The sequence below is a fragment of the Pseudophryne corroboree genome, chromosome 4 (assembly GCF_028390025.1).
Source record: "Pseudophryne corroboree isolate aPseCor3 chromosome 4, aPseCor3.hap2, whole genome shotgun sequence".
In the NCBI taxonomy this organism is placed as follows: domain Eukaryota; kingdom Metazoa; phylum Chordata; class Amphibia; order Anura; family Myobatrachidae; genus Pseudophryne; species Pseudophryne corroboree.
This window is the reverse complement of record NC_086447.1, coordinates 402281440-402353528: the sequence shown is the minus strand read 5'-3', so window position 1 is coordinate 402353528 and position 72089 is coordinate 402281440. Positions and strand designations below refer to the sequence as shown.

Genomic DNA, 72089 nt, shown 5'->3' with positions numbered 1-72089 from the left:
TATGGTGGCCGGGGATCGGACTTGGGGGGTAATTCCAAGTTGATCGCAGCAGGATTTTTGTTAACAGTTGGGCAAAACAATAAAGCACATTCTTTAGAATATAAAATGGGTACCTGGAATTTTTTTTAAATCTGTGATGTTATATATTTACAATATTTTAATATATGGCAACCAGGCTTTTACGTACCTACTGTATCAGAAAACAATAGGATTCATTATTTTTATGCCGTCCTTCTGTATTCCTGGCTTTCTCCTGTTTGTTTTATGTTGACCTGTTGCACTTTATTGTCTGGGTCGTCAGGAATGTGGCAGAGTTTAGGATTTTAGCCTGCACCTACAAAACTCACTAAAGCAGACTAGTAAATGCATATCCTCAGAGCAGCACAAACACACATATAGTTGATCTTACTGTAGCTGCCGTGTGTGGACAATAAGTCAGTGCATGTTTATGTATTACTGGCACAGTTTCTGCAGCAGTCCGCCCTACATACTGGCTGGTGGGATCCCGTCTATGTGTGACTGTGTGGAGCAGAGGGGAGAGGAGTTGAAAAGAATATGTTGGAATCTCCTTGTCTCCCTCTGCCATAAATTGGAGCATTCTTTTGACCTCACCTTCCCTCCCGTCTCCACTCTTCCAATGACTGACAAGCATATGGGTCCGGGAAGCTTGCAGAGCAGAACTCAAGGAGACGGAAGCTGCGGAGCTGCTGCTGAGCCTCTGGCCATGCTGCTGCTGCAGATGCTATTAACGCTGGCATCAAGTACAATAAAAAAAAAGCCTGAAAATGACGGGGCGGGGGTGGGGGGGAGGTTTGCACGTGCCTTGGTGCCCCCTCCCTGAATCCGCCAATGGGAGTAGCTCCCTACCTGCGCAGCTCCTGCACGCTGGAAGAGAGCTACTCGTCGCAGTGAGGGTTGCAGCGGCTGCGTGTGATGTCACACAGCCACCACAGCCCGCCCCCGCATGGTCCTGGCATGCCTGCATTGCCCAGACAGAACCCCTAAAACAGCGGCCATACACTGCCGGCCTGCCCCTTCCCACCCAGTGAATGCCTTTGCCTGTTAATCAGGGCTGAGACGGCTGTCTGGCATGCGCCGGCGCAGTTTAGACCTAATCGGCTGCTGTGCGAAAACGCACAGCACCGATCAGGTCTGAATTAGACCCACAGTGCCTTGGATCCAGAATAGGAGCTCCTCCGGTCATACTCTCCCCAGTTTGATATAAGCAGGGAGAAGATAATGGAGGGACTCTGGGCTGCACAGTAGCAGGCTGGTGAAACTATTTTTGCCAGGATTGAAGGGACCTCCACAGAGAAGCAGCCATCTTTAATGGCTGCCAAGTCACTCCCCCACTACATTTGTTTTTAGACTTATTTTATTTTATTTTTATTTCTATTCACTGTTTTATTTTTCGATTTATGTGAGTCCCTATGGTGTTGTTGTTTAATTGATGTTTCTGTTGATTAAATATTTATTTTTATATACTGTACATCAATAAATCTAATCATTTTTATGTACTATTTTGTCTATTTTACATGTTTTTTTCTGTGCTCCTGGTGCTGTTATTTTTGTAATATGTAGGAGCTCAGTTCACAAAGTTGCAGATTTATGACATCATGATGACACTTTTCCATCTATTGCATCTGGCTATTTATTCACAAATTGGAAATACAGGGTGTGTGAGCGTTCTGTAAAAAAAAAAAAGTAATCAGCTAACTTACTTTGGTTACTGATTTTTAAAATGACTCTATAGTTTCCTACTCAGCTATAAATAAATGGAAATATGCTTGTCTGCCTCAATGATTACATGTAACCCCTTCCTGGAAGTCATTTGTGCATTTACAGAGAAGTAACTAGGTAGCATGCCTACCTACAGTATGTCCATTATGATCATCCAGATAGTTAAAGTTGAATTCTCTAGGACAATATACAGATCAATAGCAACTCAGAGTCTACTAAAATACAAGAAAGTGTCAATGCGCTTTAGTAACTAAAAACACAGTGAATAATAAATGGATGTCTGTCTGTTTTCACTCATAAAACCAGGAGACTTGCTAATAATATAAACGTTTACTGATACAATATCATCACATTTAATAATGTTACAATTATCTAAAATATGATGGCATAAAAAGGTAACAGTACTAGTTACATAACAATAAATATATATTGCAATATAAAACCTGTTCGGTTGATATTAAATTCAGCCTAAAATATATGTAAAAATAGCCTATTATCATATAAGGTCAGAGATGTCTTCTATTTGCCACTACTGCCACATAATATATTCAGATTGTTAAAGCACAGATGAAAAAGAAACAATGTCTCCGATTAACTCTAACACTGGCGTCCCAGTGCAGAGTCCGTCCTCCTTCAGTGTTTTTACCCGATCAAGCGGGATTATATTTACCCCCTTCTGGAAGTGTCCTCTGTTATAGCACTATGGCACAAGTGCAGAGATGTACTCCTTCAAAGGATCCAGCTGGTGGGCAGCATTTGTAAGCGCACAGTGGGAGGTAACGGAGATCGTGACAAGCGTCCGGCGCTGCAGCGAGCGCAGTCCAGAGACCACCGTGTTTCGTCCCGTTAATTCTCTGGACTTCCTCGAGTCTTAAGGAAGTCCCGAGAATTAACGGACGAAACGCGTTGACGTCATCATTTGCCGGTTCACTGTCCATTTGAATTACTCAGCCGCTGTCTGCTCCAAGGTCTCTGCTGCTTCTGCCGCATCTGCCACTTCTACTTACGCTGGACCACTGCCGCCCATGAGGTGATGTGTGTTAAACACTAAGGACATGTTACATCCACGGCACGTCTGTGCACGGTGGTCTCTGGACTGCGCTCGCTGCAGCGCCGGCCGCTTGTCACGATCTCTGTTACCTCCCACTGTGCACTTACAAACGCTGCCCACCAGCTGGATCCTTTGAAGGAGTACATCTCTGCACTTGTGCCATAGTGCTATAACAGAGGACACTTCCAGAAGGGGGTAAATATAATCCCGCTTGATCGGGTAAAAACACTGAAGGAGGACGGACTCTGCACTGGGACGCCAGTGTTAGAGTTAATCGGAGACATTGTTTCTTTTTCATCTGTGCTTTAACAATCTGAATATACTATGTGGCAGTAGTGGCAAATAGAAGACATCTCTGACCTTATATGATAATAGGCTATTTTTACATATATTTTAGGCTGAATTTAATATCAACCGAACAGGTTTTATATTGTTATGTAACTAGTACTGTTACCTTTTTATGCCATCATATTTTAGATAATTGTAACATTATTAAATGTGATGATATTGTATCAGCAAACGTTTATATTATTAGCAAGTCTCCTGGTTTTATGAGTGAAAACAGACAGACATCCATTTATTATTCACTGTGTTTTTAGTCACTAAAGCGCATTGACATTTTCTTGTGTTTTAGTTTCTCTTGCTAATTAGGCCCTTGCAAAGCCTGGTCCGTGCAGCTAGTGAACTCTAAACATAAGTGAAATTTATTTATAATCTATTGCGCCGGGAGTATTGGGTGTTGAATACACCTCTAGTTTTTAGCAACTCAGAGTCTGTCTGATGTAGAATTAGATGTAAATCTGTTCCTGGAGTATATTTTTGTTTTCACTCTGTGCGTGCTCTGTAACCAAGTGTAAGCAACTACTGGCAATGCAGTTATATGCAGACTTATCACATCACCAGTTGCAACTGCAGGAGCATAACTAAGCTGTCAACAGAATTATGGGCTATGGCAGGTCTTCTGAATTGAGAACAGAGTTTAACGAGGATAAGCACGCACTGATGATGATGATGATGATGATGATGAGTAAAAAAATCCAGCAGATGTTTAGGGGAAGTCCACTCCAGAGATGCATAAAACTGTGCATATGGGTGAATATATAAATGCGGTTCTGTACGCACTGCGGGAGTGTGACTAGGGACACATCCAACATGGCCAAGATGGTGGCAATATCACTGAGAGGGTTAATCCCTCAGCACCATTTTCATATGAACTATAATAATGCAGGTATTGTAAATGTATGTTTAATAATGTATTTTAGCATGTTATATCTATTGCACTGTGTACAGTTATGGAATTGGGAAACGCAGGTTTGATTTGTGGACTATGCACTTCTGTTATTATTCTGTATTTTATATTATAAGCAGTTGCCATTCTCTGTGACATACAAATTGTCCTTGCTCTAGCAGGGACTTGGTGTTGATTAATCAAGGGTTTGTCTACAAGTCTTCATTCAAAATGCACACTGTGGGGTAGGGGGGGTCCTGCGTGTCTCTGTGTAAAATGTCCAGCAGGTTTGGGGGAAAGCAATTTGTTGATTAAGAAGAATTTCCTGTAGTGTGGCACTTTCTAAGGGACAGTTGTATGCTAAATAAGATTGTGTTTTAAGAAAGCACCTTGCCTTTAACATAACTGCTGTACCCTGTGACCACCAGAATAGCACAAAACACATTTCCGTTTCTCCAGATGAATTGAGCTTAGTGTCTCCAAGCTCAAGCCCTCTACCAGCAACCCAGCAGGGACTTGTCTATGGTGAGGGACCAGTAGGAAATAGCCATACCAACCAGAAGGTGTTGCAGTAGCATGTCCACGCATACCCAAAAGTAGGTGGTACAAGGTGCTGGAGGAAGAAACCTGGGAGAAGTGGTTCCAGGTATCATTGTAGGAGCCAGGGTGATACAAGTGGTTCCAGGTGCTGGTGTAGAAGCCTGGTGTTGGCAGAATTACCCATCCACTATGCAGTGGGTTGAATCAGTAACAGGCAGTTATTGACAGTAAGAAGGAATCCCTAAATATTCCCAGTAAGCAGGGAAAAACCTGTGATCACCTGGTGGAGCTAGGTCATCCAGTCACAGGGAGCAATTACAGATGACTTGTTAAGTGAATTGTGAGTGCAAATCATCATAGGTTACATAGAATATAACAATAGTGGGATGATTAGGGAATTACTTGAAAAAAAGCTTCCTAAAAAAAAATGTCTAAAGAATAGGGAAAAATTAGGTCTTAGATCTTTGTTACACACTACATCGCATGAAGTACACATAACCAGTGTTCCAGTATATATGTTTTTCATGTGATGTACACAGGCCTGGAAACAATCCTCAATAAAAAAGAAAATAAATTGAACAAACTAATTCTGAGGTACTGTATATTTCACTAATTTGGTAAACAAAATTTTAGGGAACTATATTTTGTTATGTTTATCTGTAAGTTTTATGTTATCAAACACAAGATTCTACTTAAATACTTCATATCCCTACCAGAAACAAAAATATGGGAAATGCACTCATGTTTACACAACTGTTTTAAAAATATCCTTCTCTAGGGTCTTTAAAATAGCCACTTTGAGGTATTATGAAATTGTTTAGTTTTATTATAATGTTTACAGTATTGTTCAACCTATGTAATATCTGTAAACATAAATATCTTGTATTTATAATTTACTAAATATCATATTTCATTGTTCATACTATTGCTACATGTCAACACTACCTCATTGTGTAATTGTTATTGAATTTATTGTGAAATTTCTGTCTGCAATCAAAATATGACATTCTACTCACCGGAAAAGCTTTCTAAGTAACTAATAGTTTACATTTTTATACTGGAATGTATGTCTTCAGAAAGGTCAGCATGTAGCATGATATAAAAGCTCATTATCACATTGTGCAACGATTTTACAGCTGTACCATTATAGTGGAAGGTCAAACAAGGAGGACATTTACTTTCAGTTAGTACTACCCTTAGGCACTATTCCCAAAAGAGCACGCCTACCCTGATTGATCTGTCTGGGTATTGGGGATTTCTTCTACTTAAATTCAATTTGGGTAATGTATTTTCAACTCTCACTGATAATGCACATTTCTAAGACAAGTGGTTACATAAAAATATGTACTATACTGCTACATTTTTTTTACTTGTTTCTAATAATTACATTAATTGTTTCAAATACATAGTCCTAGCAAGGAAGGGATCACATTTTACTAGAAAGCTATAACTACAAATATAGCATGTTTTAATCATACTTGTCAATGATTAACCATTTCCATCCATGATATCTAGATTTTTAGCCAGAAAACAATCATGTGTATAGTATGTGATCCTAGCTATTTTGTTGCTGTAATGTTATGCCCTCGGACAAATGCACACTTAGACATGAAAACATAGTAAACAAAAGTCAGCCGTGAAACCACTGTTTTAAGTGATATTGGTAAATATCATTTGTTTAGCCCACCTATATGTCCTGTTTAAAACCAGAAGTAATAGGCAGAGCAATCTTAACGTACAGGCAAACTGGTCAGCTGTCCAGGGACCCACAATTTTTAGGGCCTTTGAGCAGGGGCAGGTGGTAGTCACATAATCAGTGCACCAAGGCAGAATTCTCTATCTGTCTCCCAGCCTGTGGCCAGACAGTGAATGGCTGTCAGCATGCTGATTGGTGAATGGCTGGAGCTATTCGCAAATCAGAGTGCTGATAGCCATTCACTGTGTAGAAACATGTCAAGAGATGGCACAGGACTGCAGGAGGGGCATGTTATAATTTGTTTTCATTGGTTCCTTTGAATGGGTGTGTAGAGGCCCCAGTGCATTCCTTTGCCCATGGCCTACTATGCTTTTAAGATGTCCTTGGTAATAGGCAGTACAGATGTAGCCATGCTCATCTTACTGTGAAGCAGCATGTTGTAACATGGCTTGCTGCATTGCATGCCATGCCAGGCTGCGACTATTGCTAAAGGAATTAATGAAGTGATCACCGGCTGTGAATAGTCGCAATCTGGCACGCTTCGCAGCATGCCACATTGCAGTAAGATGAGTATGGCTACTGTATTTAATGAAGACAAATTATGTATACAAACTAGAACATATTCCAAGCAAGTTGCAAGAGTAAATTGTCCCCCTGCACAATGCAAAATCAGCTAAGGATCTTAGGGGGTAATTCAGACCTGATCGCATGCTAGCTTTTTTCGCTGCGCTGCGATCAGGTCAGAACTGCACATGCATATGCACCGCAGTGAGCAGGCGCGCCGCTCTGGTACAAAGCGGATCATTGCTGTGCGATGGGTTTTACAAAGAATCCATTTGCACAGCCGATAGCTAGGCGATTGACAGAAAGAGGGCATTTTTGGGTGGCAACTGACCGTTTTCAGGGAATGTCTGGAAAAATGTAGGTTTGTCCATGCGTTACCAGGGAGGGTTCCTGATGTCAGTTCCGGTCCTGGACAGGCTGATGTGATCACAGCGGCTGAGTAAGTCCTAGGCTGCGCAGAGAATGCACAAAATCTGTTTGTACAGTCTGCTACACATGCGATCGCACACTTGCACAGCTAAAATACCCTCCTCCTGTAGGCGGCGACTATCTGATCGCAGCAGTGCAAATATCGCTTGATTTCGATCAGGTCTTAATTAGGCCCATAGCTAGGTTAAGTGAGAAAATGTAACTGCCCATTATACCATACTTTTCTTCTTTTTTTTTTCTTTTCTTTTTTTTTGTATAACAATTTTATTCACCGTAAACCAAAACAAGAATGATGTAAGAAACATGCAAATGATACGGCAATAGCAATAATTTTATATCATTGTCAAATTACAAAGAAATATTTGTATTTTTTCATTTTTGGGGAACGGAAGTGGAAGAGGGGGTAGGGAAAAAGAACCAGAACTGAATACAGAAAACATATTATGCAAATGTTAATAAAATAAGTAAGATTATTAAGATATGTTTCTCAGAAGTAACCACGTGGTGTTTTCGAATATCTTCATAATAGACATAGAAGTGACAGACAGTAAAAATGCATATAGTATATGTATAGTATAAAGTATAATTACCATGTAACATGGAATTTCACCACACCCCTGTCAATAGCATAACAGGCACAATGTCTATCATGATGCAAATATATTAATTAGTCTGTCTTCAGCCTCTTAATAGAAGGAGCTGTAGGTACGATACTTTTCAATGCAAATAGCTGACCTATGGGGTCTATTTATTAAAAAATATTTACAGCTACAAGAAAATACTAAGGATTCCCTAAATGTATGTATTGTGGGCCACAGCTGTTATCTGAGATATCTGCAGCATTACCCCATTTTTTGCTGTTAAAGCAACTCCCATAGGTTTCAATCTGGCTGCTAAAATGCCAAATTTACCCCAGAAGCTAACATTACCTTCAGATGGTGTTAACCATTGTAGCTTATGGGATACATTTTCTGAAAGTTTCCATACGATTTGTCCCTATTGATGACCAATTCCACATGTGGAATTTTATTCCCACGCATATACAAAAGAGTGACCGAGTCTCAAAGCCAAAAGTAAGGTGGTCTCATTAATGATCACTTTACTTTCCACACATCACAGTGATGGGCTCTTATTGGAGCCCCTGCATGTGTAATTTGGTTTTCAGGTGATCTGTAATTCCTTATTGCCACGATAAGCTGCAGATGATGTAGGAGGAAGTTATAAGGACGGCTGTAATGCCTGTGGCCTGTAGCTTCTAATACTTGCTAACTTCAAGGCCACTTCTGTTGCTGACTGCACAGACAGAGCAGGAGTGGGCAGTTATTTCAGATGGGGCATCCCTTAGCAGGTTTTAGAGAATGTGGGAGGGCTGAACGTGGTAAACCAGACCCGATTGCTTGAGGGGTAACATTCCCCTTCCAGTCCCACACCATAATTCTATCCTTATAAAACCTCACATTTTTTTCCACTGAACAAGTCATTCAGTCCCTCAATACCATTACCCTTAGATTTGTTCCTTAGTAGTCTGCACAACTCATGTCACATTACCTATCTCGAATTACCCCATGAGCTTACACTCTATTTCATGCAAGCATTTTTTTTTTGCTACAGGCAAATATTTCATCACAGCATGCAGCTTAGACACACACATATACACACACACACACACACACACACATGCACGCACATACACACATACACACATTCCCATATATAAATGCATGTAACACATATCCAAAATACTTTACAGTACATCTTGCCCCTTTTCTTGCATCAGTTTAGATTTAAGCTGAGCTCTCCCTCTGACAGACTATCTGGTCTCCTTTCTTTTCAGTCTCCCTACTTAAATGCCCCCTCTACATCTTGGCAGGAGCATAGTCTCCTCTCAATTGCTCTGACTCTTCTCTGCAAGGCCACCTGGCCAGCAACAGTAGAGAATTACAGGCAGCACATTAGCTGCACCAAATGGGCCGGACCCAACTGCCTTGTAGTCACATGTAGTCCACAGGTGGCATTTTACCACCTTTAAGCAAGAGGTACTATGTGTAGCCATGTCCCAACAGTGACAGAGGTGGAAGCCACCAGCCGGGAGGTGAGAAGCTTGCTAATTGATCTGCTGCTTTCTCATTCTAAGAGGAAAAAGGGGAGGGGGGGGGGGGGCACTGGACTGCACACCTTTTTTTAACATAATAAGAGGTGCTACCATGCTAAGACTTCCAGTACCATACAGTAGAAAGAAAAATGTTGATACTATATACAGTAAGATGCTGATACTGTATACACTCTAAGCACTATGAACACTAATAGTAAAAATAAGTTTGATAAACTATTACAATTAACATGGAGTATAAGGGAAGTTCTTTGGCCAGATATGTGGGCCCATCCATTAATGTCCAGGTGAATTTCCTTAGATGGGTCCCTAACATCTCTAATACTAACATATTCTATAAATTTATGTGTTAGTATTAGAGATGTTAAGGACCCATTTAATGAAGTTCACCTGAACGTGGTTGATAGGCACACATATTTGGCCAAATGTGTGCTAAGAACTTCACTTAAACTCTATGTTAATTGTAATTAGAGATGTGCACCGGAAATTTTTCGGGTTTTGTGTCTTGGTTTTGGATTCTGTTCCGCGGCCATGTTTTGGATTCGGACGCGTTTTGGCAAAACCTCCCTGCAAAATTTTTTGTCGGATTCGGATGTGTTTTGGATTCGGGTGTTTAAAAAAAAAAAAAAAACCTCAAAAACAGCTTAAATCATAGAATTTGGGGGTCATTTTGATCCCATAGTATTATTAACCTCAATAACCATAATTTCCACTCATTTCCAGTCTATTCTGAACACCTCACACCTCACAATATTATTTTTAGTCCTAAAATTTGCACCAAGGTCGCTGGATGACTAAGCTAAGCGACCCAAGTGGCCGGCACAAACACCTGGCCCCTCTAGGAGTGGCACTGCAGTGTCAGACAGGATGGCACTTAAAAAAATTGGCCCCAAACCGCACATGATGCAAAGAAAAGAGAAAAAGAGGTGCACTGTGGTCGCTGGATGGCTAAGCTAAGTGACACAAACACCTCAAAATCACAGGAATTATTCGTTCTAATCAATGGTATTATTGGTCCAAATCACTGGAAGAAAATGACAAAATCACAGGAATTATTCATTCTAATCAATGGTATTATTGGTCCAAATCACTGGAAGAAAATGACAAAATCACTGGAATTAATCATTCTAATCAATGGTATTATTGGTCCAAATCACTGGAAGAAAATGACAAAATCACTGGAATTATTCGTTCTAATCAATGGTATTATTGGTCCAAATCACTGGAAGAAAATGACAAAATCACTGTAATTATTTGGCAAGATCACTGTAATTAATAATTATAAATCACTGATATTAATTGGTAAAATCTCGCTATCGCCTGCCTAGTGAAGTGGAATCTAGATGGGATTTTGTACCGGGGACATAATAACTTAATCAATTGTCTGAATCCCACTGCACTAATGGCGGAAAACGGGCACATGTCTAACAGCGCACTGATTATACTGAGAACTGATTATACTGATCACTGATGATACTACGGAGAACTGACACTGAGCAGCGAGAACAGCACTGGACTATTGTACTGTAGTATACTGGTCACCACAATGCAGCACTGACACTGAGCACAGATATTAAGCACTGATCAGGATACTAGAAGTGACACAGAGCTGAAAGATACAGCAATGGCCTACTGTACTGTACTACTATATACTGGTGGTCACCACAATGCTGCACACTGAGCACAGATATTACCAGGTGTATCTCACACATCGCTCAGTACAGATTACAGGATGTATAATCACCAGGTGTATCACACGCCGCACAGTACAGTATACAGGGTGTATAATCATCACCAGGTATATCACACGACGCACAGTACAGTATACAGGGTGTATAATCCCCAGGTGTATCTCACACATCGCTCAGTACAGTATATAGGGTGTATAATCATCACCAGGTGTATCACACGTCGCACAGTACAGTATACAGGGTGTATAATCCCCAGGTGTATCTCACACATAGCTAAGTACAGATTACAGGATGTATAAAATCACCAGGTGTATAACACACATCGCACAGTACAGTATACATACTGGTCACTACAGTGCAGCAGATATTGAGCACTGATCAGGATACTAGAAGTGACACAGAGCTGCAAGATACAGCAATGGCCTACTGTACTGTACTATATATATGTAAACTGCTGGTCACCAAAATGCTGCACTGTCCTACTATATACTGCTCACAACAATGCAGCACAGATATGGATAGTATACTTGACACAGAGCTGCAAGATACAGCAATGGCCTACTGTACTGTACTACTGTATATGTATACTGCTGGTCACCAAAATGCTGCACTGTCCTACTATTTACTGCTCACAATAATGCAGCACATATATGGATAGTATACTTGAAACAGAGCTGCAAGATACAGCAATGGCCTACTGTACTGTACTATATGTATACTGCTGGTCACCAAAATGTTGCACTGTCCTACTATATACTGCTCACAATAATGCAGCACAGATATGGATAGTATACTTGACACAGAGCTGCAAGATGCAGCAATGGCCTACTGTACTGTACTATATGTATACTGCTGGTCACCAAAATGCTGCACTGTCCTACTATATACTACTCACAATAATGCAGCACAGATATGGATAGTATACTTGACACAGAGCTGCAAGATACAGCAATGGCCTACTGCACTGTACTACTATAATTATATACTGGTGGTCCCCACAATGCAGCACACTGAGCACAGATATTTGCAGCACACTGAGCACAGATATGGAGCGTTTTCAGGCAGAGAAAGTAGATATTTTCAGCACACTGAGCACAGATATTGGCAGCACACTGAGCACAGATACTTGCAGCACACTGAGCACATGTCCTCTCCGTTCAATCTCCAATGCATGAGTGAAAATGGCAGCGACGCACGGCTCTTTATATAGAATACGAATCTCGCGAGAATCTGACAGCGGGATGATGATGTTCGGGCGCGTTCGGGTTAACCGAGCAAGGCGGGAAGATCCGAGGCTGCCTCAGAACCATGTAAAATAGGTGAAGTTCGGGGGGGTTCGGATCTCGGAGAACCGAACCCGCTCATCTCTAATTGTAATAGTCTATCAAAATTATTTTACTATCAGTGTTCTTAGTGCTGCAGCCCATAGAAGCTGGATTAGGCTGCGCTAAACGCAGGGAGTGGCTTCTTACAGGAAGAAAGCTCTCTATTTATCGCAAACCTGTATGGCAGTCCCAGAGGGAGGAAACACCTCCCAATCAGACTACCTTGTGTGTCTCGGACTGACAGGACTTCCAATAGGAAATCACTGGAATTCACAGTAAAGACAGTGCAGTCACGAACTGCATCTGGCTCTCTGAAACTGATATGGGTAGATTATTTCACCTGGAGGGTTGCAGTCCTGCAGCCCATAGGTAAAATCTGCCACTGTTAGGGACCTATCTAATGAAGTTCACATGGACACTGGTGGATGCGCCCACATATTTTGCCAAATGTATGCTACAAACTTCATTTATATGTCATATTAATTGTAAGAGTTTCTCAAAATAATTTTTACTGTCAATGTTCTTAGTGCTTAGAGTGTGTATCAGTATTATTCTTTCCCCTGTATATTACCAGAAGCCTTAGCATAGTAGCGCCTCTTATTATGTTTAAAAATAGGGTATGTATTCCAGTCCCCCCTTTTTTCTCTATATTTGTGTGTATATTGTATACTTGAAGGCGAGGCTCATTCAGTCTGGTATTGGTACCCCTCTAATCTAAAGTACCCTCAGGTTTTTTAATTAGCACAGGTTCCAACATTGCTGACTACATACAGTATTCAAATGGGCTCTATTTAAAGGTAAGACCTGGATAAATTTACATAATGTGTTAGTATTAGAGATGTTAGGGACCCATCTAATTAAGTTCACCTGGACGTTGGTGGATGGGCCCATATATTTGGCCAAATGTGTGCTAATAATTTCACTACTCTGTGTTAATTGTAAGAGTTTATCAAAATTATTTTACTCAGTGCTCTTAGTGCTTAGAGTGTGTATCAGCATTTTGCTTTCTTTGTCTTGCCTGTGGCCAGCTCCAGCACTGTGGTGGGCAGCCACTTTTGCCTGCTGCAAATTCAGTGATCCTACCATCACTGTCAATGTGGCTGGATGCTGGCCTAAATCATTCAAAAGTGCATCAGCCCAAGGGGATCATGCACCCTAGTCCAGCCTATCACTGATTGTTGGTTTAGAGTAATATCTTTAAAGTAATATAGTTTATATATATTTGTAATTGGTTATAAAAGTGGACATGGTATAAACACCAAAAAGAAATGGGTTTGGAAAATATTACACAGAACATAACACATACTGTATATTATTTGGTTTGTATTAAAATGTAAAACACTTACCAACTTTTCAGTGACCACAATATTTATCCCAGTACATCACAATGAAAATTCCCTCTATATTGTAAATACATTTTGTTTGCTCTACTTATAGTGATTTCATTAAAAACATATGGGACTATTATGATATATAATTCAACACACTCTTACATGAGAATTATTGCTATACAGGGTATAATTCTCTGGTGTTCCCACCCTTTGCATTTACCACGTCCTCTGACAGAATTGGGTCGGGCTACTCTCCATCTGCAGCAATATCATGCCCTTGACCCAGAGCGATGTTATGGGGCATGAGCATGTCAGGATGATGTCACCTACTTTATGAGCATCATAAAGCAGGATGCCAGCTGACCGGATCTAAACAACAGAACATGCTGTTCAGCGTGCCAAAGGTCCACTCAATAACACTGCTGCTGGCAATGTGTGCATTGTTAAACTGATGCTGTGAAGGTCCATTCGGTATAGGCAGAGGTGTCATGAGCCAAGTTTGACACCCATATCCTGAATCACCTATATTTTGGAGGCGACATGTGTCCTTCTTCAAACCTCTCCCACAGTGCTTACAGGTGCAGGATATAGGCCTCATAGCAAGACCCTGGATAACCTGCAATAACACTGAGAATATACAGGTTAGCATTGCAGACCACCTGCACATTGACAGAGGTACTATAGTTATGCCTGTTAACGTATACATACTGTAACTCCTAAAGTGCAATGCTCTGATCCCAATGTGAGTGCAATCCATGGCTTCCAGCACATTAGTGAATGCTAAAAGTCCATAAAAGGCTTCCTTTAGGTCCTGCCACTTGGACTCACAACTGGGGAATGAGATAAATGTACACCACAATTTATTCATGATCATGGCAGATAACACTTGCGTTAAATGCCTTGAGAAAGTGGCATGTGTAATCATCAACACTTTACAGCTCACAGACTTAAAGGAGCCTGTGGCAAAAAAGTGCAGGGAACACATACATTTATGCAACCTAGGCACTGCATAGTTTCTGCTAGCCAAAGGCTCCAAATCAGCTCTTACCTGCTCATATAAGTTCAGGATGTTTGTGCAGTTCAACCTAAATAGCAGAAGCACCTCCTGATCTGTGACTGAGTACAGGTCCATTCTCGCTCTATAGGTACAGATGTAGCCACGCTTATCATGACTACATCTCGGCAAAGTCACGCCTTGTTAAGTGTGGCCATGTGTACGTCTAAGGTGCAGGCAGCTAATTACGTAGCTCAGCACGGCTAGAGTGTGGGCATGTCTAGTTCGCTGAGAGTGCTTATCCTCCACAGATGTAGCCAATGTGGCTACAATTGATGAGCAAGGCTACATCTGGCATGTAGACTAATAGTCAAGGTTGACATCAGAAATTGTGGTGCCCGGGACTGACAAAATAGACAGCCCCGCCACCCAGAAAAAAATCTGTTGCACCGCTCCACCCCTATGTGATGTCATACACTGTAAAGTTACATATAGGTGGAGCATTACGGATCTGCAGGAATGATTCACAGAGAGCTGATGCACAGGGAAGGCTCGATTTAAGAGGTCCTTCCTAGGGAGGCCAATCCCGGGCCGTTTTTTCAATCCCGGGATTCGGGATTGAAAAACGGTCAATCCTGGGATTCCCGGGATCCCGGGATTGCAGTAGGGATCAGAGAAAGTTGTAGGGAGCAGCGCTAGAGGGAGGGTGTAGGTAGCGGTGCGGGAGGTAGGGAGGGTGTAGGTAGCAGTGCGGGACTCAGGAGGGAGGGTGTAGGTCGCGGCAGGGAGGGTTGGTAGCGGCGCGGGAGGGAGGAAGGCTGTAGGGAGCACCACTGAATGCACGGAGGGAGGGAGAGAGGGTGGGTGTAAGTAATAATACTTACTATTAGACAGGCGGCAACCATTAACACACTGAACGCGGCGGCATTTCAAATGAAGCGCCGGCCGCCAGCCAACCAGAGCTGGCGGACCGGCAGCCAATGAGGGAAGCAGCCGCAGCAGTCGCTCCTGATTGGCTGCCGCTGCAGCTTCCCTGATTGGCTGCCAGTCCGCCAGCTCTGATTGGCTGGCGGTCGGCGCTACATTTGAAGTGCCGCCGCGTTCAACTTGTTCATGGCTGCCGCCCGCCTAATATTAGTAAGTACTATTACTTACACACACCCACCCTGCTGCCGCCGCGCATGCGCAGTATAATCCCGTGAATCCCTGGATTGGATGCTCCAATCCCGGGATTCAAATCCCGGCATTTTTGGGCCCAAATCGCGGGATCCCGCCGATCCCGGGATTGGCCTCCCTAGTCCTTCCTGCGCATCAGCCCGCTGTTGTACAAACCTAGTGCAGCTCTTCAGGTATCGGCAGTAGGAACCATGGGTGGACCCCTCTCTCTGTAACGACCCGGGACAGCAGTCCCCGCAGTCCCCCCCCAATGGCTGTCCTGCTAAAAGTGAACTGGATCTGGTGATGTTCCTGCGTCTTACTCCTGCGCAACTCAAAGATATAAGGTCACTCACATATAGCTCAATATCATACCGAAAAAATGCCATTGCTACACCACACAGGTGCCATGGCTGTTGGTGTGGTTTATATAGGGGTGTTGTATTTGGTGATTATGATGTTCTCCTTTGTTAATACTGTATGCCTCAGATGTTAATTTAAAGTTAATATGACAGCGAACTCTCCTAACTAATCCTGGTCTATTGATTTTGCCTCCTGACGAAGTGTGATACGAAACGCGTTGGGTCGTGGCCTGTCTGATGTGTTGTATCCACCTGTGCAGCTGCTCTCACTGTCTGATTCAGAGAGGTCTCCCGACGAGTCACAGCTACATCTTAGCCGGTGGTGCGGTGTGTGGTCCCAGGCAGCGGTCAGCGTGTATGCAGATTGTGCCATTGGAATTTGTGTGAACCATGTGGTAAGGGCCTAATGCCCCCTACTGTCCCCTCAGGCCTATTGCCTGTACTTGCTCTTCGGGCCTAATGCCCGCCTAACTGGCGCTGGAGAAGTAGCTTGGGCCTAATGCCCAAACCACCCACCCAAATGGTGACCCCCAAACCTTTAGCAGGGCCACGGGCAGGGGGGAACCCCGACTGTGCGTGGCCACGGGCCTGGAGGGCCCGACTAAAGATGCCCACAGGCCAGAAGGGCCTGACTGTGCCCACGGGCCGGGAGGGCCCGACTGATCGCCCACAGGCCGGAAGGGCCTGACTCTGCCCACGGGCCTAATGCCCGAACACCAGGTGGTCTAGGGAGGAATAACCCTACAAGAGGGTGGTGCAGGCCCAAGGCCTCTTACCCAGCTCGTCGGGAGAGGCTGCAGAGGGGAGCTTCGTCAGCTCTTTTGCTTCCCTCTCTCTGCAGCACTCTCCGCCGGACCTCCGCTGCTGGGCTCCTGGCTCCGCCTCTTCTGTCTTCTCCGTCCCGTCTGCTGTCTTTTTTCTTCTCCGCCGGTCCATCGGCCTCCTCCGGTGCCGCCGCTCCAGGTCTTCTGCCGCCGTCTTCTGGAGCTCTTCTCTGCTCCGGCTCCGGAGTGAAACTGAGCTCCGCCGCCGCCCAGCGCCTGATATAAGCCGCTGGGAGGAGGCGGAGCTATGACGCGGCGGACTCCTATTGGTCCACCGCGATGAGCACTGATTGGCCCGCCTCCTCATTGGGCGCCAAGCCGCGAGCCGCGATTGTCTCGCGTCCGGCACCCAGTTTAAATCCTGGGGCGCTGATTGGAGTAACTCAGATCCTCTCAGATCCTAGTTCCTCCGTACCCCGGCCCGATCGCTGTGCCGCCACCCGCCGCGCCTCACATTTCCCCCCGTTTGTCCTTTATAGTCCCTACAAAGGAAGACTGAGACCAGATAAAATCCGAGTCGGCATACCGAGGACCAGGCACACCGCGGCTGGAACGCTGGGACCGCCGAGGCAAAGGAGATACCACAGGCCTGGGGGCCACAGCATCCTGGAGGCTACTGTCGTGAGGCGGAACCACTGGGACCCACCAATCTTCGTCCAGGCCAGCCCCCCGCGGTGTCCTCCCCAGCCATTGGAGCCGTATCCAGACCGGGGGCACCTTCGCTCTCCACGTCCTCTGGGAACCAACAAGGGCACAGCATATCCCGATGAAGGGTCCTCAACCGACCAGACCCATCTGTCGCTTCCACCTGGTAAACCGGGCCCTCTTCGATGAGGCGCTTTCGGACAATATACGGCCATACCTCCCACTTCTCCACCAGTTTGCCGCCCGGCCGTGTCATGCGGACCAGCACCCGCTGTCCCACGTCAAAAGGCTCCGCCCCTCGAGTTCTATGGGGTACATGAGTGTGGTCGGCTATCCTCCTCCGAGTTACTTCGTGAGCCACCCTTAAACACTGCTGATGTTCCGTGACCCAGTCTGCGGGCAATGAACCCCCTTCCTCCCAAAGTTCAGCCAAGTGCAGGTCTTGCGCTTCACGCCCTGGGCGGCCAAACATCAAAAAGAAGGGGGAGTAACCGGTGGTGCTGTGAACCCGGTTGTTATAGGCCCACACCAGCTCGGCCACATGCTCGGGACACCTTCGTCTCTTGGGGTCTTCCAGGGTCCGCAGCATCTGGAGCAAAGTCCGATTGAAACGCTCACAGGCACCATTTCCCTGAGGATGATACGGAGTGGTACGGAACTTCCGCATCCCATAAAGTCGACAAAGCTGTTCCATTAGTCTCCCCTGGAAACAAGCCCCTTGGTCTGAATGGATCCTCTCGGGCCACCCAAACTGCCGGATGAAATGCTCGACAATGGCTTTGGTAGCGGACTTCGCCGTCTGATCTCTGGTGGGGACCATGACCGTGAACTTGGTGAAGTGATCAGTCATGACCAGGGCATATTGATGGCCACTAACGGACTCCCCAATCAGAACGTAATCAATCATCAACAACTCCAGGGGATGACTCATCTGAACAGTATGTACAGGTGCATGCTGTTCGTTCGGTTTGACAACCCCACATCTCCGACACTCCCGGCATACTCTCTACACCAACGTCCATAACTGAGGGGCAAAAAACTGGCGCTGCATCCACTGAAAGGTTTTTGCTGCCCCCAAATGGGCTCTGCCCTCGCGCGCTTCCGTCACTAAAGCCCTTAGAGCTGCTTCCAGCAGCACAATCTGTCCCACCATCCTGAGTTCGTGGTGGAGGTACACCTGTCGACGCAGCGTTCCGGCGCAGACGAGTAATCGGTCCCAACTCCGCAGGACCCTACGACAATAGGGAGTCAGCCGACTCCTCTCCCACTGGCTAGGCCAATGTCTCTTCTGTTTCCATTGCCGAATGACGCTCAGTCCCAGATCATCCTGCTGTAATGAAGCCCACTCTTGTTCCGTGCTCCGGAGCAGAGCAGTGCATTCAACTACTTGTGGCCCTTCCATGGTAACAGGGCCTTTGATCCTGGTCAAGTCCGGGACTTCAGTGCTCTCGTCCTTGAGGTACCTCGAAGTCGGGGGCAGTGGCATAGGAAACCGCGACAGCGCATCCGCGTTCCCGTTACTCTTCCCTGGCCGATAGTGTATTTTATAGCTGAATTTTGCCAACCGGGCTACCCAACGCTGCTCCAGGGCGCCCAGCTTTGCAGTTTCTAGATAGGCCAGGGGATTGTTATCCGTGTAGATTTCCACATGGGTAGCGGTCAAGTACTCGGCGAACTTCTCAGTCATGGCCCAGACTACAGCCAACAGTTCCAACTTAAAAGAGCTGTAGTTGTCCAGGTTCCGCTCTGTTTCCCTCAAACTTCGACTACCATAGGCGATCACTCGTTCTTGGCCATCTTGTACTTGCGAAAGGACTGCTCCCAATCCCTGTAGGTTACCATTGGTACAGAGCAGAAATGGTTTCTCAAAATCAGCATATCCCAGAACCGGAGCCTCCGTGAGCATTTCCTTCAGTCGCCGAAATGCCGTCTCCTGTGCATCACCCCAGGCTATTACCTGCGATTTTTTTGTAGTGGGCACTTCTCAAAGCAGGGCATGCAACGGTTCTGCGATTTTCGCAAAGTCCTTGATAAACCGCCGATAGTATCCAACCAACCCCAGGAAGGCGCGCAGTTCAGTGGTAGTGGTGGGCGTCTTCCAGTCCTGGACTGCTGAAATCTTGCCGGGCGTAGGGCAGACTTCTTCTCTGGACACCACATGCCCCAAGTACTCCAAGCTCAACTTTAGAAGATGACACTTGCGGGGCTTGAGCTTGAGCCCATACTTCTCCAGACGCTGCAACACTACATCCAGACGCGTCAAATGTTCCTCTAGAGTGGGAGCAAACACGATGATATCGTCCAGATGTATCAGCAGAGCTTCAAAATTCAAGTCTCCCAAACATCTCTCCATCATCCGCTGGAATGTAGCCGGGGCATTGGTGAGCCCAAAACACATGCGCAAGAACTCAAACAACCCCATCGGAGTTGTGAAGGCGGTCTTTTCTTGATCCGGTGGGTTAACCGCCACTTGCCAGTACCCACTGGACAAGTCCAGCGTGGAGAAATACCGAGCATTCCCCAGGGACGCCAAAGACTCCTCTATCCTAGGCAATGGGTAGGCATCTCTCACGGTACTGCTATTCAACCGCCGATAGTCCATGCAGAATCGGATGGAACCATCCTTCTTCCGTACCAACACGATGGGTGCAGCCCATGGACTTTTGCTCTCACGAATGACCTGGTTGTCCAACATCTGCCGCAACATCTTCTTGACCTCCTGATAGAGTTTATGTGGGATGGGACGGTATCTCTCACGGATTGGAGGACTCTCTCCAGTACGTATCTCATGCTTCAAATCTTCTGTATATTTCCGAAATCCTCCTCATGCCGGGAGAACGCCTTCCGTCGTTCCCACAGCATATGCTCCAACTTCTGTACCATAATGGGGCTACATTCGTCCAGACAGACATCCATCTGTTCTCGGATAACCCGGCCGCACCAATCCCTACTGGGTTCCTCATCCTTATCCAGGCTCACCGCCATTGACCATGGTCCTTGTTCGTCCGTATGCAGCAAGACCTGTCGCCCCCCTGAAACTCCATCTCAGGTGACAGCCGTTACGTTGGCAATGGTTGCTCCTGCCGGAATTTTCCTGGTCTCGTCCAGAAGATTACACAGCCGAACCAACACCTTGCCGTCCCTTACTACCGCCAGGGTTCGGGCTAGGATGATTCCAGAGTCCATTCCGAGGTATCCATTGGGTTCCACCATCACTTCAAATCCCTCCAGGCATTGGTGAGTCCGCACCTCGAGGGGAAGGATTATTTCCTGGCGGGGAGGTAACTCTATCTGTTGCCGATGACCAGTCCGAATTGCTCCCAGGGATTCTTGCAGATGTCCAGCCTCACATATTCTCCCCACCTGCTGAAATGCTTGTTGCACCAGCATTTGGACACCCATTTCTTTCCAGTACTGCGGACCCCTTTCCTGGAACAAAAGATGATTGAGATCTTGGAGGACGTTCATGCCCACAATCACTGGTCCGTGACTCAAACCCAAGCTTCCCACGACCAGTATTCCTTTCTTCCCCACTGCCTGTCCACAGATCGAGATCTCCATCCACACCACTCCGACAACCGGAATAGGAAGGTTGTTGGCAGCCGTAAGGGTAACTCAGCTTTCCAACACAGAATCCTTCAAATGAGAATAATGTTCCAGGAAACAAGCCTCAGACATGGTGGTGACCTGCGAGCCAGTATCCAACAGGCATTTCTGCTCCTTTCCCCCAAGACACCCAACCACAACGGGACACTCACCCACAATATCGGCCGAATCCACTATAGTGGTTCCTCCTCCGCTCATCTCCCCCGCGGGTGGTCCCGCTACCGGGAGGGACTCTAGTTTAACGAAGGGTCTTGCCTAGGCTCACTACATTCCCGGGCAATGTGTCCAAACCTATTGCAGCGGTAGCAACGGGGACCCCTACCTTCCCTGGGACGAGCGCCCCCAACATTGGCTCGTGATTCCCTGGGCAGCCGGTGCGGCGCCCGATCTTCGGACCCACCCTGACCTCTCTGCCTATGAACCTCGTCTCGCAACTGGGAGATCTCTGCTTTCATTTCCAGAGTGACTTTGGCGAATGCCGCCTTAAGGTCTTGGACACAGGCTTCCATGGAGCTGGGTTCTCTGCTGGCCACAGCAGACACCGGTGCCAACCATTGTGGGGCCATGGCATAAGGTCCAAAATTGGCATTGCGATCCCTAGCGACCGCCTCCACTTGGACCTGACGGAAGGTCATCTTCTTGTCATTGGCAATCTTATCCAAAAGGATCTGTCGAATGGGGATACTCCGTAGGCCCAGCGCAAACTGATCCCTCAGCATCACGCTGGGGTTAACCAGGGACCCCAAACCTTCTGGGTCACGCCGCGTGATTTCGCTCAACATTTCCTGCAGTGCATTGGCAAACTGGGGTATAGACTCGTCCTCCCTCTGGAATTGGTTGAACAATTGCTGAAGCAGGGTTCCAGCAGAAGCAGTGTTACCATAGGCACCCTCGAGGATCGTGAGTACCTCTTCCAACATCTTCCGCTCCTCTTCTGGTACAAGGATCACGGACCGCCAGGCTTCTCCATCCAGCGTATTCAAGGCCAAGTGCAACTGCATTTCAGGGGGCACCCCATACAGCTGGATGATTCTCTTCTTCCAGTCTGCCAACGGCATATTCTGCCCATCGTACCGAGGGGTATTCGTCAATGCCGGTCCAAAATTGAATTTCGTCTCTGTTCCTGGAGGAGCGTTGTTTTCCGTGTCCGACATCCTGCCAACTACGCCAAAATGTAAGAGGGTGACGGCGGTGCGTGTAGTGCCTGCTGCCGTGCAGGTGTAGGTTCACCACTTACCAGGCGCCGCACTTTCTCACCTTCAGGTACCGGAACCTTCCACGGACCTGGAATTCTTCAGTCGGACCCGGACACGATGACCTAGGAGGAAGGAGATTGCTGAGTGCCGTCCTCCTGACTGTGGACCGAAACGCCCTCCGGAACCCAGAAAAATAACGCTTTCGAGCTAGGTGAGGGTCATCCCGGGCATACGCCTCAGAGCCCAAATTTCACCTATTGGCACTCTCGCACCAGGTGGAAATTCTACCTTGCACCGGCGTACAAGGCTCACCGGTCGCCCTGAAGGAAGGGAGACGGGTAGGGACAAACAGAAAGAACGCACAGACAGATGGTACTCACCGTCCTACGTCTTGTACTCCGATCTTCTCCACTTACAGGTCCCTGTAAGGAGGCAAAAGAGATAAACAGCCGTGCAGGGCCTCACTCTAACCTAGTGTGCATCCGCTACACTAGCTACATAAACAAAGCCCTCAAACTGGCTCAAGTGTGGGTGGTGCAACACAAACTATGCACAAACTCTAAAACAACATTTTGCCCTGCACGGTAACAACACACATAACATCATCATCAGAGTACAACATGAGACGGTACTGCTCCTTTATATCCCAACCTGCACTCTGGGGGTGGACGCCACACAGCCTTCCCACCTCCTATACCCTCTCTTCTGTGGGGCTCAGACCCAGCGAGCCTGCCTACCTATCCTCCTTGGGGTGGTCCAGGCTTAGTGCCCAGTGCCCCCTTTATTCACCTAAGGGGCACTTATCTACTGGGCCTAACGCCCCTAACTGTCCACAGGCCGGAGGCCTGACTTTGTCCCTCGGGCCTAGCACCCGCCTAACTTGCCACCCGTTGGGTGACCTGGGCCTAATGCCCTGGGTCACCTTCTATATATCCCTCGCGGCCGCCAACTGAAGTAGGGCCTAATGCCCCCTACTGTCCCCTCAGGCCTATTGCCTGTACTTGCCCCTCGGGTCTAATGCCCGCCTAACTGGTGCTGGAGAAGTAGCTTGGGCCTAATGCCCAAACCACCCACCCAAATGGTGACCCCCAAACCTTTAGCAGAGCCACGGGCCGGGGGGAACCCCGACTGCGTGTGGCCACGGGCCTGGAGGGCCCGACTAAAGATGCCCACAGGCCGGAAGGGCCTGACTGTGCCCACGGGCCGGGAGGGCCCGACTGATCGTCCACAGGCCGAAAGGGCCTGACTCTGCCCACGGGCCTAATGCCCGAATACCCGGTGGTCTAGGGAGGAATAACCCTACAAGAGGGTGGTGCAGGCCCAAGGCCTCTTACCCGGCTCGTCGGGAGAGGCTGCAGAGGGGAGCTTCGTCAGCTCTTTTGCTTCCCTCTCTCTGCAGCACTCTCAGCCGGACCTCCTCTGCTGGGCTCCTGGCTCCGCCTCTTCTGTCTTCTCCGTCCCGTCTGCTGTCTTCTTTCTTCTCCGCCGGTCCTTCAGCCTCCTCCGGCGCCGCCGCTCCTGGTCTTCTGCCGCCGTCTTCTGGAGCTCTTCTCTGCTCCGGCTCCGGCGTGAAACTGAGCTCCGCCGCCGCCCAGCGCCTGATATAAGCCGCTTGGTTGAGGCGGAGCTATGACGCGGCGGACTCCTATTGGTCTGCCGCGACGAGCACTGATTGGCCTGCCGCGGCGACTCCTCATTGGGCGCCAAGCCGTGAGCCGCGATTGGTTCGCGTCCGGCGCCCAGTTCAAATCCTGGGGCGCTGATTGGAGGAACTCGGATCCTCTCGGATCCGAGTTCCTCCGTACCCCGGCCTGATCGCTGTGCCGGGGTACGGAGGGGGTGCTCCATAGTGCATAAAAGTTTTATTTTGACAAGCAATAAAAAGCTGTGACTCCAGAGAGATAAAACTCGTACCAGAGAATAAAACACTGTGGGCTGGTTACCACAAGACATGAAATGTTACCCTCCAGGCAATACTCGTCCCGCAGAACAACGAGTCTCCAGGGGCAGACCACGTGAAACCGCCAGCCGCCAAGATGTTACACGGACCAGCCGCGTGTGCATACGGCTCCGGGCTGGATTACGCTGGTGCAGTAGGAGAATGCCAGAGGTGAGAGCAGAGAGTCCGTCGTGAGGTCACACCCTGAACGGTTTCGTCACAAAGACTTCGTCAGAGGGCGCCATTATGTAACCCACCTGTCACCATAATAAGAGATTTATGTAGCTGCATATATGTCTTATGAGATGGTGACAGGCGGGTTACATAATGGTGCATTTAAAGATTGGTTATTGTTCTAAATCTATTACTGTGGCCACCCGTGTGCACAATCTCTCTGATACATGTCCCATGCTTATTTCATGTGTATTTCATTCACAGTGCTGTCCTCAGGCCACGGTGGGGAGCCGGGGAGACTGTGCAGCTGCGGGCGCCCGGTTGCCAGGCAACGGAAGATGCGTTTCCATGGCACAGCCGGCGCTAGCAGACTGACGTCACCGGAAGCGACTGCTGTGGACAGGTGTAGTGCAGGAAGCTGACCGGACCCGGCTTCCCTCAGCGGCGGGGTTCATCTCGTATTTAGGTAAGAAAGTTTTATTAATGTTTGTTTGTCTTTCTGCACGGGGCTTTGAAAACGGTACCTGCGAGTACCGAAACGTCAGCCCACCACATGCTGTTATGTTGTTCTTCATAACTTAAAAAAAAATTCATCATTTGGAGTGCCGCAGTTTCCTTTTATTCTGCACAATGGCCCTCATTCCGAGTTGATCGGTCGCAAGGCGAATTTAGCAGAGTTACACACGCTAAGCCGCCGCCTACTGGGAGTGAATCTTAGCTTCTTAAAATTGCGACCGATGTATTCGCAATATTGCGATTACTAACTACTTAGCAGTTTCAGAGTAGCTCCAGACTTACTCTGCCTGTGCGATCAGTTCAGTGCTTGTCGTTCCTGGTTGACGTCACAAACACACCCAGCGTTCGCCCAGGCACTCCCACCGTTTCCCCGGCCACTCCTGCGTTTTTTCCGGAAACGGTAGCGTTTTCAGCCACACGCCCCTGAAACGCCGTGTTTCCGCCCAGTAACACCCATTTCCTGTCAATCACATTACGATCGCCGGAGCGAAGAAAAAGCCGTGAGTAAAAATACTTACTTCATAGTAAAGTTACTTGGCGCAGTCGCAGTGCGAACTTTGCGCATGCGTACTAAGCGGATTTTCACTGCGATGCGATGAAAAAGAACGAGCGAACAACTCGGAATGAGGGCCAATATCCGCACTGAAGGCACCCTCCAACAATTGATTTACAGCACCGAGTGCGGGTTCACCTACAAGCCATACAGTATATATATATATATATATATATATATATATAATTATCTCATTGTCATTTTCCTACCAGCTAGAACAATTGTTGATACACTTTTCATTTAAAGAAAATATATACTTCAAGAAATATATCCAGAGATTCACTCTCTTCTGTGCACACCTGAATTTATGTGATACCATGGGGGTCATTCCGAGTTGTTCGCTCGGTAAATTTCTTCGCATCGCAGCAATTTTCCGCTTAGTGCGCATGCGCAATGTTCGCACTGTGACTGCGCCAAGTAAATTTGCTATACAGTTAGGTATTTTACTCATGGCTTTTTCTTCGTTCAGGCAATCGGAGTGTGATTGACAGGAAGTGGGTGTTTCTGGGCGGAAACAGGCCGTTTTATGGGCGTGTGGGAAAAAACGCTACCGTTTCTGGGAAAAACGCGGGAGTTGCTGGAGAAACGGAGGAGTGTCTGGGCGAACGCTGGGTGTGTTTATGACGTCAAACCAGGAACGACAAGCACTGAACTGATCGCAGATGCCGAGTAAGGTTGAAGTTACTCAGAAACTGCTAAGAGGTGTGTAATCGCAATTTTGAGAATCTTTCGTTCGCAATTTTACTATGCTAAGATTCACTCCCAGTAGGCGGCGGCTTAGCGTGTGTAAAGCTGCTAAAAGCAGCTTGCGAGCGAACAACTCGGAATGAGGGCCCATGATCACAATCTCAATGATGATTATGTCAGTCTCAAAAGAAATCTCTGCACACCAGGCATTGTTGGAAAAGGTTCTCAAGTTTTATAGAAAGAAGTTTTAGTGCAAGCACAAGATCTCTTGCTCAATATTTTTTTTCTCACAATAGACAACCTGCACAACAAAGGCTACCCAATAAAGTTTGAGTATGTTTTTAAGGAAAGTCTAAAGTACTGTACTGTAGATAGAATTCTACTGAAAAAAGCTTTTGTGACATATTTTTACGCCTCAACTTTATACACAAGGGGGCTCATTTAGAGTCATATTACTTCTACATATAACTTTCTTGTGTCTCCTTATGCCTGCAGAGGCAGAGATGGTGGGCATGGATAAGAAAACAGTACAGACATGTTTATGTGATTTTGGCACAATTGGATGAGGACAAATCTGAAGGCATGATTTTTAGTATTTAAAATCATTAGTGATATAATGCCATGGCCCACTATATGTACTACTTAATTAATTTTTTCATTTGAGAAAATGTAGGAAAGAAGGTTGATTGTTAAAGGTAAAACAATAGATGTTATTTAATTTCACTTAATCTATGTTTTATTTAATATAAATTGCAATTTAATTTAAATTACATTTGTATATTGTATAAATGATTGTCTATGCTCAAAATTATGTAGTGGTATCACACTTGGGGGGTTATCCAGATTTGTTATCAAACAAAAAAAGCACACTAATGGGCAAAACCCTGTTGAACTGCATATGGGCCAGATGTAACATGTGCAGGGAGATTTAGATTTGGGTGGGTCATATTGTTTCTGTGCATGGTAAATACTGTCTGCTTTATTTTTATACTGCAATTTAGATTACAGTTTGAAACACCCCACCCAAATCTAAATCTCTGCACATGTTACATCTGTCCCACCTGCAGTGCAACATGGCTTTGCCCATTAGAGTGCTTGTTTGGTTTGATTAAAAAAAAAACTAAATAAGGCCCTTAATCAGGATTTGTTTCAGTAGTAAACAGTATACTAACTATATGAATCATGCTGGGCAGCATGTCGTGAAACAACATGCTGCATCGCAGTAAGATGAGCATGGCTACATCTGTACTGTGACAATGCAGGCCACACCCCACTGTGTATCTATAACATATAGTATAAGTACTGTGACTCCACATTGAGTGGAGAGTTTCGAAAAATGTTCAAGTGATTAAATAATACTATTAAAGTGTAGTTTTTGTACAAATTGAGTGTGTTCATCTATATGGACCATGGCAATCCAGCGAGAGAAGAGCATGAGCAGCAAGAAAATACTAGCACTGCAGTTGCTTCAACAAGTCATGATGATGATACTAGTCCTCCAACGTCATTTAAGCCAATGCTCAAAGGCCTAATGGGTCTAAGTCAGGGCATCTAAAATAAAAAATATAATGCTAAAAACACCTCTATTAAAGGGAAAGTTTAGAAAGTGCAGAAAACCATAAAATTGGTAACAATCCATTCTCCACACACAGTGACATAAAAAGACTGAGGCCTTGGCCTTTATTTATGAGTGGTGGTTCTGAAACTGTCAGTGAGGCATCTTCTTCTACCTCCCATAACAATGCAAGACCTTTTCACTCAGAGTCTAGAAGTGGTAAAAATAAAATAAAACCCACTAAAGCAATAGAAGAAGCTGTGTGTTCAGATCTATCATACTTCTCTAAGGAGAATCTAGGGGTGTCAACATAAGCAATGTGTGAGTCTGACATGTCTCACACTGTCCTCATAGAGAAGACTCTTTTGCCTCCTTTCACCATTTCTGCACCTTCTGCACATGCAAGGAACAGTACACGTAAAACTGGTGATGAAGGCATAATAGAAATTGTGGTTGCTTTTGTTGAAGTAGAACAGGATGAAGGGGATATTTGTGTACTATTACTATCTGACACTGAAGATTAGAATGTTGATGATGTTTGCGTAACTCAGCCACCAGTAGCTGCAGTCTTGCCTGTTATAAAATGAAAGCCATCATGATGCCTAGGCATAAGACCATAAAAGCCACCTCTTGGGTGTGGAATTATTTTTACCCAAAACCTGATAATGTTTGTGAAGGCATCTGCTCCATTTGTAAAGCCAAAGTTAGTAGAGGTAGGGACATTAGTCACCTAGGCAGCTCCTCCATATTACGTCATTTGCGGTGAGTTCAACCTCCTCATTAGTGACAGGAGGTAGTCCTTCCAAAAAATCGTTTTTTTCTCTCCAAACAAATCAAGCACTTCAGTCACAAAAGTGTCAGCCCCTGATGCTGAAGTGCTTGGTTTGTTAAACTGTGCATGTTCTTTAAAATATCCAACATAAGTGTGGATAGGAGGGCCCAAGGACAATTCTATCTTGCACCACTTTTCTTTTTAAAATGGGCTGTAATTTTGGGGGGCATTGGGGATGGTCTTTTTTGCATAGTTATTTTTATATGTAGCTCTGTTTTCATTATGGACTGTATTTTTGGGGTGCATTGGTGATTGTCTTACACTTTTACAGTCGAATATGGACCACACATTTGCCAATGCCTACCACAACCAATCAGTCAATCAATCTTTTTATATTCTTCTTTTATTGTCTTTTTGCTGCGAGGCATCACAGAGAAAAGTTCTTTCTCATCAGTGTTTTCACTAGTGGACCATACATTTGCCAATGACTGCCACAATTGACCAAGCACTCTTTTTTTTATTCTTCTATTATTGTTGACATAAAAAATATAAGCATGGTGATCCACCACTGTGAGTTGTCATTTGTGAAAAAAGTAAAAAACAATTGCTCTCTTTAATTGTACAACTTGTGTATGATGAGTTCATCAATATGGATAAGGTGGACTATACAGTTGCCTAACATAATAAATTAATTAATCAATCTTTATTTAATTCTTCTTTTATTGTCTGTTTTCCACTAGGCCTCACCTCACTGTCACTTAGCTTACTCAGCCATCTAGCTCAGTGCAGTCTTTAGGACTAAACTGGATGAAAACATTATTGTGAGCTGTGGGGTGGTTAAAATTCAGCAGAAATGACTGGAAATGAATGATATTGAGTCTACTAATTCCCTAGGGACTTATGTGATTTTAGATTTTTTTTAGTTTATGAAACATATGCAAAACCAAATGCAGCCGAACTCCAAAACCGAATCCAAAACCAGAACAGGATGGCGAATTAAAACTAAAACCTAACCCAAATCCAGCAAAAAGTATAAGGCACACATCTCTAATCTCAAGGATTGGGCCATTTTGGGAGGGATGTTTTCAATACAGCTGAAGGAGGACAGAGGAGAGCAGCAGAACAGGGGTTATGGAGGCGGGCAGGCAGCAGCATCAGCATCCCGGGCCCTCCCGACAGCAGCATATGTATGTATGCATACACGTACGTACCCTCACAGCTCACCCAGAGTTTTGCCCCCTGTAGCTGTGCCCCCAGTAGAGTTGTGCCCCCTGTAGTTTTGCCCCCTGTAGCTGTGCCCCTGGGTGTAGTACGGTATGCCGGCGCTCAGGCTCCCGGCGACCAGCATACCGGCGCCAGGAGCCCGACCGCTGGCATACCGACAGCGTGGTGAGCACAAAGGAGCCCCTTGCGGGCTCGCTGTGCTCGCCATCGCTGCGGGCATGGTTGCGCTACGAACGCCACTCTATTTTAGAGTTGTCGGTGTGCCGGGTGTCGGGATTCCGGCGCCGGTATACTGTGCGCCGGGATCCCGACATTCGGCATACAGAAGACCACCCGTGCCCCTAGTAGAGTTGTGCCCCCTGTAGTTTTTCTCTTTGTAGCTGTGCCCCCAGTAGGGTTGTGCCACCTGTAGTTTTGCCCCCTGTAGCTGTGCCCCCAGTAGAGTTGTGCCCCCTGTAGTTTTGCCCCCTGTAGCTGTGCCCCCAGTAGAGTTGCATGCCCTGTAGTTTTTCTCACTGTAGCTGTACCCCCAGTAAAGTTGTGCCCCTTGTAGTTTTATCCCCTGTACCTGTGCCCACAGTAGAGTTGTGCCCCCTGTAGTTATTACCCTAGTAGCGCTGCTTACGAAAAAATTAAAATAAAAAATAAAAATACTCACCAGCCCTGCTCCTGCTTCCCAACCGCTGCTGCTGTCTCTGCCGCTGCTCCTAGGATCTATGGGTGCCGCAGAGACACTAGAGGTCAATTAGGACCTCTAGCATTTGCGGATGCTCCCACAATGCTGTGCAGTGCGCAATAATGTCGGGCGCACCGCACAGTAGCATCTGGGAGTTTAGCTGGGAGGGTCATGCGGCGCAGCACCCTTCAGGATGCGGCACCCCGGGCAAGAATCCTGCTTGCCCACGGCAAGAGCCACTCCTGGTATTACTGGATGTGTTCGTCCTCTTGAAACTATCTCTGCACCAGTGCTTGCATGGGGTGCTTGCAGCTTGGATTTGGATAACAAGGGATCCCTCCCGAACAGTTGGCATGATTCAAGAAAAGCAAAAATAAAAGCAAGCAACTGTGCCCCTTGGCAAAACCATGCTGTACTGTATATGGGCAGAGATTTAGGTTTGGATGGGGTGTGTCCAAAATGAAATTTAAATTACAGTGTAAAAATAAAGCTATCACTTGTGGGCTACATGCAAAAACAGACAGTATTAACCTTGCACAGAAAAAATACACATGTATTTGCTACCTTTGAATTGCAGCATGGTTTCTTCCATATACAAAGTTACTTGCTTTTTTGTTTTACTTCCATATTAGAATCAGGCCCAGTGTGCAGTGAACAACTAACCCTAACAAGACTCTCTCTCTAGCAAAGCACAGATCGAGCAGCAGCTATAGTTAAGAGTTCAAACCAGCTATTTTATTGCAAAAACAAACAAGCACTATGGGGTGCACTGTTGAAAGTAGAATAGGTCCTTCTCAGTGGCTTGGGTGCACATGACAGCAGAGATAGAAGGCCTACTGTAGGTCATACTTGCCGACTTTTTGGCTGCTCTCTCCGGGAGAGAGCAGCCAGGTCGGCTCAGAAGGGGGGTGGGCTCCGACGAGCAGTGCAGAGGAGGGCGGGCCAGAGGCGTGGTGGGGGCGTGATGTATGCGGAACGGGGGCGTGGTGGTGGGACGCGTCATGTAAGCCATGCCCCCCGCTGTGTAATGCCGCTATTACCGGTATTGTCCAGCAGGGGGCGTGGCTATGATGATGCGATTCAACAAGAATTGCGTCATCGCCTGACATCGCTTTACTCTCTAAGTGGGCGGCTGGGCAGGGGGGACCCCCAAAATCGGGAGACTTGCCTGCTCTTCCAGGGGGCCGGGAAGGTCACCCAATTTTTGGGAGCCTCCCGGCCATTCCGGGAGAGTAGGCAAGTATGCTGTATGTGCAGTCTGCATGCAGGTCCTTCCTCTCTATGCAGCACAGTTAAAAGTAGATTTTGGCACTGAAAATGTGAAAATGTGAATTTACAACTGCACAAGCAATTTACTACTGCACAAGCACAAATCTCTGGGAGTATGGCACTGGCAGCTGCACCATTTTCCTTTTGATTTGTGCAGCACGGATGTGGACACCGTATGGGGAATATACTAAATGGGTGCAATTAGTGTGGTGTGGACCCTGCACTATTATACTGTATATATGACAGTGCAAGGCAGCTACCAAAATCAGCAGGGTCATGGAGAGCTGAATCCTAGTGGGGCACAGGTGAGATCATAGGATATATGGTTGATGATCTTAATGGTAAGTGTGAATAAAAAGAAGGCAGTATTCGGTGAGAGAAGGAGCTCCCAAAATAACTCCGGAGGGAATATGCAAATAATACATTATCCCTGGTGCTGTCTAGAACCCTAATAAATGGCAAATATTGAACAAAGTTTGGAACATCACGCAGTGAGCTTATTATTGATTTAAAATTCTTACTTTGTTTTTATGATTTATGTTATATATATTATTTTATGATTCAGTTGCTATTTTTAATATTATTGAACTCCGATGTTTTTAAAAAGCATCACTTTTATGTACCCCATCTTCTCATTTTATATAATCAGCTATATAAGGGAACGCTCCTTCCACAGTCTTTGTCAGAGGCTCTCATAGTACTTTTGCCCAAGCTGGGAAAAGACCTAAGATTCCCTGACTCCTTTTGCCCTTTACCCCTGCTCCTCATGGATATTAAAATTCTGGCAAAGCTGCTGGCCACCAGACTCAATCAGGTGATCACGTATATAGTCCATCCATAACAGACAGGATTCATACCTGGCAAATCGACCTCTATTAACCTTAAGCAAATATTTACCCACTTTCAGGTCTCACATGGGCAGGAGATGTTCTTGATGGTTTCCTCCCTAGATGCCACTAAGGCTTGTGATTCTGTCGAGTGGCCCTTCCTGTGGGAGACTATTAGATGTTTTGGTTGCTAGGGTGTCCATTAACGGATTTATTTCCTCCAGTTTCCCTTTCTCACGTGGTATGAGGTAGGGTTGCAAATTGTTGCCTGGTTTATTTGCCCTGGCAATAGAGCCTTTATCTTGTCAGATACAGGCTCACTGTGGCATTTGACGTTTTGAGGTGGGACCTAGAACAGATAAGATGGTGTTCCATGCCAATGACATGATGCTCTTCATTTCTGAATACCAAAGTTCCATGACTCTTCTCTAGTTCTGATTATTCAGTTATAACAGATAAATGGGCACTATAAGCTGGGACAAATCCAATATTTTTCCTCTCAGGGGCCCCTGTCCCACTAAACCCATTGTCCCTCTTCCAATACAATGGGTGGAATAATTTGAAAACTCAGGGGAGGGTGTGGAATAAACTCCCCCTCTCCTTAATGGGATGTGGAAACGTTGTTAAGAAGGTCATAAAACTCAAACGGTTATATATCTTCCATAAGTGTCTAGTTCCCTTCCCCATTAAATTTTTTAATAAAATAGACAGCCTAATTTCCTCCCTGGTCTGTGTGGATCACTGTGCCTATGTTCAGCTTAATGTGCTAACATGATCACATGCACAAGTTGGGCTTGTACTCCCACATTTTAAATTATAGTATTATGCATCCCAACTGGCTCAATTGTGGAGCTGACTCAGGGATACTGACTCCCAGGAGCTCTATGTTCTCATGGTGGCTCAGATGGGTCTGAGGCATACCCCTTTGAAGGCATTGCTTAGCAGTAAGGAGGTTGGAGCTAGTATTTTCCTAATAGCTCAGGCCACGCAGATATGGGAGTTTGCTATGAAGCTACTGTGGGGGATGGTCTGGTCTCAACAATTCCTCTGTGGCACTCTTAATTGCTATCTGAGCTTTCAGTGATGCATACAAAGGTAGTCTGGGGTAGGTGGGGAGTGGTCTCTCTCTCTGTGAGCTATATGCCTTAGGAAGATAAAATGGTTACTATATGGGACAAATCATCACAAAAATGGCTTATGTGTCCACTACCTCAACTTTATCTGCTGCACAGAGTGTACCACACTCCAGTGCTCTTGTGTAGGTTTGGGGGTCGGTACAGTTCCCAGTTTCTTAAATTCAGGGCTGATTTGGGCACATTCTAGCACCTCTGGGAATGTACCCAAGTTGCTAGTTTCTGGGATATAATAATTTGTGCAGGAGACAGAGGTCTCCAGGGAATACATACTATTTATCAGCGGCCGGGTTGCTGGCTGTCAAGATACTGACAGTGGCATCCCGCACGCCAGTATGCCGTCAGCGAGGCAAGCGCTAGAAATCCCCTTGCAGGCTCGCTTCGCTCGCCACGCTGAGGGCATGGTGGCTCGCTGCGCTTGTCATAGGTTATAGTCTCCCTCTATGTGAGGCAGACCCTGTGCGGTCACTGGTTTCTGCACCAGTTTCTTAACAGCCCCTGGAGCACTGCTCTATTCTTATTATATGTACCTCTCTGTTGGTGGATTTTGCTTCCTTACTTTAATCACTTAAATTCAGTCTGAGCATTATGTTTCTGAATTGTATGCATTGCCATGAATAAATGTATTTGTCATCATGCCTTTATGTGCCCCACTATTGTATCAAATATACTTGGGGCCGGATGGAATGAAGTCCGAGTTGGCTGGAGGTGTGGGTTCCCAGACGAACTTGGATGTTTTTTTTATAAAGAGGCAATTACATACAAGGCATGGATTTGCCATGTACATGCTTGTTGCTTTAAAAAAAGTCTGAGTTTGGCTGGGAACCCGCACCTCTGGTCAACTAGGACTTCATTACATCTGGACCCTGGTGTAATTCTGCACCTTTTTTCTGCTTTTGCACTAATGTTACCCTAGTCCTGTATTTGGGTACCTTTTTTTCCTTTGACTGTTGTATATCTTTTCAATAAAAATTACAGAATGTATTACTATTTTTAGTAACAGTTTCTTATATAGCGCTTCAAATTCCATTTCACTTTACAATTGGAAACAGCAGTGATAAAACAAAACTGGGAAATAACAGACAGTCATAAAGGTAGGAAGGCCCTGCTTGCAAGCTTACAATGTATAGGGAAGTAGGAATTGTAACACAAGAGTGGTATTCAGACTCGATTGTACGCTGCATTTTTTTGCAGCCATGTGACCGTATCTGTACTGCGCATGCGTGTGACCTGCAATGCGCAGGCGTGTTGGCCACCGGCGACGGCCGTCGTTGGGCAGCGACAAATCGAACGAAGAAAGTGATTGCATCGGCGATCACAAGAAGATTAACAGGCAGAAGGCGTTCGTGGACGACAACTCGCCGTTTCCTGGGAGTGTCCAGAAAAACGCAGGCGTGCCTGCCCATTTCCAGGGAGGGTTCCTGACATCAGCAACATCCCGGATCATCGCAGTGGCTGAGTAAGTCCTGGGTTGAAAAAAAAAAAAGAAGTTTTTTGATCCTGCACCGACCTAGATTCAAGGTACGTATAAATATGAATGCCACAAAAATGGACAATAATGCTGAAATGTCGCAATAGTATCTGTCCGTGTGGCGGTGCGCCCAGAGTCAAAAAAAAGGGGGGAAAATGTATATATGTAGAGGCAAAAGTATGACTCTTGTTTGGGCGCACTCTTGTGTTGACTATCTATTAGTTGATAAGTCAAATATTTGAGGAAAAATTCCAGTACAATATTTATTTCTGCTCTTTAAAGTCCATAGGGGTTAAACATGACAGGTTGGAGATGGGGTAGGTGTAGATAGGTTAGCTGGAGACAAAGGTCTACCAAATAAATGTTCAGATCTTAATTATACCTGGATAATTGCATGTCGGAAGTTAGCTACGTGTTAAGTTACTTCCCTCTGCCCAAGATCTGTACAAACTGTGTTTGTATTAATGCAGCCCTGATTAGGTTACACTCGTGAAGTGGGAGATCCCATACACTTGATAACACTTCTAAGCAATGACCTACATAATGATTTGAAAGAGATAAGGAAATAAGGTATGAGTGGTGATACTGCTGTTGGTATTTCTTCTACAGGAAGGGGAATTTCCTACTTCACTGGGTATTCCCTAGTGGTCGCCCATCTAGGTACTGACCCAGCCCACCTGCGTTTAGCTTCCAAGATCGGACGAGATTGGGCGTGAACGTAGGGGTATGGTCGTAGGAAAGTTCAAACCTATAGCACCAATGAGAGTGCACCGAAATGGAGGGATAAAATCCTCCTCTAAAAAAAAAAAAAAAAAATGCCAGAAATACGTATTTAAAAGAGAAAACAATAATAAATGATAGGTACCAGAAAAGTAAACAGGTGTGAATCTGCTGTCAACGTTAGACCGAGGAAGCGTATCTCCTGCGGGGACACGCTCCTCTGAATCGTGGATGAGAGTTCACAGAAGAAAGATCAGTTAGAAAGGATATATATGTGATTCTAAGAAGGGAAGAGGAAAAAAGCACAATAGAAAGTTATGTACACGTTAACTGTAGGTACCCTAGGGGTTACCTCAGATATCTGATTTGTGTAAAATCCTAAAAGATAGAACAAGATGGCTAGTGTTTGAAAACAAATATCCACCAAAGATGGAAAAGGTGGAAGAATAAAAAATAATGCACAAAATATATGTGAAAACAAATACCTTATGTATAGTGTGAGGGAAAAGTATATAGGTCTATGGTTATTGGTGCACTTTAGAATCTATGCAGCAATAAACAGTTTAACGGATAAACTTATGTCGTGCATCAGAACCTCAGATTGCAAAAGTAATATGAGCAACGTGTCCCATATAGGGACAGATCTTAATTAGTGGCACAGGGCTATGCCTAGGGCAAAAAGGGAAGAGATACCCCTAAACACTTCTCTCAATGGTGAGAGAGCTTAGTGAGGGCATGCGATACACAATTAGAAATTACCAGGGGTACATGCAAAAATCACACCACATTTATCCTGTTTGTGTTTGGATGTGAGAGATGAGTGTGACACATTAGATTGGAGCTGGAAACAACAGCAATATAGCTCAGAGCAATAAATACACTATAAACAAAGTGCTTGATCTTAGTAATAGAAATGATACAACAATGTTCAACATCACCACTCCAAAGGTTAGACAGGTCGGGTGCTTGTAGGAATGCAGAAATCACACCACACCTATCCTGTTTCTGCTTGGATGTGAGAGATGAATGTAGCACATTATATTAGAGCTGGAAACACCAGCAATAAAGTTTAGAGCAAATTCTCCACTATAACAAAAAAGCTTAATCTTAGCAATAAGAATGATACAACAATGTTCAACATCACCACTCCAAGTGTCAGACAGGTCGGGTGCTTGTAGGAATGCAGGAAAACGCGTTTCACCCGATCTCGGGCTTGTTCACTTCCATCCTGAACAGCTCCTCAAATATTTGACTTATCAACTAATAGATAGTCAACACAAGAGTGCGCCCAAACAAGAGTCATACTTTTGCCTCTACATATATACATAAGTCCTGGGTTGTGCAGAAACTGGACAAACTTTTGTTTGTGCAGCTCTCTGCACAGCTGATCACACACCTGCACAGCGTTTACCCCCTTCCCTGTAAACGGCGATTACCTGGTCGCAGCAGTGCAAAAAATAGCCTGCGTTTGACCAGGTCTGAATTAGGCTCAAGGTTGGATGTTATTCATTGCATAATGGTCCACCAGATTGCAAATGTTCTTTGTGGGCTGTATGATATAGTTACACAGCAATGTTGGCCTCGGGTCAGGAGGATATGATAGTGAAGAAAGAGAAAATGTGAGGATATATGTGGACTGTACAGTGGGGAAGCAATTAGTTAGGGAAGTTTATAAAGGTTATGTGGATGGTTCCATAATTTGATAAGCTTGACTAGAGGCAAGGGTGTAGCTACCATAGATGCAGGCAGTTCAGCTGCTATGGGGCCCAGAGCTGAGAGGGGCCCACCTTCCCTGTCAAAGTTACATGTGTTATATACATTTATCACCATTGGGTGATAAGTAGGGGTCCTTTCAAACTTTTTCCTTGGGGCCTGCAATATATCTAGGTATGCCTCTGGAACTGCTTATTGTAGTGTGGTATAAAATGAACTGGAGAGCATTTTAATGTAATACAATATGAACCGGGGCACTGTAATGAAGCACAATATGAATAGGGAGCACCATATGTCATAATGTGAATTGAGGGTACTGTGCAGTATATGTGTACTAGCAGCTCTGAAATGTGACATATGGGGAACTTAAGCACTATTGCGATTCATAAAATAAACTAGGGCACTACTATGGGGCATTACATTAAATAAGGCTCTACTATGGTTCAGAAAATGAACTAGGGCACTATTATAGGGCATAAAATTAACAACTGCTGCAGAAAACTGTTTCTATAGAAGCATTGGGACGGGGGCCCCTTCAAAATGTTGCTATGGGGCCTACAAAGTTCTGGCTATGCCCCTGACTAGAGGAGAGTCTTATTGTGCATTCCACAGAGTGGGTGCACACCAAAGAAAGTCCTGTAATCATGAAGGGGAGCAAACAATAAGTGTGGATGAGAGACGTAGATTTTGTGAAGAGTAAAGAGGTCAGGTTGGGAGATATTTTGAGATAAGTGAACAGATGCATGTTGGTGTAGTTTGGTTAATGGCCTTGTGTGTGAGTAAAAGTATTTTAAATTGAATACGGTAGAGATGAGCGGGTTCGGTTTCTCTGAATCCGAACCCGCCAGAACTTCATGTTTTTTTTCACGGGTCCGAGCGACTCGGATCTTCCCGCCTTGCTCGGTTAACCCGAGCGCGCCCGAACGTCATCATGACGCTGTCGGATTCTCGCGAGGCTCGGATTCTATCGCGAGACTCGGATTCTATATAAGGAGCCGCGCGTCGCCGCCATTTTCACACGTGCATTGAGATTGATAGGGAGAGGACGTGGCTGGCGTCCTCTCCATTTAGATTATAAGAGACTGAGAGAGATTTACTGGAGCTGACTAGGAGGAGTACTGTTACTGTAGAAGTGTAGAGACTGAGTGGAGAGAGTTTACTAGTGAGGACAGTGCAGTTTACTTTATAATCCGTTCTCTGCCTGAAAAAAGCGATACACAGCACACAGTGACTCAGTCACATACCATATCTGTGTGCACTGCTCAGGCTCAGGCCAGTGTGCTGCATCATCTATTATCTATATATAATATTATATATATCTGTCTGACTGCTCAGCTCACACAGCTTATAATTGTGGGGGAGACTGGGGAGCACTACTGCAGTGCCAGTTATAGGTTATAGCAGGAGCCAGGAGTACATAATATATTATATAGTGAGTGACCACCAGACACACAGTGCAGTTTATTTAATATATCCGTTCTCTGCCTGAAAAAAGCGATACACACAGTGACTCAGTCAGTCACATACCATATCTGTGTGCACTGCTCAGGCCAGTGTGCTGCATCATCTATTATCTATATATAATATTATATATATCTGTCTGACTGCTCAGCTCACACAGCTTATAATTGTGGGGGAGACTGGGGAGCACTACTGCAGTGCCAGTTATAGGTTATAGCAGGAGCCAGGAGTACATAATATATTATATAGTGAGTGACCACCAGACACACAGTGCAGTTTATTTAATATATCCGTTCTCTGCCTGAAAAAAGCGATACACACAGTGACTCAGTCAGTCACATACCATATCTGTGTGCACTGCTCAGGCTCAGGCCAGTGTGCTGCATCATCTATTATCTATATATAATATTATATATATCTGTCTGACTGCTCAGCTCACACAGCTTATAATTGTGGGGGAGACTGGGGAGCACTACTGCAGTGCCTGTTATAGGTTATAGCAGGAGCCAGGAGTACATAATATATTATATAGTGAGTGACCACCAGACACACAGTGCAGTTTATTTAATATATCCGTTCTCTGCCTGAAAAAAGCGATACACACAGTGACTCAGTCAGTCACATACCATATCTGTGTGCACTGCTCAGGCTCAGGCCAGTGTGCTGCATCATCTATTATCTATATATAATATTATATATATCTGTCTGACTGCTCAGCTCACACAGCTTATAATTGTGGGGGAGACTGGGGAGCACTACTGCAGTGCCAGTTATAGGTTATAGCAGGAGCCAGGAGTACATAATATATTATATAGTGAGTGACCACCAGACACACAGTGCAGTTTATTTAATATATCCGTTCTCTGCCTGAAAAAAGCGATACACACAGTGACTCAGTCAGTCACATACCATATCTGTGTGCACTGCTCAGGCTCAGGCCAGTGTGCTGCATCATCTATATATATTATATATCTGTCTGACTGCTCAGCTCACACAGCTTATAATTGTGGGGGAGACTGGGGAGCACTACTGCAGTGCCAGTTATAGGTTATAGCAGGAGCCAGGAGTACATATTATATTAAAATTAAACAGTGCACACTTTTGCTGCAGGAGTGCCACTGCCAGTGTGACTGACCAGTGACCTGACCACACTGACCACCAGTATAGTTAGTAGTATACTTATATTGTGATTGCCTGAAAAAGTTAAACACTCGTCGTGTGACTTCACTTGTGTGTTTTTTTTTTTTTTATTCTATAAAAATAAAACTCATTCTGCTGACAGACAGTGTCCAGCAGGTCCGTCATTATATAATATATAATATATACCTGTCCGGCTGCAGTAGTGATATATATATATTTTTTATATCATTTATCATCCAGTCGCAGCAGACACAGTACGGTAGTTCACGGCTGTGGCTACCTCTGTGTCTCTGCACTCGGCAGGCAGTCCGTCCATAATTGTAATACCACCTAACCGTGGATTTTTTTCATTCTTCTTTATACATGCATAGTTACATAGACATCTTCTCTTTATCAACCAGTCTATATTAGCTGCAGACACAGTACAGTACGGTAGTTCACGGCTGTGGCTACCTCTGTGTCTGCACTCGGCAGGCAGTCCGTCCATAATTGTATACCACCTAACCGTGGTTTTTTTTCATTCTTCTTTATACATACATAGTTACATAGACATCTTCTCTTTATCAACCAGTCTATATTAGCTGCAGACACAGTACAGTACGGTAGTTCACGGCTGTGGCTACCTCTGTGTCTGCACTCGGCAGGCAGTCCGTCCATAATTGTATACCACCTAACCGTGGTTTTTTTTCATTCTTCTTTATACATACATAGTTACATAGACATCTTCTCTTTATCAACCAGTCTATATTAGCTGCAGACACAGTACAGTACGGTAGTTCACGGCTGTGGCTACCTCTGTGTCTGCACTCGGCAGGCAGTCCGTCCATAATTGTATACCACCTAACCGTGGATTTTTTTCAGTCTTCTTTATACATACATAGTTACATAGACATCTTCTCTTTATCAACCAGTCTATATTAGCTGCAGACACAGTACAGTACGGTAGTTCACGGCTGTGGCTACCTCTGTGTCTGCAGTCGGCAGGCAGTCCATAATTGTATACTAGTATCCATCTCCATTGTTTACCTGAGGTGCCTTTTAGTTGTGCCTATTAAAATATGGAGAACAAAAATGTTGAGGTTCCAAAATTAGGGAAAGATCAAGATCCACTTCCACCTCGTGCTGAAGCTGCTGCCACTAGTCATGGCCGAGACGATGAAATGCCAGCAACGTCGTCTGCCAAGGCCGATGCCCAATGTCATAGTACAGAGCATGTCAAATCCAAAACACCAAATATCAGAAAAAAAAGGACTCCAAAACCTAAAATAAAATTGTCGGAGGAGAAGCGTAAACTTGCCAATATGCCATTTACCACACGGAGTGGCAAGGAACGGCTGAGGCCCTGGCCTATGTTCATGGCTAGTGGTTCAGCTTCACATGAGGATGGAAGCACTCAGCCTCTCGCTAGAAAAATGAAAAGACTCAAGCTGGCAAAAGCAGCACAGCAAAGAACTGTGCATTCTTCGAAATCCCAAATCCACAAGGAGAGTCCAATTGTGTCGGTTGCGATGCCTGACCTTCCCAACACTGGACGTGAAGAGCATGCGCCTTCCACCATTTGCACGCCCCCTGCAAGTGCTGGAAGGAGCACCCGCAGTCCAGTTCCTGATAGTCAGATTGAAGATGTCAGTGTTGAAGTACACCAGGATGAGGAGGATATGGGTGTTGCTGGCGCTTGGGAGGAAATTGACCAGGAGGATTCTGATGGTGAGGTGGTTTGTTTAAGTCAGGCACCCGGGGAGACACCTGTTGTCCGTGGGAGGAATATGGCCGTTGACATGCCAGGTGAAAATACCAAAAAAATCAGCTCTTCGGTGTGGAGGTATTTCACCAGAAATGCGGACAACAGGTGTCAAGCCGTGTGTTCCCTTTGTCAAGCTGTAATAAGTAGGGGTAAGGACGTTAACCACCTCGGAACATCCTCCCTTATACGTCACCTGCAGCGCATTCATAATAAGTCAGTGACAAGTTCAAAAACTTTGGGTGACAGCGGAAGCAGTCCACTGACCAGTAAATCCCTTCCTCTTGTAACCAAGCTCACGCAAACCACACCACCAACTCCCTCAGTGTCAATTTCCTCCTTCCCCAGGAATGCCAATAGTCCTGCAGGCCATGTCACTGGCAATTCTGACGAGTCCTCTCCTGCCTGGGATTCCTCCGATGCATCCTTGCGTGTAACGCCTACTGCTGCTGGCGCTGCTGTTGTTGCCGCTGGGAGTCGATGGTCATCCCAGAGGGGAAGTCGTAAGCCCACTTGTACTACTTCCAGTAAGCAATTGACTGTTCAACAGTCCTTTGCGAGGAAGATGAAATATCACAGCAGTCATCCTACTGCAAAGCGGATAACTGAGGCCTTGGCATCCTGGGTGGTGAGAAACGTGGTTCCGGTATCCATCATTACTGCAGAGCCAACTAGAGACTTGTTGGAGGTACTGTGTCCCCGGTACCAAATACCATCTAGGTTCCATTTCTCTAGGCAGGCGATACCGAAAATGTACACAGACCTCAGAAAAAGAGTCACCAGTGTCCTAAAAAATGCAGCTGTACCCAATGTCCACTTAACCACGGACATGTGGACAAGTGGAGCAGGGCAGGGTCAGGACTATATGACTGTGACAGCCCACTGGGTAGATGTATGGACTCCCGCCGCAAGAACAGCAGCGGCGGCACCAGTAGCAGCATCTCGCAAACGCCAACTCTTTCCTAGGCAGGCTACGCTTTGTATCACCGGTTTCCAGAATACGCACACAGCTGAAAACCTCTTACGGCAACTGAGGAAGATCATCGCGGAATGGCTTACCCCAATTGGACTCTCCTGTGGATTTGTGGCATCGGACAACGCCAGCAATATTGTGTGTGCATTAAATATGGGCAAATTCCAGCACGTCCCATGTTTTGCACATACCTTGAATTTGGTGGTGCAGAATTTTTTAAAAAACGACAGGGGCGTGCAAGAGATGCTGTCGGTGGCCAGAAGAATTGCGGGACACTTTCGGCGTACAGGCACCACGTACAGAAGACTGGAGCACCACCAAAAACTACTGAACCTGCCCTGCCATCATCTGAAGCAAGAAGTGGTAACGAGGTGGAATTCAACCCTCTATATGCTTCAGAGGTTGGAGGAGCAGCAAAAGGCCATTCAAGCCTATACAATTGAGCACGATATAGGAGGTGGAATGCACCTGTCTCAAGTGCAGTGGAGAATGATTTCAACGTTGTGCAAGGTTCTGATGCCCTTTGAACTTGCCACACGTGAAGTCAGTTCAGACACTGCCAGCCTGAGTCAGGTCATTCCCCTCATCAGGCTTTTGCAGAAGAAGCTGGAGGCATTGAAGAAGGAGCTAAAAGGGAGCGATTCCGCTAGGCATGTGGGACTTGTGGATGCAGCCCTTAATTCGCTTAACAAGGATTCACGGGTGGTCAATCTGTTGAAATCAGAGCACTACATTTTGGCCACCGTGCTCGATCCTAGATTTAAAGCCTACCTTGGATCTCTCTTTCCGGCAGACACAAGTCTGCTGGGGTTGAAAGACCTGCTGGTGACAAAATTGTCAAGTCAAGCGGAACGCGACCTGTCAACATCTCCTCCTTCACATTCTCCCGCAACTGGGGGTGCGAGGAAAAGGCTCAGAATTCCGAGCCCACCCGCTGGCGGTGATGCAGGGCAGTCTGGAGCGACTGCTGATGCTGACATCTGGTCCGGACTGAAGGACCTGACAACGATTACGGACATGTCGTCTACTGTCACTGCATATGATTCTCTCAACATTGATAGAATGGTGGAGGATTATATGAGTGACCGCATCCAAGTAGGCACGTCACACAGTCCGTACTTATACTGGCAGGAAAAAGAGGCAATTTGGAGGCCCTTGCACAAACTGGCTTTATTCTACCTAAGTTGCCCTCCCACAAGTGTGTACTCCGAAAGAGTGTTTAGTGCCGCCGCTCACCTTGTCAGCAATCGGCGTACGAGGTTACATCCAGAAAATGTGGAGAAGATGATGTTCATTAAAATGAATTATAATCAATTCCTCCGCGGAGACATTGACCAGCAGCAATTGCCTCCACAAAGTACACAGGGAGCTGAGATGGTGGATTCCAGTGGGGACGAATTGATAATCTGTGAGGAGGGGGATGTACACGGTAATATATCGGAGGGTGAAGATGAGGTGGACATCTTGCCTCTGTAGAGCCAGTTTGTGCAAGGAGAGATTAATTGCTTCTTTTTTGGGGGGGGTCCAAACCAACCCGTCATATCAGTCACAGTCGTGTGGCAGACCCTGTCACTGAAATGATGGGTTAGTTAAAGTGTGCATGTCCTGCTTTGTTTATACAACATAAGGGTGGGTGGGAGGGCCCAAGGACAATTCCATCTTGCACCTCTTTTTTCTTTTCTTTTTCTTTGCATCATGTGCTGATTGGGGAGGGTTTTTTGGAAGGGACATCCTGCGTGACACTGCAGTGCCACTCCTAGATGGGCCCGGTGTTTGTGTCGGCCACTAGGGTCGCTAATCTTACTCACACAGTCAGCTACCTCATTGCGCCTCTTTTTTTCTTTGCGTCATGTGCTGTTTTGGGAGGGTTTTTTGGAAGGGACATCCTGCGTGACACTGCAGTGCCACTCCTAGATGGGCCCGGTGTTTGTGTCGGCCACTAGGGTCGCTAATCTTACTCACACAGCTACCTCATTGCGCCTCTTTTTTTCTTTGCGTCATGTGCTGTTTGGGGAGGGTTTTTTGGAAGGGCCATCCTGCGTGACACTGCAGTGCCACTCCTAGATGGGCCCGGTGTTTGTGTCGGCCACTAGGGTCGCTAATCTTACTCACACAGCTACCTCATTGCGCCTCTTTTTTTCTTTGCGTCATGTGCTGTTTGGGGAGGGTTTTTTGGAAGGGACATCCTGCGTGACACTGCAGTGCCACTCCTAGATGGGCCCGGTGTTTGTGTCGGCCACTAGGGTCGCTTATCTTACTCACACAGCGACCTCGGTGCAAATTTTAGGACTAAAAATAATATTGTGAGGTGTGAGGTATTCAGAATAGACTGAAAATGAGTGTAAATTATGGTTTTTGAGGTTAATAATACTTTGGGATCAAAATGACCCCCAAATTCTATGATTTAAGCTGTTTTTTAGTGTTTTTTGAAAAAAACACCCGAATCCAAAACACACCCGAATCCGACAAAAAAAATTCGGTGAGGTTTTGCCAAAACGCGTTCGAACCCAAAACACGGCCGCGGAACCGAACCCAAAACCAAAACACAAAACCCGAAAAATTTCCGGCGCTCATCTCTAGAATACGGTAGAAAACAGGTAACCAATGAAGGGCATGACACAGTGGATCCTTGACGATAGACATCTAGCAAGGAAGATTAGCCTTGCATTTGCATTCAGAATGACTCTCTTTAGAAAGAGTATCTTTTGGTTAGACTAGTAAGAAGCCTATTGCAATAATCAATGCGGGAGATAAAGAGTGCTTGGATTACAATTTTCGCAGCGGCTTGTGTAAGATATGGTTGTATTTGGAATATTTTTTTGATGCATGTAACATTATTTTGAGACAGATCTAATATGGTAAACAACGGACAGTTCATGACACCTCGGCAGCAAGCTTGTGGGGTCGGATTGATTGTCGAGTTCTCAACAGTGACAGAGACATAAGGTTGGAAACTACTCCTAGTCAGTTAAAATATAAATTATTTCTGTTTTTAAAATATTAAGCTTGAGGTGGCAAGATGACATCCAAGATGAAATGGCAGAAAGGCATTCAGTTACATGGACCAATACAGAGGATGACAATTGTTATGAGGATAGGTAGATTTGAGTAGTATCATCCATGTGAAGATGATACTGAAATCCGAAAGAGCTAGTTAGTTTACCAAGAGATGTGGTATAGATTGAGAAAAGCAGGGGACCTAAGACTAAGCCTTGCGGTACTCCAACTGACAGAGGTAGCAAAGTTGAGGTGGATTCAGAGAATACGTCACTAAAAGAGCAATTATATAGGTTGGATGAGAACCAATAAAGGGCTGTGTCCTGAAGACCTATGGATTGTAGTGTTTGTATGGGAAAAGAATGGTCAACAGTGTCAAATGCAGCAGAGAGATCAAGAAGAACAATAAATGAGTAATGGCTTTTGGACTTAGCAGTGACCAGATGATTCATTACTTTAGTCAGTGCCATCTCTCTGGAGTGTTAGGAATGAAAGCCCGACTGAAGTGGGTCCAGTGAGTTGTGTGGGCGCAGTAAATTGTGTGAGTTGTGTAAGTTAAGAAAATGTGTGAGGTGAGTGTAGACAAGTCAAGTAGCTTGGAGGGGCATGGGAGTTGAGAGATGGGATGGTAATTTGAGACATTGTTGAGTAAGAAATTTGTGTTTTCAGAATGGACGTAATCACTGCATGTTTGAAATGTGAAGGCAAGATTCCAGGAGAAAGAGAGATATTACAGATTTTAGCTAAAGTTGGGATGAGCACAGAAAATTATTTCTAAGGGAATAGAATCAAGAGGAGAGGTAGTAGAGTAGGAGGATGAGAAGAGAGCTGATACTTCATCTTTATTTGTGGGATCAAATGAAGAGTAGGTGTCATAGGATTCAGGTAGGGAATTGCGCAGGTCACTGGCTGGAGAAGAGCATAACATTTCATCTCCAATTGTGTCAGTCTTGTCCTTGAAGTAGGAAACAAGATCTTGTGCACTGATAGTGGCTGGTGGGTTGGGTGAGGGAGGGTTGAAAAGTGATTTAAATATATTAAAATGTTGCTTGTGGTTAGAAGCTTAAGAGGAGATGAGAGTTTGGAAATATATTTGTTGGCAGTGTCCAGGCCATTATGATAGGAGTGGTAGATAGTTTTATACAGTATTTGAGGATGTCACTTGGAGTATGAGATTTACGCCATTTACGTTCAACTTTACATGAGAGCTTTTGTAGTTGTCTTGTTAACTTAGAGTGCCATGGTTAACATCTAGGCCTACGTGATTGTGATGGGTAGCTAAAGCCACTTAATCAAAGGCTATTTGTAGAGTCTGGTTAAGGTGTTATACAGCTGTCTCAGGAGAAGTGAATGCAGAAATTGGTAAGAGCATTTGTTATGGATGAAAGGTCCTGAAAATTAATAGCATTTATATTTCTGCAGGTTTGTGGTGGATTGGAGGACTTCAGTGACATTGAGTTTAAAGTTTTGGAGTAGAGCATGCATGTGATAAGGTTGTGATCTGAGAGAGGAAAAGGAGTGTTAGTGAATTCAGAAACTGAGCACAGTCTAGTGAATACAAGATCAAAGCAGTAGCCCTCCTGATGAGTAGAGGAGCCAATCCATTGGGAGAGGCAGAGAGAGGAGATTAGAGAGGGTAGTTTGGAGGCATGAGCAGCAGATTTCAGACTATCAATCATGATATTGAAATCACCTATGATGATGCTGGATATTTCAGAGGATAGCACGTGAAGAAACCTGGCAAAAAATTATTCTAGAAATTGTTGGATTGTCCAGGTGGGTGATAGATAGCCAATCCTGATTAGAGATGAGCGGGTTCGGTTCCTCGGAATCCGAACCCCCCCGAACTTCAGCCTTTTTACACGGGTCCGAGGCAGACTCGGATCTTCCCGCCTTGCTCGGTTAACCCGAGCGCGCCCGAACGTCATCATCCCGCTGTCGGATTCTCGCGAGGCTCGGATTCTATCGCGAGACTCGGATTCTATATAAGGAGCCGCGCGTCGCCGCCATTTTCACACGTGCATTGAGATTGATAGGGAGAGGACGTGGCTGGCGTCCTCTCCGTTAGAATAGATAGAGACACTTGAGTTGATTTACTACTAACTTAGTAATTTTGGGGAGCATTAGGAGTACTCAGAGTGCAGAGTTTTGCTGATAGTTACTAGTGACCACCACCAGTTTTATTTATTATTTAATATAATCCGTTCTCTGCCTGAAAAAAAACGATACACAGTCACATACCATATCTGTGCTCAGCCTCAGTGTGCTGCATGATAATATCATCTATGTATATCTGACTGTGCTGAGTGCTCACTGCTCACACAGCTGAATTGTGGGGGAGACTGGGGTGCAGTTATAGCAGGAGTACAGTGCACACTTTTGCTGCCAGTGTGACTGACCAGTGACCACCAGTATATTGTCTGCCTGAAAAAGTTAAACACTCCTGTGGTGTTTTTTTTTTTTTATTCTATAAACGCATTCTGCTGACAGTGTCCAGCAGGTCCGTCATTCATTATATTATATAAATATTTACCTGCAGTAGTGTTATATTTTTTTTGTTCATCTCTATCATCTTTATCATCTCTATATTAGCAGACGCAGTCCACGGCTGTGGCTACCTCTGTGTCGTCAGTGCTCGTCCATAATTGTATACCTACCTGTGGTGGGGTTTTTTTTTCTATCTTCTTCATACTAGTAGTTTAGGAGTCTGCTGACAGTGTCCAGCAGGTCCGTCATTATATTATATATACCTGCAGTAGTGATATATATATATTTTTTATATCATTATCATCTCTATACTAGCAGACGCAGTACGGTAGTCCACGGCTGTAGCTACCTCTGTGTCGTCAGTGCTCGTCCATAATTGTATACCTACCTGTGGTGGGGTTTTTTTTTCTATCTTCTTCATACTAGTAGTTTAGGAGTTTGCTGACAGTGTCCAGCAGGTCCGTCATTATATTATATATACCTGCAGTAGTGATATATATATATTTTTTATATCATTATCATCTCTATACTAGCAGACGCAGTACGGTAGTCCACGGCTGTAGCTACCTCTGTGTCGTCAGTGCTTGTCCATAATTGTATACCTACCTGTGGTGGGTTTTTTTTTTCTATCTTCTACATACTAGTAGTTTAGGAGTCTGCTGACAGTGTCCAGCAGGTCCGTCATTATATTATATATACCTGCAGTAGTGATATATATATATATTTTTTATATCATTATCATCTCTATACTAGCAGACGCAGTACGGTAGTCCACAGCTGTAGCGACCTCTGTGTCGTCAGTGCTCGTCCATAATTGTATACCTACCTGTGGTGGGTTTTTTTTTTCTATCTTCTTCATACTAGTAGTTTAGGAGTCTGCTGACAGTGTCCAGCAGGTCCGTCATTATATTATATATACCTGCAGTAGTGATATATATATATATTTTTTATATCATTATCATCTCTATACTAGCAGACGCAGTACGGTAGTCCACGGCTGTAGCTACCTCTGTGTCGTCAGTGCTCGTCCATAATTGTATACCTACCTGTGGTGGGGTTTTTTTTTCTATCTTCTTCATACTAGTAGTTTAGGAGTCTGCTGACAGTGTCCAGCAGGTCCGTCATTATATTATATATACCTGCAGTAGTGATATATATATATTTTTTATATCATTATCATCTCTATACTAGCAGACGCAGTACGGTAGTCCACGGCTGTAGCTACCTCTGTGTCGTCAGTCACTCGTCATCCATAAGTATACTAGTATCCATCCATCTCCATTGTTTACCTGAGGTGCCTTTTAGTTGTGCCTATTAAAATATGGAGAACAAAAATGTTGAGGTTCCAAAAATAGGGAAAGATCAAGATCCACTTCCACCTCGTGCTGAAGCTGCTGCCACTAGTCATGGCCGAGACGATGAAATTCCATCAACGTCGTCTGCCAAGGCCGATGCCCAATGTCATAGTACAGAGCATGTAAAATCCAAAACACAAAATATCATTAAAAAAAGGACTCAAAAATCTAAAATAAAATCGTCGGAGGAGAAGCGTAAACTTGCCAATATGCCATTTACCACACGGAGTGGCAAGGAACGGCTGAGGCCCTGGCCTATGTTCATGGCTAGTGATTCAGCTTCACATGAGGATGGAAGCACTCAGCCTCTCGCTAGAAAAATGAAAAGACTTAAGCTGGCAAAAGCACAGCAAAGAACTGTGCGTTCTTCGAAATCACAAATCCACAAGGAGAGTCCAATTGTGTCGGTTGCGATGCCTGACCTTCCCAACACTGGACGTGAAGAGCATGCGCCTTCCACCATTTGCACGCCCCCTGCAAGTGCTGGAAGGAGCACCCGCAGTCCAGTTCCTGATAGTCAGATTGAAGATGTCAGTGTTGAAGTACACCAGGATGAGGAGGATATGGGTGTTGCTGGCGCTGGGGAGGAAATTGACAAGGAGGATTCTGATGGTGAGGTGGTTTGTTAAAGTCAGGCACCCGGGGAGACACCTGTTGTCCGTGGGAGGAATATGGCCATTGACATGCCTGGTGAAAATACCAAAAAAATCAGCTCTTCGTTGTGGAAGTATTTCAACAGAAATGCGGACAACAGGTGTCAAGCCGTGTGTTGCCTTTGTCAAGCTGTAATAAGTAGGGGTAAGGACGTTAACCACCTCGGAACATCCTCCCTTATACGTCACCTGCAGCGCATTCATAATAAGTCAGTGACAAGTTCAAAAACTTTGGGCGACAGCGGAAGCAGTCCACTGACCAGTAAATCCCTTCCTCTTGTAACCAAGCTCACGCAAACCACCCCACCAACTCCCTCAGTGTCAATTTCCTCCTTCCCCAGGAATGCCAATAGTCCTGCAGGCCATGTCACTGGCAATTCTGACGAGTCCTCTCCTGCCTGGGATTCCTCCGATGCATCCTTGAGTGTAACGCCTACTGCTGCTGGCGCTGCTGTTGTTGCTGCTGGGAGTCGATGGTCATCCCAGAGGGGAAGTCGTAAGACCACTTTTACTACTTCCACCAAGCAATTGACTGTCCAACAGTCCTTTGCGAGGAAGATGAAATATCACAGCAGTCATCCTGCTGCAAAGCGGATAACTGAGGCCTTGGCATCCTGGGCGGTAAGAAACGTGGTTCCGGTATCCATCATTACTGCAGAGCCAACTATAGACTTGTTTGAGGTACTGTGTCCCCGGTACCAAATACCATCTAGGTTCCATTTCTCTAGGCAGGCGATACCGAAAATGGACACAGACCTCAGAAAAAGACTCACCAGTGTCCTAAAAAATGCAGTTGTACCCAATGTCCACTTAACCACGGACATGTGGACAAGTGGAGCAGGGCAGACTCAGGACTATATGACTGTGACAGCCCACTGGGTAGATGTATTGACTCCCGCCGCAAGAACAGCAGCGGCGGCACCAGTAGCAGCATCTCGCAAATGCCAACTCTTTCCTAGGCAGGCTACGCTTTGTATCACCGCTTTCCAGAATACGCACACAGCTGAAAACCTCTTACGGCAACTGAGGAAGATCATCGCAGAATGGCTTACCCCAATTGGACTCTCCTGTGGATTTGTGGCATCGGACAACGCCAGCAATAATGTGTGTGCATTAAATCTGGGCAAATTCCAGCACGTCCCATGTTTTGCACATACCTTGAATTTGGTTGTGCAGAATTATTTAAAAAACGACAGGGGCGTGCAAGAGATGCTGTCGGTGGCCAGAAGAATTGCGGGACACTTTCGGCGTACAGGCGCCACGTACAGAAGACTGGAGCAACACCAAAAACGCCTGAACCTGCCCTGCCATCATCTGAAGCAAGAAGTGGTAACGAGGTGGAATTCAACCCTCTATATGCTTCAGAGGTTGGAGGAGCAGCAAAAGGCCATTCAAGCCTATACAACTGACCACGATATAGGAGGTGGAATGCACCTGTCTCAAGCGCAGTGGAGAATGATTTCAACATTGTGCAAGGTTCTGCAACCTTTTGAACTTGCCACACGTGAAGTCAGTTCAGACACTGCCAGCCTGAGTCAGGTCATTCCCCTCATCAGGCTTTTGCAGAAGAAGCTGGAGACATTGAAGGAGGAGCTAACACTGAGCTATTCCGCTAGGCATGTGGGACTTGTGGATGGAGCCCTTAATTCGCTTAACAAGGATTCACGAGTGGTCAATCTGTTGAAATCAGAGCACTACATTTTGGCCACCGTGCTCGATCCTAGATTTAAAACCTACGTTGGATCTCTCTTTCCGGCAGACACAAGTCTGCAGGGGTTCAAAGACCTGCTGGTGGCAAAATTATCAAGTCAAGTGGAACTTGATCGGTCAACAGCTCCTCCTTCACATTCTCCCGCAATTGGGGGTGCGAGGAAAAGGCTCAGAATTCCGAGCCCACCCGCTGACGGTGATGCAGGGCAGTCTGGAGCGACTGCTGATGCTGACATCTGGTCCGGACTGAAGGACCTGCCAACGATTACGGACATGTCGTCTACTGTCACTGCATATGATTCTCTCGCCATTGAAAGAATGGTGGAGGATTATATGAGTGACCGCATCCAAGTAGGCACGTCAGACAGTCCGTACTTATACTGGCAGGAAAAAGAGGCAATTTGGAGGCCCTTGCACAAACTGGCTTTATTCTACCTAAGTTGCCCTCCCACAAGTGTGTACTCCGAAAGAGTGTTTAGTGCCGCCACTCACCTTGTCAGCAATCGGCGTACGAGGTTACTTCCAGAAAATGTGGAGAAGATGATGTTCATTAAAATGAATTATAATCAATTCCTCCATGGAGACATTCACCAGCAGCAATTGCCTCCACAAAGTACACAGGGAGCTGTGATGGTGGATTCCAGTGGGGACGAATTGATAATCTGTGAGGAGGGGGATGTACACGGTGATGAATCGGAGGATGATGATGAGGTGGACATCTTGCCTCTGTAGAGCCAGTTTGTGCAAGGAGAGATTAATTGCTTCTTTTTGGTGGGGGTCCAAACCAACCCGTCATTTCAGTCACAGTCGTGTGGCAGACCCTGTCACTGAAATGATGGGTTGGTTAAAGTGTGCATGTCCTGTTTATACAACATAAGGGTGGGTGGGAGGGCCCAAGGACAATTCCATCTTGCACCTCTTTTTTCTTTCATTTTTCTTTGCGTCATGTGCTGTTTGGGGAGTGTTTTTTGGAAGGGCCATCCTGCGTGACACTGCAGTGACACTCCTAGATGGGCCAGGTGTTTGTGTCGGCCACTAGGGTCGCTTATCTTAGTCACACAGCTACCTCATTGCACCTCTTTTTTTCTTCTTTGCGTCATGTGCTGTTTGGGGAGTGTTTTTTGGAAGGGCCATCCTGCGTGACACTGCAGTGCCACTCCTAGATGGGCCAGGTGTTTGTGTCGGCCACTAGGGTCACTTATCTTAGTCACACAGCTACCTCATTGCGCCTCTTTTTTTTCTTCTATGCGTCATGTGCTGTTTGGGGAGTATTTTTTGGAAGGGCCATCCGGCGTGACACTGCAGTGCCACTCCTAGATGGGCCAGGTGTTTGTGTCGGCCACTAGAGTCGCTTAGCTTACTCACACAGCTACCTCATTGCGCCTCTTTTTTTCTTTGCGTCATGTGCTGTTTGGGGAGTGTTTTTTGGAAGGGCCATCCTGCGTGACACTGCAGTGTTACTCCTAGATGGGCCAGGTGTTTGTGTCGGCCACTTGGGTCGCTGAGCTTAGTCACACAGCTACCTCATTGCCCCTCTTTTTTTCTTTGCGTCATGTGCTGTTTGGGGAGTGTTTTTTGGAAGGGCCATCCTGCGTGACACTGCAGTGCCACTCCTAGATTTGCCAGGTGTTTGTGTCGGCCACTTGGGTCGCTGAGCTTAGTCATCCAGCGACCTCGGTGCAAATTTTAGGACTAAAAATAATATTGTAAGGTGTGAGGTGTTCAGAATAGACTGAAAATGAGTGGAAATTATGGTTATTGAGGTTAATAATACTTTGGGATCAAAATGACCCCCAAATTCTATGATTTAAGCTGTTTTTTAGGGTTTTTTGAAAAAAACACCCGAATCCAAAACACACCCGAATCCGACAAAAAAAAATTTGGTGAGGTTTTGCCAAAACGCGTTCGAACCCAAAACACGGCCACGGAACCGAACCCAAAACCAAAACACAAAACCCGAAAAATTTCCGGTGCACATCTCTAATCCTGATAGGATGTACTTAAAATTATGTTAATGTGAGTGATGGAACCTATGGCAGAAATTTGTATGTTTAAGATTGGTATAGTAGTATTCCAACCCCATCTCCTTTACTGTGACCAGGCCTGGAGGTGTGAGTAAACTGGAGACAACCGTGTGACAGTGCTGCAGGGTAGACTGTGTCTGACTGTGTGAGCCATGTTTCTGTGTGAGCCATCTGACTATGTGAGCCATGGTGGTTATATAAGGTAGGACAATGCTCCTTTTCTTTGTATGTCCTGATGAAATTTGAGGGAATTAAAATGAAACCTTGACCAGCTTAACAACAGGAATGCTGATTATTTAAACAGTGATGCTGACTTTGGAAGACCAGTGAGTGCTGTGCCTCTCTCTCCTTCTCTATTGATATTCCTTCTATATATATAAGAACAGAAGAGTGGCACTCTGGGCCATGAAATGCAATATGCTTGTATTAAAATCGTGTTACAACCAACATTTCAGATCTGTTGCATTTTCTTTCTTCAGGATTAACTAACATCAAACAAATGAAGAATGACTCAGTACCTACAGTAAATATATTCACACACTATGTATTTCCATCACCAATTGAGCTGATGGTAAAGTATACAGAGACTGTTCCAGCCAATGACTTGGAGGTTCTCAACATCAGACAAGCTGGAAATCCTACTGTATGTTTAAAAGTCAGAAAAAATACCAAGATGAGAAGTAAAAATACAAATGCAAACTTAGCCAAGACAAATATGTGAGTTTACTGCTAATGAAAGGGCTAACATGCATAATAAAACAACTGAATTGACCTGCTACTCACCAGGAAAACATCAGTTGTAAATGTAATTTTAGAAATAGAAACATATACCTTAGCTTATGAGCTTTCTTTTTGCCAATGCAGCAAATAATTTTACACCAAACAGAGTTTATACACTTTGTGTAAAGCTTTAAAGATTCATGTTTCTCATTTGACTGTTAAAAGAAATTTTATAAAAAAAATGTCCAGGTTTTTTTTATCCAAAGGGGGAAAAAAGAAAGAAAGACAGAAAAAGGAAGAAACGACAATTATGCCATTAATACAATAAAATAGAAGCTGTATAAAGACTGAAGGTTGATGCTTTCATTCCTAAAGTACTTAAGCTGCAGTGAGTCATTGATAAATGAGTCTCTTAGTCTCAGAGACAGTTTATACTACCTGGATCATTGTCTTGCCTGACTGCTTGGAGTCTAAAGTGAACGTTTATTACCTGAATAATCTCAAAATGTGATTTCATAGGAAGTGCAGTTTTACCAGCACTGAGGTGCTACTATGAATTATATATAAATCATAAATGGGTGCATTTTTATTCTGTTAACACAGTAAAATGCATACTTATAAACAGAAGAAAATAAAGGTATGCTATAAGTAAAACTGAGCTAATTTATAAAGACATGTGGAATAAGAATTATTAGCACATGAAATGGTTTAAAGAAATGCTTAGCATAATATTATGTCTGCATATTCCCGGCAACATTAGTGATAGATCTTAAACTTTAAAAATATGGCATAGGTGCCAAAATTTCTGTATAATTTCCAGTGTTACTGAGCTCATAGGCTGATGCATAAATGCACATCATGTGATTCAGTTTAGGTGGTCACAGGGCACTGAATCCACTATCATTATACTACCACTTGGCATGAATATAATAAAATAGATGAATTAAACCCTTCAGTTATCTGGAATGATAGAGACATTGGTGTTAAATGTAAAGGACTTTCTTTTCAAGGTTAAAAAAGAAAAGAAAAAAAAGGTAATTGCAAAAGACAAATACTTACAAATCAGAATTGTTATGTGAAATCAAGAGACAGATGACTTCCATGGTAAAAATTAGAGATGAGCGCCTGAAATTTTTCGGGTTTTGTGTTTTGGTTTTGGGTTCGGTTCCGCGGCCGTGTTTTGGGTTCGAACGCGTTTTGGCAAAACCTCACCGAATTATTTTTGTCGGATTCGGGTGTGTTTTGGATTCGGGTGTTTTTTTCCAAAAACACTAAAAAACAGCTTAAATCATAGAATTTGGGGGTCATTTTGATCCCAAAGTATTATTAACCTCAAAAACCATAATTTACACTCATTTTCAGTCTATTCTGAATACCTCACACCTCACAATATTATTTTTAGTCCTAAAATTTGCACCGAGGTCGCTGTGTGAGTAAGATAAGCGACCCTAGTGGCCGACACAAACACCGGGCCCATCTAGGAGTGGCACTGCAGTGTCACGCAGGATGTCCCTTCCAAAAAACCCTCCCCAAACAGCACATGACGCAAAGAAAAAAAGAGGCGCAATGAGGTAGCTGTGTGAGTAAGATTAGCGACCCTAGTGGCCGACACAAACACCGGGCCCATCTAGGAGTGGCACTGCAGTGTCACGCAGGATGTCCCTTCCAAAAAACCCTCCCCAAACAGCACATGACGCAAAGAAAAAAAGAGGCTTTTTACTGATATTTGGTGTTTTGGATTTGACATGCTCTGTACTATGACATTGGGCATCGGCCTTGGCAGACGACGTTGCTGGCATTTCATCGTCTCGGCCATGACTAGTGGCAGCAGCTTCAGCACGAGGTGGAAGTGGATCTTGATCTTTCCCTAATTTTGGAACCTCAACATTTTTGTTCTCCATATTTTAATAGGCACAACTAAAAGGCACCTCAGGTAAACAATGGAGATGGATGGATTGGATACTAGTATACAATTATGGACGGGCTGCCGAGTGCCGACACAGAGGTAGCCACAGCCGTGAACTACCGCACTGTACTGTGTCTGCTGCTAATATATAGACTGGTTGATAAAGAGATAGTATACTCGTAACTAGTATGTATGTATAAAGAAAGAAAAAAAAACCACGGTTAGGTGGTATATACAATTATGGACGGGCTGCCGAGTGCCGACACAGAGGTAGCCACAGCCGTGAACTACCGCACTGTACTGTGTCTGCTGCTAATATATAGACTGGTTGATAAAGAGATAGTATACTCGTAACTAGTATGTATGTATAAAGAAAGGAAAAAAAACCACGGTTAGGTGGTATATACAATTATGGACGGGCTGCCGAGTGCCGACACAGAGGTAGCCACAGCCGTGAACTACCGCACTGTACTGTGTCTGCTGCTAATATATAGACTGGTTGATAAAGAGATAGTATACTCGTAACTAGTATGTATGTATAAAGAAAGAAAAAAAAACCACGGTTAGGTGGTATATACAATTATGGACGGGCTGCCGAGTGCCGACACAGAGGTAGCCACAGCCGTGAACTACCGCACTGTACTGTGTCTGCTGCTAATATATAGACTGGTTGATAAAGAGATAGTATACTCGTAACTAGTATGTATGTATAAAGAAAGAAAAAAAAAACACGGTTAGGTCACTGGTATATACAATTATGGACGGGCTGCCGAGTGCCGACACAGAGGTAGCCACAGCCGTGAACTACCGCACTGTACTGTGTCTGCTGCTAATATAGACTGGTTGATAAAGAGATAGTATACTACTAATATTATATACTGGTGGTCAGGTCACTGGTCACTAGTCACACTGGCAGTGGCACTCCTGCAGCAAAAGTGTGCACTGTTTAATTTTAATATAATATTATGTACTCCTGGCTCCTGCTATAACCTATAACTGGCACTGCAGTAGTGCTCCCCAGTCTCCCCCACAATTATAAGCTGTGTGAACTGAGCAGTCAGACAGATATATAATATATATAGATGATGCAGCACACTGGCCTGAGCCTGAGCAGTGCACACAGATATGGTATGTATGTGACTGAGTCACTGTGTGCTGTGTATCGCTTTTTTCAGGCAGAGAACGGATTATAAATAAAAGTGGTGGTCACTGGTCACTATCAGCAAAACTCTGCACTGTACACTACTGAGTACTCCTAATGCTCCCCAAAATTAGTAAATCAAGTGTCTAAACGGAGAGGACGCCAGCCACGTCCTCTCCCTATCAATCTCAATGCACGTGTGAAAATGGCGGCGACGCGCGGCTCCTTATATAGAATCCGAGTCTCGCGATAGAATCCGAGCCTCGCGAGAATCCGACAGCGTCATGATGACGTTCGGGCGCGCTCGGGTTAACCGAGCAAGGCGGGAAGATCCGAGTCGCTCGGACCCGTGAAAAAAAACATGAAGTTCTGGCGGGTTCGGATTCAGAGAAACCGAACCCGCTCATCTCTAGTAAAAATATGTAGATTTTCTGTTACTAAGTAACAGCCATAGCAGCAATCCCAACTTGATACAGCTCACTGCTAATTGCTAAGATAGTTAGTTTAATGGTGGTGTCTATGTAATCACTGGTAATGTCCAGTAGTGAGTGAAGGTGTTCAGCGATGAGAGACACTTAGAAAATAATCTGCAATGTTCTCTTTGCTAAAATGTTATAAAGTCTCTGTTTATTATCAGAATTTGTGCCCAGTTCTATACAGGTAGAAATGGTTGGTCTTCAGTATGCCGGCGGTCGGGCTCCCGGCGACCAGCATACCGGCGCCGGGAGCCCGACAGCCGGCATACCGACACTTATTCTCCCTCGTGGGGGTCCACGACGCCCCTGGAGGGAGAATGAAATAGTGTGGCGCGCGTAGCGTGGCGAGCGCAGCGAGCCCGCAAGGGGCTCATTTGCGCTCGCCACACTGTCGGTAAGCCAGCGGCCGGCCTCCCGGCGCCGGTATGCTGGTCGCTGGGAGGCCGGCCGCCGGCAGATCGTAGTGAACCCGGTAGAAATAGCAGTAAGGAAATACAATACAATTGTTTTACCCAGTTATAAGGGAACCAAGATAAAAAATAAAAAATATGAAAAAATAAACTAATAAAACATATGTGTTTTTGTCAATTCTTATCCCTCATTCAAATAAAAAGTTGGGAGTAAAATATATTTTTTCATAATTTCCACCACCTACTTTATCTGAATAGCTAACAGTGTTTAAACAAGAGGTGAATATGTATACAGTAAGGTTATGATAATCTCCTAATGTCAATCAATACAGATAGGGAGGAATTAACTGTTTTTATTGTTTTATTTTTATTCTTCAACCATGTAGTGTACATTGTCCCAAGGTAAACTTGATGCTATCAGTCAAGGTGTAGTTTGTAGCCGATGAATATTGTGGTTGAAGCCATTGTTTGACATCATATAATTTAGGGTGAGCATTAAAATTATTTCTTTTATCATGAAAGGGGGGGGGGGGGTTGTGGGGGGGTTTGCATTTTTAAACAGCTATGTGCTGGTTTTGTCATCATAAAAGTATGGCATATGTGATGGGGAGGGCCCAGGATTGTATCATTTAATCGCTAGTGTTTATAATAGACCGATCCAGTGATTGGTGTGGAAATTTAGAAGTGGCAGCATGGAAAATGTAAGCAAATGGAATTTGATAGTGTTTAAAGAAGTGACTGTATGTCATAGTGTTGTATAAAATACCCACTTTCACCACTGATCCCATCAACGACCTGGCATCAGAGTGATAAAAGGATTGCCCGTATCTGTCCTGTGTGGATGGGAATCTGAATTTGTGGGCACAGAAACTGGGACCACTGGGACCACTGGGCTGTAGATGAGTTTGGAGAAAGACTAGCTCAGCACTTTAATAACACTTCTTACTGAATCAAACTCTGGGGTGATGGCTAGACAAATAATCAGGCCGGGAATGGGAATGCTGGAATTGGTATTACTGGACACTGGGCTGATACCAGTGGGACTGAACATCAGACAGGACTGGTGGCACTTGGACTGAACAGCACTTGGACTGGCAGCACTTGGACTGTACACATGACTGGCACCAATATAATGAAACAGCAGGCAGGATTGGTGGCACTAGGACTGAACACTGGGTATGAACCAGTGGCACTGGACAATGGGCTGAGGCTTGTGGAACTGAACACTTGGCTGGTGCTGGTGAAACTGGACACTGGGCCAGAACCAGTGGAACTGGACACTTGGCTGGAGCTATTGGAACTGGACACTGGGATAGAACCAATAGATGTGAGCTGGACACTGTGCTGGAACCAGTGAAACTGGATGTGGTGCTAGGAACTGCAGTACAGTGACTGGACACCAGGCTGGTACCGGTGGTTCTGGATGCTGGCCTATGAACAGCGGTACTGTGATTTTACACTGGGCTGATATCAGTGGTTCTGAATACTGTGCTAGGAACAGTGGTACTGTGACTTGACACAAGGCTGGTACCGTTGGTTCGGGATGCTGGAATAGAAACCATGGTACTGTGATTGGACACTGGGCTGGTACTGGTGGTTCTGGATACTGTGCTAGGAACAGTGGTACAGTGACTGGGCAATGGTATAGTAACAGTGACTCTGGATGCATTGTTAGGGACAGTGGTACTTTGAGTGGACACTGTGCTGAAACTGGTAGCTGTGGATGTTGGACTAGGATCAGAAATACTCTGAGCAAGGCTAGAACTAATAAGGCAATAGAGCCTCAGGATGCTTGAATACTGTAAAAGTAGTACTTGTATAGAAGTAGAAAGCTGTGCACACACAATATGAAATGCTTGCTGCATAAAAATGGAGATATCGGAAGAGCTACTGTAGGTATAAACAGCAGAGAACTGAGATGATGATGATGATGATGATGATGATGTCTTTTAGAATGAGTATTCAGTAGCAGACTGGAAATTGAACATGAAGCATGCAGAAAACTTGCTTGCAAGACAATCAGAGGTTAATTGCATGCCAGGATTTAGGTACACTGCAGGATGCACCAATCCAGGAGCTGGAAGCAACTTTTTAAACAGGTATGAGATTAACTCTGCAATACATGAAAAATAATAGCCAAGATACTTTGGAGAGATTAAATGAGGCTCACAGGTGGATGTGAAATTAGTAGAGAGTAACAGGAGAACTAGATGCAGGCTGTAGATGTCAGGAGCTGATTCCAGAAGTCTGAGAACTTGAACAAATTGAAGAGTCCTATAATCAGTGATGTGCAGGTGGAGCCTGCACTGAACAGACAGACAGACTTAGCTAATTAGATACACAAAGAACTCAGGAGAAATATGTGGCTTGGAAGGTTTGAAGGAAGAAAACACAGTGATACTGAGGTACTGAAGTAAATTAGGAACTGTAGACTTTTCGCTAACGGGAGCCAGAAACAACTACACCTAAAAGTAAACTAGTGAATAGAAAAGGATTACATAGAAGCTGCAAGTCACAGATTGGCTGCCAGAATCAGCTGAGGCAGTTAGTATTGTGACTGTTGTTTGTGTAAGTCAGGCACTAGTGGAAGCAGCTCTTGACCATGATAAGAAGATGGTCCTTGTCATGCCTGGGCCAAGAAATCCACCTTGGATGCGTGCAATTATTTTTACCCAAATCCTGACATTTGTCAAGCCATCTGTAGCCTTTGTGGAACCACAGTAAGTAGAGGTAGGGATGTTAAGCATCTGTTACGTCATTTTCAGCGAGCTCATGACAAGTTATTGATAACATCAGAAACCAGAATGAGGCAAAATGTCATCATCCCGCTGTCAGAATCTCACAGGTTTTGGATCCCATATAAACAGCAGCGCATTGCCACCATTTTCACTCCAGCCTTGGAGATTGAGGGAGACAGACCTCTGTCTCTCGCTGTGGGTGGTGGTGTTGGATAGTGTGTGTTCTGTAGGGGTGCTGCTGCAGTCACTGTGCTTTACCTGTGCTGTGTTAGGGGTGCTGTCCTGGTTGTCACTGGCTGTCACTGGTGTTTCATGTGCTGCAGTTGTACATGGCTGTCATTCTGTTGTACAGGGTGCAGGGGCACTGTCCTCCTGTATGCTGGAAAGTATAGGGGTGCTGCTGGCCCTGTATGATGTAAAAATCAGAGGTGCAGTTGTTAAAAATTAAAAGCACACTGCTCCTGTATGCTGTAAATTATTGATGTGCTGCTGGCCCTGTATGTCATAAAAATTCAGAGGTACAGTTATTAAAAATTAAAAGCACACTGCTCCTGTATGCTGTAAAATATTGGGGTGCTGCTGGCGCTGTATGCTATAAAAAATTAGGGGTGCAGTTTTTATTAAAAATTAAAGCACAGTGTTGTATGCTGTAAAATATAGGGGTGTTGTTGTTGTTCAAATAAAATTACACAGGCCCTGTATGTTATAAAAATTTAGGGATGCAGTTGTTAAAAATTAAAAGCACACTGCTGTATGCTGTAAAAAAAAATAGGGTTGTTGCTATTCAAACAACATTACACTGGCCCTGTATGTTGTAAAAATTCAGGGGTGCAGTTGTTAAAAATTAAAAGCACACTGCTCCTCTATGCTGTAAAATATAGGGGAGCTGCTGGCCCTGTATGTTGTACAAATTCAGGGGTGCAGTTGTTAAAAATTAAAAGCACACTGCTGTATGCTGTAAAATATAGGGTTGTTGCTGTTCAAATAACATTACACTGGCCCTGTATGCTATAAAAGTCAGGGGTGTGGTTGTTAAAAATTAAAAGCACACTGCTCCTGTATGCTTTAAAATATATAGGTGCTGCTGGCCCTGTATGTTGTAGAAATTCAGACGTGCAGTTGTTATAAATTAAAAGCACACTGCTCCTGTATGCTGTAAAATATTGGGGTGCTGCTGGCCCGGTATGCTATAAACATTCAGAGGTGTAGTTGTTAAAAATTAAAAGCACATTGCTGTATGCTGTAAAATATAGGGGTGTTGCTGTTCAAATAACATTACAATGGCCCTGTATGTTGTACAAATTCAGGGGTGCAGTGAAAATCAATGTACACTGGCCATGTCTTGTATGCTGTAATAATTCTAGGAAGCAGTGAAGATCGATGTACACTGGCCCTGTCTTGTATGCTGCAATTATTCTAGGGTGCAGTGAAAATCAATGTACACTGGCCCTGTCTTGTATGCTGTAATTATTCTAGGGTGCAGTGAAAATCAATGTACACTGGCCCTGTCTTGTATGCTGTAATAATTCTAGGGTGCAGTGAAAATCAATGTACACTGGGCCTGTCTTGTATGCTGTAAAATTACATAGGTGTTGTGAAAATACAGAGGTGCTGGCACTGTCTGCTGTTGCGATGTCTAAACCAGACCTTCACAACACTGTATGGGAACAGAAGACTCCACCACCAATTGCACGCCCCCTGCAAGTGCTGGGAGAAGCACCGCCAGTCAAGTTTCTGATATTGAGATTGAGGATGTCACTGTAGAAGTACACCAGGATGAGGAGGATATGGGTGTAGCTGGTGCTGTGGAGGAAGTTGACAATGAGGATTCTGATGGTGATGTGGTTTGTTTGAATAAGGCACCAGTGGAGACAGTTGTTGGCCATGGGATGAAAAAGCCCACTGTCATGCCTGGGCAAAATACAAAAAAAAAACGGTGAGTTCCGCCCGCTGCTGTTTTGTGTATCTGTGACTGTGTTCACTGGGGTAGGCACTGCAGCTATAGTGAACTGAGGGAAATGAGTGCTGAGAAAAGTGTAATAGATAGATAGATAGATAGATAGATAGATAGATAGATAGATAGATAGATAGATATAGATATATGGGAAGGGTCATCATATCGTGGGATCAAATTTGTAATGCCTGACAAATTTGATCCCATGGGGGAAGGGGGTGGTGCCAATTCTCTTTCTACCACAGGGCAACAAAAAGTCTAGTTATGGTTCATACCCCACTCACATCAGGATTTGTTATATCTGATAACATTACAAATATTGTGAAAACATTACAGCTGGAAGAATTCCAACACATCCGCTGTTTTGCTCACATGATCAACTCAGTAGTACAGGGCTTTTTAAAAAAAAATACAGGTGCATGCAGGAGATGCTCTCTGTGGCCCAAAATGTTTTGAGACATTTTCGGCATTCAGCAACAGCAATTTAAAAAAAAAATCCAAAGCCTGTCACGACGGTTTGACAAATCCAAATTCAAAGCCGGACAATGGATCAGAGCCAAATCCAAAGTTTATAATGTAGAACACTTTGCTATGGGGCCCAGTCAATTATGTTTTCTGGTTGCAATCTATATTAGAGTGACTTCGAGGCACTTATAACATTTTTAGTACTAAGGGCGTCATTCCGAGTTGATCGCGCATAGCAACTTTTTGCTGCTCGTGCGATCAAGCTGATGCCGCCTATGGGGGAGTATATTCTAGCATAGCAGGGCTGCGAATGCTTGTGCAGCCCTGCTATGCTAAAAAAGTTTCACGTAAAACAAGACCAGGGCTGCAGTTACTCGCCCAGTGTTACGGATCCAGCAAAGAAGGTCCTGGTCCTGACGTCAAACATCCAAACGCCTCGACACGCCTATGTTGGACTCACCACGCCTTGAAAACTGTGAGTAGCTGCCCCGGAATGCCTCCCGCCTGTCCGTCTTCTTGCGATCGCCGCTACGATCACATTTGTCGCTGGTGGCGTCATTGCCGGGCGACGATCGTCACCAGGCAACGACACGTGTGTGCAATGCATCCGCCGTGCATGCGCATTTCCGACCCGTTCGCACCGCAGCAAAGAGCCGCTGCGTGTGAACGGGTCGGAATGACCCCCTAAGTTCGTATAAAGTATGCTAACTGGTTTTGACCCACACCTATAATACTGTGATATTAACCCATTTGCAGATATCCCTGGTTTGGTACTTAATGGACTGGTCACATTCCAACATCAGGATAAGTAAATATGTATTCAATGCCTACACAACTTATACTGTGACTTTGAATTTTCAGAAAATAGCATATTTTGCTTATAGCTTCTCACATGGGAAAGACAAACTAACCAAATGTCCAAAAGTACTAATGTATTGCAAGAAAGAGAAATAAAAAAAAATGTGTTTGTATTCTAAATGCCACCAAAATTTGTTCTTACTATAGCATTGCACATTGCCAGAACAGTGAAAATGCCGAAACCTAGGTTTTCATAATAAAATCTGCACTTAACAGTTCTAGCTCATTTATTTGTTTCTACAAGTTTGAATAAAACCCATAATATGACACAGACATCTTGTCACATACAGTGGATAAAAGATGCAGTTGGACATGGGACAGCACTTGTAGAGTTGAGACTCTTAGTCTTACAGTCTAACAGACCCTCATCAGGTTTTCCTGCAACATGGCGGGAAGGAGTTTGCTGCCAGGGACCTGCAGGTCATGTCCCCTTCACTGTTTCCCAATGGGAGTGCAGGCTTTGTACACAATCTGCAGATGAAAGAATGGTCAGGAAAGCCAAGGCCCATGTCACTAGCAAAAGGGCAATATGAGAGTACAGGCCAAGGATGGGGTCACTGCGGTGGTGCAGAAGCCATGTCAGTTACATAGGACACAATAAGATTACACTGGAACACAAGCAGGAGACCTGATACTCTGGCACCAATAAAGTGAGCAGAGTGCTTTTAAATGGGATTCGGTCATGTGACTGGCGCTCAGGATCCTGGCATTCACCATGCCGATGCCGGAATCCCAAGCACTGAAAATGACAGTCGACCGAATGCTGACCCACAGGACCTATTCCCACTCATGGGTGTCCACGACACCCATAGAGTGGGAATAGAACCTGTGGCGAGCGCAGCGAGCCTGCAAGGGGCTTTTTTGCACTCGCCCTCCCCACCGACATTCTGCTGCCATGAGCCCGGTGTCAGTATGCTGACCGCCGGGATCCCGGAAGCTGGCAATGCGGTCCCAAAAATCTAGGCTGGGCTATTTGAAATGGGCACCAAATAGACATCACAGGTCAGCTGGTACAAAGCTATAAAAAAAACTGCAGACATGCTGAACATCATAGGGATCTCCAACCACCAGCACAATACAGTAGATATCCGGAGGATATCAAATGGGACATGCTGCAGCTGCCTTAGAAGAGTAGGAAGTTGGCAATGGATTCCCACAGACTCACCACATCAGTGCAGGACAGAAGGGACCTGACATGTGGCCAGCACAATCCTTCTACTGGGCGCCACCACAGCAGCCGGTAAAAAGCCCCCCAGACCAAGCAGCATGACAACTCTAAATGATTTCTGAACATGGTTACCAAAGGATAACTTTTCAGGGACCACATCATTTGTAAAAGAGGACACCCATCTTTCAAATGAGGGTACCACTGAACCGGTAGGGCCTCATCTCCCCATTCCTTTTCACTTTCTGTAGTGTAGTGCCTGGAGGATTAGTAATACCACCTTCACAACACAGCATGAGGATGTCATCAAGCCCCACCCCTCCCACACTCAGTAACTCATAGGGGGTATTTACATAAAATTTACGTATTAAAATATTTGTTTTTGTTGTGTAAAGTAATGATCCAGCAGATGTGGTCTCCTTCAATGTTACTTGTTATAGAATAGTGTAACGTAATCTACTGTAGTATGGGGGTCATTCCGAGTTGTTCGTTCGTTATATTATTCTCGCAACGGAGCGATTAGTCGCTAATGCGCATGCGCAATGTTCGCACTGTGACTGCGCCAAGTAAATTTGCTATGCAGTTAGGTATTTTACTCACGGCATTACGAGGTTTTTTCTTCGTTCTGGTGATCGTAATGTGATTGACAGGAAGTGGGTGTTTCTGGGCGGAAACTGGACGTTTTATGGGTGTGTGCGGAAAAAACGCTACAGTTTCTGGGAAAAACGCGGGAGTGGCTGGAGAAACGGAGGAGTGTCTGGCCGAACGCTGGGTGTGTTTGTGACGTCAAACCAGGAACGAAACTGACTGAATTGATCGCAGGTGCCGAGTAAGTGTTGAGCTACTCAGAAACTGCTAAGAAGTGTCTATTCGCAATTCTGCTAATCTTTCGTTCTCAATTTTACTATGCTAAGATTCACTCCCAGTAGGCGGCAGCTTAGTGTGTGCAAAGCTGCTAAAAGCAGCTTGCGAGCGAACAACTCGGAATGAGGGCCTATGCCTTTGTTGTACAGTGTAATGGGAATATAAATCATCATGATATGCCTGAGAAGGGTTAACCCACAAGGTGCAGTAGATGGAGCAGGTCCCCTTTCAATATTTATATCAACTCCCCTCGCCCTTTTTTAAATGTTACCTATAGTATAGGGTTTTGAGTGGTGGGTTTAAGGATGTTATATCAGTGTCTGTAGGCTACTAACACACCATTATTGTGATTTTGCGGAGAGTTAAGCATCAATGATTGACTTTGTAAAGTATGCATGTTTTTATTTATTCTGTTATCCGTTTTTATGTACGTTTCCATGCTTACTATAATTAAACAATTAACAAATGTTAATGATTATGTCAAATTAAATTTGCTTGAATTTAATTCCTACTCTTTTGTATGGTGTGTTTATTTTAGATAATTTGTTAGAGTAATTTACAGGGTCAGATTGAGTTGCGTTGCCCCGGGATTCCCACACACAGTGGGGCCCCCACACAGGGGTCACTCAGACCCTAGAATTACTGAGAACAGGTCGCCAGCAACACCTGTTTCCAGAAGGAGGCTGCTGCGGATTTGATTTCTGCATGCACAGACTGCATACAGCTCCCTAGTCCCGTCATCAGTGTCATGTGACACATTACATCCATGCCACTGATGAATGGACTCAGGAGCCACTCTGTGCTGAATGCAGTCTGTGTATGCAGAACGCAAAGCCGGAAGCATGCCAGAGGAGGGGAGTACTCGGGGGCATAGGAACTGTGGCTACATTGGGTGGGCAAGTTAATGCTCTATTTTATTGGAGGGTTCCCCACAATTTAGTTACCCCAGGTCTCCGACAAGCCTTAATCCAGCCCTGGTTATTTAAGTCATGAAAGTGAACCGCAAAATGTCAACCATCAAGGAGTTTATGTGATAATACTGCAGGTGCCAGTGTTGGCAGTGCACCGCTACCTGCTGACCATAGCCAGTAATGCTGCAGTTCCTCACAGTTATACTATATGTAGGTGATAATTGTGTTCTGTCTGAGTGTTTTCATTTGCATCACTTAAATTTAAATTTTTTTCTTAAGGTGTTTTGTATTGATGAAATGTAAATTGAATTGATGTTAGTTCTGTCATTGTCCCAATTGTAAAAAGTTTTACAAATATTAATTTTAGAATGATTTCACTCATCTTCTCAGTGACTCTTTAATAGCTTTATAATCTACATACCAAAATACATTATACCAATTTATTCACCTACCATGCTTGAAATTATTATCACTTTTGCAGATTGAGTTATGTAATTTAATGTTAATATGTGTTTGAAGAATAATCCTTAATGAGTATATGCACAGTTGAGTAAATGAGTGATTTGGTTCATCACAATTTGATTTTGAGCCAGCTAACTACTTTGTAGAGCGCATGCTGGAAGAAAAAAAATTATTAGAACAAAATATTAATTCTAAATTCTATAAATACAATATGTAAAAAAATAGCAAATTGAATAATTTACTACAATCTGCACAGCTCTTTACTTGTCTTCAATGTTCTTCAAACTGACTCTGCTGACCAAAGCCTTTGCCCTTTGCTATAAGGGCAGGCACATGACTTTCCTATTGCAGTAATGTGATTGCTGTCATCACAGAGATGGGCTATTTGAATTGGGCTCCCCTACATAAACTCCACTCTTGAGACACATGGCTGCCCAATTATTGGCTCACTAACTAGCTCCAGCATTCTGTAATATTATTTTGTATGATATGGTTTGAATCTGACTCCTCTCCAACATATTCCTGTGGCTTTCTATGATCTGACCTCCCAATATTATTAACCAGGCTCTGTCATTGACTCATCTCAGCATTATCCATGTGGCTTATCTGTGATCTCTCAGTGTACTGACCATGGCTTTGTGTGTCTCTCACTTGCAGACTCCCTGTGGCTTATTTGACACCACAAGTGTACGGGACTCTGGTTTATTGACTTTGCTTTGTTCTAATTACTATCTACTGTAGCTATCAAACCTGTAGTCAGTACTAGCAGGTGTGGTATGTTTCCCCCGGTGCTTGGGATCCCAGTGCCCAGCATACTGGCACCAGGATCCTGGTAATAGTAATGATAGTGCAAATGATGATTCACATACCTCCATAAATCCACTAAGACCTGTGACAAAAATAATACAAACTCTTTATTGTATATGTAACACCCCAGGGTTGGCAGTTGTCTTAGTGGTTGGAAGAGGTATCACAGATGTTTGGTGGCAAGGTGGACATCCTACAGTGCCACAGTGTTGCAATGAAGGGGACTGTGGTATAACTGCACTTTTAGAAGAAAGATTGATCCTGAGTCTCAGTAAATGTCAGTATACTCCAATATTCTATAAGGATGTGGAAAACAAAAGTGTCATAGAATCTCTAAAAAGCACCTGTGTCTGTAGTAATTATCTCTTGGAACAAATAACTAAGTATTTTACTCCCTAAACAGCTCAATGGCTCTATGGAGTTCTTCTCACAAATAATGTCTCTGTTATGGTTAATACTGTGTTTAAACAGGTGTCACTCTGTGATATTAAGTCAAGGGTCTGATAGCACCCCTTTACTCCAAGTGGTGATCAGTAGTATGTGTGAGACAATGGACATTAGGGTTTAGCACTCACCCTACTATTTATTTATTAACAGTTGCTTATATAGCGCAGCAGATTCCGTTGCGCTTTACAATTAGAACAACAGTAATAGAACAAAACTGGGTAAAAACAGACAGACATAGAGGTAGGAAGGCAATGCTTGCAAGCTTACAATCTATAGGGAAATAGACATTGATACACAAGGATAGATGCTACCTATTGCATAACCTACTGCAATCTGCAACAACAAACTGTCTCTGTTACTCTTGCTGAACCTCACAGTTTATTTCACTCTCTCCAGGAATCTGTTTCAGCATTTTCAGCTCTTTCAAAATGGCCGCAGCATCCACGCCTCTGCATAGGCCTGGTGGTATCCGGTACCCCTGCTGCCTTAACTTTGCAGTGCTGCTCTCCACCACGTTGCGTGACTTTCTGGTTCATGCCAAATCAGCTCTCCTGTTCTGCTCCCCGCTACACACCCAGCTCCTTAAATGGCTTCTCTCCAACAACCTGCATTACTGCCCTCTTCTTCCCACAAGGCTCTTTGTGCTCTCGCTCCCTGTCCAATCGAATCCTGCCACCTCACAAATGGGACTCATGACCTGGCTCTGATCTGTCCCATAACCACCGCTGTACCAGCCAAATGAGTCATCAGGTTGCAGACTGTAATTTTTTTTATTTTAGAGGGGTATACACAACTGTCTCCAGTGTGCCACATATATTATTATTATTATTATTATTAATTATTATATTATTATTATTATTATTATTATTATTATTATTATTATTATTTATATGGTGCTAAAGCACATAACAAAGTACATAAACAAATGAGAAAAACAAGAAAGCAGTGACGTATAGTAAAAGACAATTCAAGACATGTACAGGGTTTAGAAGTTTTGCCACATTAGCTGTCATGACACTAAAATAAGCATCAGGGAGGCAGAACTGAGGGACAGTTGTCATTGTTGGGAGTGTGGAGTAGATGTGTTATGCACACCAGTGCCTGCAGGAATGTACTGGTGTTTGAATTGTTATGCACACCAGTGCCTGCAGGAATGTACTGGTGTTTGAACTGTTATGCACACCAGTGCCTGCAGGAATGTACTGGTGTCTGAACAGATAGGTATGCAAAACAAATGAACTCACAGACAGACTGGGGAATATGACATTACGTACACAGAAGGTGATAGGGTAACAAAATAACACAAAGTGAACAGAGAAGCCCAGAGGCTAAGAAACTGGGTGTCTCTCTAGTATTAGTAATGCTCAGATGGGAAAAGCAAGATGTTGTGTTTTAATACGTAGAGAACCCGAAATGCTGTTGCTAAGGGCAACAGCAAAACCCTAAAGGGCTACCAACGGGTGTGGCAGTAAACTCCTTGGTCAGAGATGGAATGATAGACACAAGGAGAGTCTCCACAATCCTAATCCTCACTTGCAGTGCACAGGTTCAGCTTACTGCCACTAAACTGACACCTGACACCTTGCACAGTGAGACAGGATTTAGGCAGGCAAGTCTTAGAATACAGCCGCAAACTTGCTAAGTTCACAGAGTAGTAAAAGAACCCCAGCAAGCTAAACGACTGACTCCAGTCTTACTGCTAGGTCTGGATTGGCAGAGTGTAGTACCAAATCCCCAGGCCTATTTGCAGTAAGCAACAACAAATACAAAGCTACACAGTACTGGCTAACTTTCGGGAACTGACTAACCAACAAAGATTCAGCAGCATCTGCTTAACCTGAGAAGAGGCCTTATAAAGCAGGTGCTGTCCACGCCCCACTCAGACCTCACAGACTGTGAGCACAAAAACTAGCACCGGATCCCCTGCCGTGCACAGAGCCTGTAACCACTGCACAGCAAAAGACCCGAACCGGAGTATCAGCTGCGCTCAGGTTACTCCGCTAGCACTTGTCTCCCGGTTGCCATGACGACGTGGCAGCACAGGGCAGGAGACCCTATCAAGATGATATGAGTGTCGGAATTTCTGACAAGTCGGAAAAACGACACTTTTTGACTTTAGGTCGAATATGGATTCGACCTATTCAAATCCAGTGCCATTTTTCCGACTTGTCAAAAAATCTGACTTGTCAGAAAACACGTGAATCGGCGTATTAGTTGTGGACCCACGGGTTGTTGTTTTTTTCAAATTTGCAGGCGTTTCCGACAGGTTTTTGGCCCGTTTTCAACAATGCCAATTCGACTTTAAAAAAAATTGGATCGGTATTGTCAAAAACAGGCAAAAACCTGTCGGAAATGCCCGCAAATTGAATAGTGAAGTATCGGACCCTCTAGGATTGGGGAGGATCTGACACTAATTGAATCTACCCCTAAGGGAGAGAAAGAAAGCGTATGAAGTGAGAGGGCCTTGCTCATGAGAGGTTACAATCTAAAGGGGAGGTGCAGATAGAC

General features: G+C 44.8%; 1 pseudogene; it reads right to left on the bottom strand.

Annotated features, from left to right (window-relative positions):
* Positions 1–35902: 35902 nt before the first annotated feature.
* On the bottom strand, positions 35903–36021 carry LOC134913739 (5S ribosomal RNA; annotated as a pseudogene).
* Positions 36022–72089: the final 36068 nt, after the last annotated feature.